The 72,089-nt window shown below is 41.0% G+C and overlaps 2 protein-coding genes across 2 annotated transcripts; one reads left to right on the forward strand and one right to left on the reverse strand.

Moving 5' to 3' along the window:
- Positions 1-5,477: 5,477 nt before the first annotated feature.
- On the reverse strand, positions 5,478-21,102 carry LOC310644923 (uncharacterized protein; the record flags this gene model as incomplete). The annotated part of the gene is made up of 8 exons (XM_083370259.1): positions 21,029-21,102; positions 13,844-13,968; positions 13,090-13,216; positions 11,979-12,184; positions 11,695-11,761; positions 11,055-11,114; positions 6,461-6,478; positions 5,478-5,635 (listed from the first exon to the last, which is right to left on the reverse strand). Exons 4-8 carry the CDS (start codon positions 12,087-12,089, stop codon positions 5,478-5,480), a joined length of 414 nt encoding a protein of 137 aa, XP_083226385.1. The 5' UTR covers positions 12,090-12,184; positions 13,090-13,216; positions 13,844-13,968; positions 21,029-21,102.
- An 821-nt stretch (positions 21,103-21,923) lies between these two features.
- Positions 21,924-41,233, forward strand: MAF (MAF bZIP transcription factor; the record flags this gene model as incomplete). Its single annotated transcript, XM_083370871.1, has 2 exons — positions 21,924-23,590; positions 41,200-41,233. Exons 1-2 carry the CDS (start codon positions 22,416-22,418, stop codon positions 41,231-41,233), a joined length of 1,209 nt encoding a protein of 402 aa, XP_083226997.1. The 5' UTR covers positions 21,924-22,415.
- Between the last annotated feature and the right edge of the window lie 30,856 nt (positions 41,234-72,089).

Here is a 72,089-nt window from a genome sequence, read left to right on the forward strand (position 1 = left end):
ATTATTTCAGTTAGGGCTCACCTATTGGATTAATAGTCTCCTACATATGCCCACAACCGGGAATAAAATTCAAGAAAAGATATATTGTGCATAATGTTCTTTCCAAATCATTGTCAATAGTGATTTTATACCGTCAGTTATCTTCTAAACCGAAATGGAGGGAAAATTGTAATACAGTGTTTGGATCTAGCTTTCGGTCTGTGGAATTGTTTGGAGCACAAAGTCTAGAAAAAAGGTATCAGAGCTAGGTCTTATCAGGGTTAAGATCCTGGCACCTGTTGACATTACCTGCTAACATGCTGACATTGCCTATGATCCCCTTAAGCATACATTGTGGATTCAAAACACAAATCCAAGCTAGTGCCACATCACTTTTTCTCAAGTGCTGACAAAAGTTACCTAGGAGCCAAAACTGACCAGATTCTTCTTGAACCAGAAAAATAGGAATTTGGAGGCCCTTTTCCCTTTAAGCAAATAATCCAATCATTTTAAAAAAAACCTATTTCCTAACTTTTCTTGATGCTCCATATCATTCTGTCATGGAGAACAAGTGGCCATAGGGCAATTCTCTTTAGCTTCCCGTTGGTTGTGTTCAACTTGATATGACACCTCTCTATGAGATGGCATAAGGAATGAGACCTCCTCAGTTCCCTAATTCCTTTGGAAACACCTTCTTGAGAAAAATGTGTATTCAGAATGAAATAAGGGATTTATGAATTGGTGGACATTGACTTATCTAAATAACAGTGCCTGTTGAACCCTTAAATGGCAGACACATTTCACAACAGTTTTCTGTGAATTAAAATCTCATCTCCTGTACTTAGGAGCAGGATGTTTTCTTTGGCAAGTATATAAAAAGTTATGCATGGAAAGATTACAAATTCATTAAGCTACTTTCACACCAGAAGGAGTAAGGAATGTTTTTAGGAGTGATTTTTTTCCCCCAGCAGGCAACAAAAATGGGAAGAGCTACAAATTCTGCAAAGACTCATTGAATAACTCTACAAGGAGATCACAGTTAGATAGATTCTCTCTTGCATTAAGCCATAATAACCTCCAACTATGACTTGTTGAACAAGCCACAGGGACTGGATTCACCCATCATACGAATCCATAGACAAACCCTGTTCTACAAGTGGCAGTGGCTGGAATTCCCACAATATACTAAGCCATGCTTTTCTTAAATAGTCATTGATCCAGACAGAGTTGACCTGGTAGCTCACGTTGTAAATCATGGCTTATAAACAATCCTGCCAATATTTCCTGAACCAGCTGTAATCTTTGCAGAGAACAATTACGGCCTGGTTTGCCAAGCAAACAACAGAACTATTGCCCTGCCATCTCAGAGTTGAATGGCAAAACCTTTCCACAGCACTAAATGCAGAGAAGGTCAGAAGTTCCTCTTTGACTTCTATAAAAGCTTCTAGCTCAGGGATAGCCAGACAGAGACTTCCTTTGCTTCCTTTTTTTTAAATTCTGCATAAGGAAATAACCAAGGGGTGACATGGTTTGTGTGACTGCATCTGTCCTATTTAGAATCCTTCCTTCCTTCCTTCCTTCCTTCCTTCCTTCCTTCCTTCCTTCCTTCCTTCCTTCCTTCCTTCCTTCCTATTGCATTTCTCATTAGGTTAAAGACAAGCTTCTTCCCTGTCACCCACTCCTCCCTTCTTCTGCGCTATCAGCTGGCTAATCTGCCTGCATATTCTGACACACACAGCTGCGAGAGATTGAATCTGTGCCGCTGATAGATGAAACTTGGGATAAGATTACATGGTTTTGAATATCTTGATGACATATTTGTCTGAAAAGTCTTTTAGAGGACAGCCTAATATAAATGCACGGAAATGTTTCTAATGACAAGCATTTGTCTACCCTCCTGTTTGAAAGGCAAGCATTCACATATCATTTGCATTTGTATGTGCAGGCAAACTTTTCAATAAACGCTTCTTCCAAGTGAGCGGAGTTAACTATTTACTCAAAACATGCCCAGCCAATTACCTCCATGGTGTAATTGGCCTTTGCAAGAATTGGCATTTGCTGCACTGAGAGTGGTATAGATAGAGCTGATTAAGTCTGGAAATTGTTAAAACAGTGGTGATACGCTATTTGCTTAACATTGTCCCCCAGATATTTCTGGCATAATTTTGTTTTTATTTGATTTGCTGGAGTACTATCTATTTCTGAGAAGGATGGTACATGCTCATATTTCATCTGAATTTACCATCATTCTGATACACCAGATGTGTTGGCTTTCACTTCTTATTATTCCCAATAGGATGGTCTTTGCTTTTCACTTTCTTTTAAACTCTGATTACCAGGGTTTTACAGAGATCTGAATTCAAAGGGCTAAACTGGATTTGGGGCATAGCATCTGTCTGGAGCACCTTAATCCTAACATATATTTTCCCCAGGATTTCACCGCAGTGGTGAGGCAGTCACTGGAATTCCCAGCAAAGACAAGGCTGTTTTGAGGAGTTCCTGACAAGTACAGATAGCCCTTAACTTACAACTGGTTGTTCAGAGTTACAATGACCTTCTGGCAGTTGTAAAATGTTATGCTCCTCCCCCTGCAATCACCTGACTGCATTTCAGGTATTTGGCAACTGGTTCACATTTACAATTGCAGCATCCCACAGTCAAATACAGTAGAATTGTAATTCACTACATTATTTGCCCGTTTCCAGAAAAGAAAAAAGAAAAACTCTTCTGGAGAATGACTTTGCACTTAATGACTGTGTGATTTGCTTAACAACCACTGTAAAAATGGTCATAAAATCAGATCCAGTCATGTAGGTGCCTCAGCTTAGGACTATATTGACTTACGACCACCATGTCCTATGACCAAGACTCCAATCTCAATTGCAGTTGTAAGTTGAGGGTTACCAATAGGACTCTTTTTTAGAGTTTCAACCCCTTTTTTATTATTTTGGTCACCACAATATTAAAAAAATGTGTTGAGACTATAGAAAGAGTGCAGAGAGGAGAAACAAAGATGTTTAGGGGACTGGAAGATAAAATATATGAAGAATGATTGCTGGATTGAGTATGCCTAGCTTTATTAAAAATAGGACTAGGGGTGTTCCAATATTGAAGGGGCTGCCACAAAGAAGAAGGGTTCCACCTATTCTCCAAAGCACCTGAAGGCAGGACAAGAAGCAATGGATGGAAACTAACCAGAGAGAGAAGCAATGTAGAACTAAGGAGAAATTTCCTGACAGTTAGAACAATTCATCAATGAAATGGCTTGCCTCCGGAATTTGTGGGTGCTCCAACACTGGAAGTTTTAAAAACATGGACAACCATGTTTTCTGAAATAGGATTTCCTGCATGAACAGGGGGTTAGACTAGAAGACCTCCAGTGCCCCTTACAATTCTGTTATCCTGTGTATGCTCAAGTCATACTGGTATTTTTGCCCTCTGAAATCCAGTTTTCTGTACAACTGTACTGAAGACTGCCCAGCCCTATATCTATATTTCTATACTAGACTACTAACTGTTGCTCAGAACAGAAACTTTACTTGAATGTGTCTTGTGCATTGCCTGGTGCATTTAACCTATTGCATTGAATCTGTTGGTCTGTCTAGTAATAGGAACCAATAAGCATAGCCTTTCTCAGCTATTAAGGCTGTCTTTGCACAACATACTTAGCTGAGAAAGCCATGATTGCTAGCATTTGGATCACACTAACCCAGGCATGTCAAACTGCCAGCCCGCGGGCCAGATGCATCATACTGAAACCACGCCCACCCCATTGCCGGCAATGGGGGAAAAGTCACAATACGTCACGTGACGTTGTGAGTTTGACATGTCCGCACTAACTGGAATGAAGGCCATCACTCTGAAGATCACTGAGTCCCTTAATTTTTTGCAACTGGTGTTCTTATGCCAGGAAAGGAATATTAAAAGTTTTATCTTCCCACTGACCAGGCAGATGTCTAGCATTAAAAGCAATTTGTACTTAGGAATTATCTTCTGGGGCTTCCAGGTGTTGATAGCAAACTTTGTAGTGGAGTACATTATGTTTACAAATACTCTGGACTTCCATCTTGTTTCTCTGAAAAATTGACTGCACCAGACAGGGCCATAGCCCTGAAAGCAATGAGATATTTAAACTCACACAAACAACCTGATTTCCCAGGGAGAAGATACTTTAAGTACTGTCAAAGCAACACCCAAGCAACACCAGGGTATTTTATGCTTAGAATGGTTCCTTTCCTAATTTTGAACACACAACTTTCTAGTTGACTCCTAGACCCAATTTGGGCAATCTGTGGCCATCAGACGATCTGTGGCCATCACTCTTCTCAGAGTACCCATGATTACACTATGAAATATGAGTGGCCAATTAATCAAGTGTGGGAGCAAATTAAAAAAAACATCAAAGATTTGACTTGAATCGCCATTTCAATCATTCAATGTGAGTAAAAAATTCAGACTGATTTGGTGCAAGTATCTGCATCCGCCAGTTTCCAAGGCATTGGATTCAATGCACTGAATGAATCAGGTGATTCAGTTTTAAGATTTTCCCCTCTCCATCTCAAACCTTATTTCATCTTTTTATCTTTTTTTTTCATGGCAAACCCTTCCCTGGAACAGATTACCAATGTATCCTAGAAAAACCTTTCCACCCATTAATTATTGCAATTAGGGAATGTAATATTTAGTTAGCTTTTCTCAGCCTAAGAATTGCATGTTACATATTATTGAAAATGACCAGAATGGGTTATCTGAACATCTCAATGGGTCAACCTTTACCTTTCTTATTATACGTTATCCATGTAATTCTGGGAAATCATTGACTTTCTGGCCCTTGACTCTGTCACAGGAGGGAAAAAATTTCTAGCCAAAAAAAAAAGCCAACTCACATTTTTCTATTATCTGGGTGGCAGTGGAAAATGGAATCTTTGCTTTTTTGCCTCTCTTCTAAATCTAAATTGTGATATTTATCTGTGGTGCTAAAACAATATGAAGATTTCTGAGAGGGTGGAAGTATAATCATTTCTTCTGAAGCTTTCATTGCTGTGGCTCAGTTGAGACATTTGAAAGAACACCAACCCAACAATTATTCCTTCTGGTTGTCCTCAGCTTGCTATTTAAGCAGACACTGAACACAAAGATTATGACAACACTCCATAATTGGGTTAATCTTACCCTTGCTCTTACTAAGAGTTATGTCACTATTTCTCTAAATGAGAGTCTTTTTAAGAATTCAGGAGGGTTGCACACTACTACTCACATCATCCCATAGTTGTCTGTCTGTCTGTCTGTCTAATCTGTCTATCTATCGTATCTATCGTATCTATCTATCATCTAGAGCAGGGGTAGGCAACCTTGGCTCTTTTATGACTCGTGGACTTCAACTCCCAGAATTCCTGGCTCAGGAATTCTGGGAGTTGAAGTCGAGTCATAAAAGTGCCAAGGTTGCTTACCCCTGATCTAGAGTATCTGTCTGTCTGTCCATCCGTCCGCCCATCTGTCTATTTTGATTTGGTGTGTGCCGACATGTACGTCTTCAAAGCATGTTCAGTGATGGCAAATTGATGAAATATGCCGGCAATTTTTATTTTACTGTCTCTGACTCTTCCATCATCAGAGTTTCTTAGATTGCCTACATTTCCAGATGTGAAAAAGCTCCCTAGGAAATGAACAAGAGAGAAAAGGGTCTAAAAATATATCTGTATGTTTCCTTTTATTGCATTTCATCCAGTAAAATCAATAGCCCAGGAAAAGGGATGTGTGGGGAGGATACCAGAATATTGATTTTGTTTTATTTATATTTTAGCTTATTAGTTTGACTGCCTTGAATGAAATAATAGATTTTTCCCCCATTATTTATCTGACCCACTTGAGTGCTAAGCTAAATTTCTGATATATTCTACGGGTGGGGCCTGAGTAATTCCCCCCTCCCTCCTTGTTTGCAGGTCTTTTTAATAATTTTATCCCCTGTTCACATGGGAGAATGGCCTATTGGAAACTTTTCTGTCACCCTGTGTCATATTCAATAAAAATGTGTGAATCAAGGTAAAGCCAAATAATTGTGCTCTCTACCTTATTAAGGCACTATTTCTGCTGTCTTTTCTGAAACAGGTTGTTAAAAATTCATTTAAAATAACTCCATCTGTCTTCTCTCACAACTTTCCCTAATGTAAGAAGCTTTTGTACACACTTCGCTATAATGAGCATAATTTTTTTAACTTGCATTTCCTAAAAAAATGTTTTAATGAAATTTTTCCCATTATTCCATCTGCAATAAATTTCTCTCAGAGATGCTTTTTAAATGTAAACATCTCTGACATGAAATCTTTATAATCCGTAAATATTAAGACAGTGGGAGTCGAGCAAAATTTGGAGTTTTGATTCACTTTGGAAAAATGATCCCACCTGATTTGGATGGTCAGATTGAATCAATTAAGTGATTTAAACAAACAAGAAAAGAATGTATTTCAGAATTTATTCTTACCTCTTAAAATTAGTTCCTCTGTAGTTCACATTATCAGGGAGAAAAGGGGACAGAAAAGTCTTAGGATCAGCTATCCAACTACCTTTCCTTTAGAAAATACTCTGGGGATTTTTATTTTTATTATTTTTTTTTGCCTACAGCCCTGAACCTGATCTAACATATTTGTAAAGTTTGATCTAATTTGGTTTCATTTTTGGACAGCTATCCTCTGAAAGTCAAACAGATGGACAAAGTTCTTAAACGCCCTTTTTTTCCTCTTTATTTAATTAAATAGAACAGACTTTTTTTAAAAAAACAGAAAAATAAAGAAAAGGTGTAAAGCAAGATAGATAGATAGATGATAGATAGATACATAGATAGATAGATAGATATAGATATAGATATAGATATAGATATAGATATAGATATAGATATAGATATAGATATAGATATAGATATAGATATAGATATAGATATAGATATAGATATAGATATATAGATATAGATATAGATATAGATATAGATGATATAGATATAGATATAGATATAGATATAGATATAGATATATAGATATATAGATATATAGATATATAGATATATAGATATAGCTATAGACATATAGATATAGATATAGATATAGATATAGATATAGATATAGATATAGATATAGATATAGATATAGATATAGATATAGATATAGATATAGATATAGATATAGATATAGATATAGATATAGATATAGACAGGGCTTTTTTCTCATAGAACGCTCAGAACGGAGTTCCGGCACCTTTTTTGGATGGAACCTTATAGGGTAGGCAAGGTGGGTTGTATGACATGTGTGAGTTCTGGCACCTTTTTCTTTTACAAAAAAAGCACTGGATATAGATATATAATAAGAACCTTTGCATAATTTATTTCCAACATTCTGTTCGGTTGGAAAGTATAAAAAGAAAACACTTCTGTGCATGTTCAGCAGCTGTCCAAGCTATCTAAACTGATTTGCTAGTTGAAGTCAGAAAGGCAGGTCCTAAGAAATCTTCTCTTGTTTGTAGAAAGTGTCTTTCACAGGTAGATTTTTTTTCTTCTTCTTCTTCTGTGCATAGTTAGAGAAAAGAGTTGCTAACTAGACTGGGGCAAAGTCCATTTTGGTATCGCTTAGGAAACAGCCATTGAAATCAGTGATGTATTTCCTTTAGAATCCTAGCATCTATTCAACAAGTCAACAAGCTTCTAAAAGGAGAAGCAACATCTACAGAGGGACAGGTGAGGGGGAGTAAAAAAAAAAAAGAAGATGACGACTATGGTCACATGGTTGAATTCTCACCTGTAATGGAATGTGTAGATGACTTTGGAGAAAGAAGCCTAAGAAACAATCAGAAAAGAGAGGCATGAGCCCCCAGTGGCTTAATGTCAAAGGAAAAAACCTAGGAAGGATTCCACCACCATCACCACCCCCCCGCCGCTGCCACGATTATCAAGCAGGAAGTACTTTCAGACTCGCAAGATACTGTTAATGTAGTTTTACAATACAGTAGAATTATTTTGTCTAGTCATGATTCCTGTCTGCTTAACCTGGCAGGGCTGACATCCATCTTGCAAATCTGAAAGCGCAAAACTTTCCGCCGATCCCTTTTAAGTACAACTCAAAGTACAAAACTTGTAGTGTAACTCCAATGTAATAACCCTAAAATTCTGCTTCCAATTGTGGTCATTAAGTCGAGAATTACCTGTATACACTTGATTGCTTCATAAAAGGCCCTTTGATATCCTTCAGGCAGTTCATAGATACTTTTGACCGGGCTGCACCATTTCAAGATTCAGTTTCAGAAAGGTGCTTCAGAGTAGCTCAGGGCTGTGAATGCAGCCATGCAATCTTGAGAGAAGATACAGCTGCTTTAAAGAGTTGTAGACAAGAGCTAGATTCATGTCTCGCTACACATTTGTATGGTAACCAGATCCAAGATGCTGTGCAAATGATAATTTACTATGGCTTTGGCTTTGCTTAAAAAATATTTTCTAAAATGAAGGATGTTATTGCTGAAACTCAGATTTATCTTTTCTGAAAGTGATTTCTGTTCTGAAGCAAAAATGAAGCAGACCTCCAGGCTTTCCACTTTTGTCTCTAATTACTTCCTTTCTTCATCAGAAGTAGTTAATGAGAGAATTTGCTGTGCTATGTTAGGCTGGAAGGAGGGAGGTTATGAAATATTGTATGGGTGTCTCCCAATTTGTCTTTCTCCTCTCTTTTTTCCCTGAGTACATTTTTAATTATTACATATTGAAAATGACACATCATATAACTTAACATTATTTTAATAGAGATTCATATATCACATTTTGATGCATATTTTGCCCAATTTCTTCCAAACACGTGGAATTGAATTAGACCAATAAAGTTGAACTTGTAAATGGGATGCTTTCTAGGTGAAGAATAATTTATGAGCCAATTCCTTTTTCCACTTATGGTATATAAGAAGATGTGTTCAAGGGTTCCATTTTTCATTCTGAAACCAGTGAATTTTCCATCTCTCTCTCTCTCTCTTTTATATTCCAAAACATTGCAGTTCTATTTAGTTTCTTTAAAATCTGCCAGGTACTATCTGTGAGAGCCAGTTTGATGTAGTGTTTCAGGGTATCAGGCTAGAAAATAGGAGATTGCGAGTTCTAATCGCACCTTAGGTGCAAAGGCAGCTGGGCCAGTCACTCTCTCTCAGTCCTAGGAAGGAGGCAATGGCAAACCACATCTGGAAAACTGCAGGGACTTATCCATTGTTGTCAAGAGTCAACAATGATACACGCACGCACACACACACACACACACACACAGAGAGAGAGAGAGAGAGAGAGAGAGAGAGAGAGAGAGAGAGAGAGCACATCCACTAGATTGGATGATATTGGATGAGGAGACACTATAAAACATGGGCAATCCCTTAAATAACCAGGCTTTAAGCCAAGAAAGGCTATATAGTAGTAAACAGGGATTTGAATTGTACCCAGCAGCCAATCCTTCCTTAAGGAAATAGGAAAGGTTACAATGAACCTATTTTTAAAGAGGCAACCTCTACACATCATAATGTTTGAAGTCCTTCGGTCAATGGGGAAGCCAGATTCATTTAACATCTATGGCAAAAAGGGTTGTAAAATGGGGGGAAACTCATTTAACAACTGCCCTACATAGCAATGGAAAAATTCAGTCTCAATTTTGGTTCTAAATCAAGGAACTCTCTGTAACTGGCTCAGCATTTTAGTTGCCGCAGTCATTATTTATTTATTTAATTGATTTTATATACCGCCCTATTCCCGAAGGACTCAGGGCGGTTTACAGGGCGAGTTAAAACAATACAAATAAGTACACTTTAAAATAGAATTAAATAAGACTAGCCCACAATTAAACAAATTAAAATTAAAATTAAAATTAACAGACTTTTTCCTAACTTTCCACTGGAATGTGCCTTCCTGTAAGGCAGAAAGTTGTTATTTCATCCTGTGAAGCGTGACCTTTATCTGTAAGATACTTCTATTACTCCACTTCCAGTCATATTTTCTTAAGGCTGATCGTCCCCATTCCTCTCAGTTCTTCACAGAATTCACTTCCTTAATCTTTCCTGAGCTACTTTGAGTTTGTTATCGATAGTTTTAAGTGTGATCACTGTGGTACCTAGAACTGGATCAAGGGTTCAAAACATTATTGGGATGGATCCTAATGTGGCAATGTTGTTCTTATTTCCTAAAAACAGGGGAAACACCATGAGATGCTATCTGGAAATGATGAGAATTCTCTAAATCATTTCTTCTGGAGAGCAGGATGTTTGAAGAAGACTAATCAGGGCTGTCTTCTTTGTTTGCAAATATATGAGTAAGATTGCTGCGACTAGGAAGCTGGATTTTAGTGAAGGCACTTACAAGGAACTCAGCAGGATATTCCAACAGCCCTCCATTAAATAGGTTTTAAATGCATTTTTCTTTTCATTTTTTTTCCAACAAGTCAACTTGTGCATTTTAAAAAGAGTAAATAACCAATATCTCAAGTAGCAAGTATTAATGTAATTTTATTCTGGGATCTGTTGTTTTTAATATGTTTGATTTTGCACAACACTCAGCAGTTTTCCCACAAGGTGGCAGATCCCACACAGGTAGTCCTCAACATACAATCATTTCTTTAGCAACCATTCAAACTTACAACAATATTGAAAAAAGTGACTTATACCCAGTCCTTTTGCTTACAAACATCACAGCATCCCCATAGTTACATGATCAAAATTTGGCTGCTTGGCAACCAATATGAATTTACAACAGTTGCAGCTTCCCAGGGTCATATATGATCGCCATTTGCAATCTTTCCGGCTGGATTCCAATAAGCAAAATCAATTATGGAAGATGGATTCATTTAATGCAGGGATCTTCAAACTTGGTCCTTTTAAGACTTGTGGACTTCAACTGCCAGAATTCCTCAGCCAGGCATGCTGGCTGAGGAATTCTGGGAGTTGAAGTCCACAAGTCATAAAAGGACCAAGTTTGAAGACCCCCTGTCTTAATGACTGCACAAATCATTTAACAGCTGCCATGAATCATTTAATTGTCGCAAAAAATGGTCAATTTTATGAACGTCACTTACTTAACAACCACCTTGCAATGAAAATTCTTGTTTCAATTGCCATCATAAGTTGAGGACTACCTGTAAGGCAGAGGGGCATTATTTCTGCTAGTTTGGGAGCTGTGGGCGGCTTTTGGCAGCATGTTGGAGGCAGCAATTCAAAAGGTTGGTTGCAAAACTCAAGAGATTTCAAGGCAAGGGTCTTCAAACTCGGCCCTATTCTGACTTGTGGACTTCAACTCCCAGAATTCCTCAGCCAGGCACGGTGGCTGAGGAATTCTGGGAGTTGAAGTCCACAAGTCATAAAAGGGCCAAGTTTGAAGACCCCCTGTTTTAAGGGATAAAATGGGTGCCTCAGAAACAGCAAGATTTGTTCTTAAATCCATTTAGCTCTATGCACAAAAGAGATAGTCAAATGACAAACCCAAAATGTATTTTCTACACCCCTGCATTACTCTCCATTTGTACTCCCCAAGAGATTCATTTACTTCAAGAAGATTTCAGCAAGGTTTGGCCAGTCTGCTTCTCTTTCTGCCTTAGTTTCTTCCTGATGTGTGGATGTTACTGCCACTTGAATTTAAAAATATGCAGAGAGATTTCTAGCTGTCTTCTAAATCATATTGGGCCTTCTAGGATGGCTTAGCTGCTTTGAGAGGCTCACCGTCGATCCCTACAATTGTACCATCAGAATTCAGTAGCAACTGGCCAGGCATCAGAAGCACAATTTCCTATGTGAAACAAAGGACACCAATCACTTTAGGCTTCCAGTTAAGTCACCCAGTTAAAGTAAAAATGTTCTGCAGATTCATTCCCCCATCCAAAAGTGATGCCGTGATAAAGCACATAACAAAATCTCTGGCCTGCACAGCAGAGCCTCCTTTCATGCATCAACTTGGGTCAACTTCTCAGTAGTCTTCTGCTGGCCCACCCTTATATGTTACTCACATACATTTCCGCAGCGAACCAGCCAACCTCATGGATGCAGTCATGAAAACAATTCCAGAACTCTTCCACCTGGGAGGAAGTGCTATTGACTGTAAAGCTGCCACTTCCCATCCAAAGCTCATGAAGACGATGATCTCCTGATCATTCCATTGTTCCCCAAACAGGTGACCGGGAAGATAAAAGCCTGTGAATCATCCCAGTTGGATCTGGGGAAGAAGAAAAAAAGGAACACCGGGGCCATTAAAACTCGTGTCCTTCTGACCCGAAGATCAGACTCAGGACAACTGCTGGATGTGGAGTTCACTTTGTCAAAGCAACAGAAGGAAAATACACAAGGCTGTTTATTTCCCTTATTAAGGAAGGGACAGCAGTTTGGAGTGTCCTGCCAATACCAAGAATATGGCTTTGCAGGAACTGGGTGTTGATTCCAATTACTCTCCGTGCAGTGAAAGAAATATCCCCCTTTGCCATGAAGCAAAGTTCACCACTACGCCATCAATTCTTTCTGCCTTTCCCCCTTTCATGGAAAATAAACTTGCTATGGAGCTTCTCTTCCCCTCGTGCCCTGCAAATGGGGAGCTCTTTTGGGGGGGGGTTTCATCCTCAAGGGTGAGACTCAATGTTCTGCCTTCTACCATTGTCACTTGCAATGCATAACTTTCTATCTGTGTTCATTGGCCTCCTGGCTTCCTATACTTCCAATCAATTGCAAGGGAAATTCCCGGGGGGGGGGGAATCCTCCTAGCAGCAGCAAAGACCAATAGGTGATAAAAACTATTGAAATGGCAGATATGGTTTTGAGAAGTAAATCCTGACCCTGCACTACGGACACAAGTGCAAAACGAGCAATTTCATAGTTGCCACAAATCTCATCTTGCTTTTTTAGATCCTCCTCCCGCTTGTCCACTTCCTAGGAAACTTTTTCACATTAGGAAATGCAGGGAATCTCAGAAACTGCAGTGATGGAGCAGTCTGTAATAGAAAACTAAAAATTGCCAGCATATTTCACCAACTTGCCATAATAGAACATGGTATTAAAAGACACACACCAAATAAAGATAGACAGATGGTAGATGGAGAGACAGACTTACAAACAGACTGACTTACATACAGAAAACACTGGTGGTCCAGGTAGATAGGTCAGTAGGTACGGAGATAGGACTTGATTGACTGAAAACTCTGGTGGTCCAAATATTGAAAACTATGGTTATTCAAATATCACTGTAGTGGATTGTAGTCTGGATTCCCAGGAGGGTTTGCATTACAGAATATAAAGAGACAAAGAAGCTTAGATATAGTTGTTGGTTGGGAGAAAGAGAATTTTAAGACAGTTCCACCCTAGAAATTCTCTTGAATGATGCAAGTAGGCTCTTTAGTTTGGTAATTTTTTTGTCTGTAGGCAAGGAGCAAGTTCCAATTGGGTAAAGGTTTTGTAAAATTTTACCTTTTTAATATTGTAAACAGTCCAGAGTTATCTTGTGATAAGATGGGTGGTTAATATGAAAGAAATTGTTTAGAAGTAACTTCATATGTGTTTCTTGGCCCACAAACCAAGCCAGCATGGCTAATACAAATTATGTTCTGAACATCATTTGCTACCTTTCGTCATGATGCAGCTTAACTCATGCCATTTGTACAATGACATCATGGTGCACTTGATGTCATCATGGCTTCTACCAGACATTTGTAGTTCTAGGAGTTGTAGTTTAGAAACCCCTGTAGGCTAGTTATGTTGTAAAGCACTATGGAAATTAGGGATAGAAACAAAAACCGTTTCTAAAGAGAAGAAAAAATTGGGGAAGTTGGAAAACAAATTTCAATACAGTGCTGATATTTCTTTTTTAAAAAAAAAATAAAAATCTTACCTGTTCGTGTTATGCTCCTTATATTTAGTTCTAACAGGAAGTAAAACAGGGTGCTGAAATTGCATCTTTGGCTGATAAATCCTTGAGTTTATATGCATTCAGTTGCCTGCTGAAATTTCAGGGCTCTAGCATATGGAAACAAATTACGAAATCTGGTCAATATAGATATACCCAAAGTGAACAACATTGTCTAGAGTGGGGAAAACTTGTGTTAAACAGGATAGGTTTAAAGGCATTTTTCATTTCACTTAACTGCAGATTCCCATTTTCCATTCTTACATTCACACAAGGAGAAGTTCTAATTCTAATTGTTCATAGCATATTTATTTCTGATGTTTACCTGTGATATGTAAGATAAGCTCTTTTGTAATCTACAGTTTATGTATTGTGAATTTATACATTACTTGGGTTCTAAAATTTGGCATTTGTTCCCAAACTTAGCTTTGATCTGAAATTAGCGCTAGATTTGTTATAGATGTTCTGTAGACTGATGTGCAATGAACACTTGCACTTTAATGTAGCATTTACACAAAGGAGTCATTCAGACATTCAAGCATGACTACAAAAGGAAGTGGTCCCTCAGTGGTTGTGCCTGATTTTATTGGTTTTATTTTATTTGATTGATAAGACACACACTCCATCATACTTCTTGGGCAATCCACAGAATAAAAACTGTGTCTTAAAAAAATTCATACACAGAAAATGTTATATAAGAATTGGCAATCAGAGACTATTTGTTACCCATTTCATTCTGATTTGCAGATTTGCTGATTTCCTTGCACAGAATAAAGAAATGTTGCCAATTGCTGAATTTTTCCTCAAACAATACTTCAGGAATATGTCTAAGTCTAACATATTAGCAAGAATATGTTTAGAATCATAATTTCTAGCCCATGTTCAAAAGACAAAATAGCCTTCTTATTGATCCTCTTTTTCTTTCATAGTTCAGAAATACATGCAGGCATTTAGGAATCCTAGCATGACTGAGACAAATCATTCTCTATTTGATTACACTGTGTTCTAGTGATACCTTTTTATTAATGATCCTTTATGTTTTATTTAGAAGGGGGAAAAAACATCCGAGAACACTCATTTCCTAATTTTAAACAGAAAGCAGAGATTCCATAAAAGTAACACAAATTATTCAACAACTGAAATGGCATTTGGTGAGCAGTAAATACATATTCCACAGAATATATAAGCAAAACTCCAGAGTGAAAACAAACCTATTTTAAAACAAAATGTATCCCAACACTAAAACAGGATAACTTTTCTTCACTAACAAAAGATTTAGTTAAGATTAGATGAGGCATCAAACCCCCAAACGTGTATTACATAGAAGCAAAAAGTTAGATTTTTTTCCCCCAAAAATCTAGTGATCATCCCAAGTTTTATAACCCAGGTTTTCCTCAAAAAAGAAGTTATGGGAAATTTTATTTACAAAATTGGAAATGATGTAATGGAAAGAGAGGGAGAGAGAGAAAGGAAATGATGTTTACAATTTATTTTTTTTTGTTTTAGGTAGACGTTTCTGCGCCTGTAAAGGAAATTACAAAACACACAGTTTTCTAACAGCTGGAGATTTATAGGCATAAAAATGATTCAGACTCAGTAAATGCAAGAAATGGGGGGGGGGAAATACAGGATATTTTTCTGATTATGATTCAGTACTGATCCTTTTTTAATATTTGCACTCTACTTTGCCTTACATTTATCTCTGCTATTGACTTGAAAGACAATGGATTGAATTCCACTAACAAGAACATTTCCCAGTACTGCTCAGAACATTTCCACTGAAAGAAAGGAGATGATCTGTTTCAATTGCTCTAGTTCTCTGCACTTAATAGCCCAGTTTTCCTAATCTTCCAATAGAGAGAGGCCTTTGGTGGGGATGACAGCAAACTGCAAAAGCAAGGGAAAAATTAACTATGGTACTGTCCCTTTCCCATCATGAAAAATACTCTGTTAGACTGGAAACTTCATCAAATCCACCTTTCCTTTCTTCATTCCTTCCCTATTCCCTAATCAAAGAATTTACTCATCTGAAACTGACTTCATTTAGGATTTAGTTCTACGTTAGAGAGACCTTTTATGATAATTGGAGGAAGTCTAATCAGAGCACACACTGATTGGTCAGTTTGAATTTCCCTCCCTCAACACCCACTCTACTCTCCACCTTGTGAAATGTTTGTTTAGTGACACACAAGTTGTTTTCAAGCAGCTGGCAAAAAGTAAGCCATGCTTGAAACTCCTGGGATCTGTTTCTAGATATCTTCAGAGATTAAAAAATTTTTGCTTCAGTTTAATTTGCTAAGATTTAGAAACCAGAGATAAGGAACTTCCAGACCATGTAGACTCTTCAGAACTGCTTAGATTTGAGTCACAAACATTAGGCATGTTTGATTTTTATGAATTCCGGTGGGACTTAAGCACAATTGACACCACAGCGAACGGAGGGCATCAGGAAAGAAGATAGAATAGATATTTACCTTGATTTCCATTCAGTTTGAGCCCAATCTGCTAAAATGAAACCAAGCTGCTAATTTACCCAAACAGGAAACAGAATTAGCCACAAAATTAAGAAGTCAAATTTTATGTCCATATGATGCAATCCTTAAAAGAAATTAAGCAGGTGAAATTGCTCGAGGTATTTGCTATCTCTTCTTGTACTGATTCTGAAATTGACCTGGATATTTCTATTTATTAAATAGAAACAGAAAGGTTGACAAGACAAATTAAGTTCATAGACACAGATTAATTCATCTTTTTTTTCTCACTTAGCCACAGTGAGATAAAACTGCCTGGATCTCTCTCTGTCCCTTCCTGCCAGAAGCAAACTAGAATTTATTGGACATATGTTTGCGTTCCACTTAATAAAATAATGCGCCAATATTTTTCAGATCAACTTTGTTAGTAATTCATGAAGGGACTATTTATGTTAATCAGGCAGGAATATGTTTGCAGGCCTAAAGTAGTGCATAAATCTGAATACAAAATATTTAGTTATTAACCAAAATATAAGGTAAAACAAATACTAAATTGCATTCAATAAAAGGCATGTATATGTTGGAACGTGTGTGTGTGTGTGTGTGTGTGTGTGTGTTATATACTCATTTTCAAAGAGGGTTGTTTGGGGTTATCTGCTACTTATTTAAAGAAAAAAAGAATGAATAAATATTGAATTACAAGGACAATTATTCCCATCATAATTCACCTATTTGTAATGACTTCTCGTTATCGCAGGGCTACTTCACAGACATGGATGTGAGGGAGGACTCATTTCCTCAGCAATTTTACCCCTATCAGATTATCTCATCTGATTCTATTATTTCTTTCCCATAAATCTCCTAACAGTGATTTGTTATTTGTGGCCCGGATCTGAAGCACTGTTCAAAGGATTTATCTAGCTTTGTGTCTAAGAGCAGTTGATGTCTTCAGCTTTTGTCACTCCCGGTGTTGGGAAATCAATTTGGTGGCTTTTCATACTTAAATTCAGTGGACACCACTCAGTTCTGCACCATAAAATAAGGCGTTGGATACACAAAAGGTGCGGTAACTGTACTTAATGTGTTGGCCTTGATAGATGAGTTTGTTTAAGTCATAGCAAATGACACTCAAAGTCAATATAACTCACAAGACTTCTACTAGCCCCTTTTGCAAGTCTTCCTTCTGCTTGTTTACTCAGCCAAGCAAGTCACCAAAATACACACTCGAGAGCTGCTTTTTTAAAAAAAAATTTTTTTGCAATGACAGTGGTGTAAGACGAGGGTGCTTCTCTGTACAAAATCCACTGCCCGTGCTTATTGTACGGAATTATGAGCATCTGCATGTGAGCATACATGTATTTTGGAGACTGTTCTGAACTGAAGCTTTCAAAAGCCTCCGTGTTCTCCCAAAGGCCAAATGCTTGAAAAGTACAGAGCACATTAAAGGCAGTTGATTGAATCAGCAAGTCTCTAGTAAATGGAAACAAAAGCCCAAATTGGTGGTGAGCAGGCTGAAGGAATTTAAGCTGTTGGTGCTTTGGTGGTCTGGATACTTCTAATGGACATGAAAATGTGCAGTTGCTACAGAAGAAGTCCAGCCTTACCTGGAAATTGTTCAGATGCTCAAATTGTGAGCAGTTAAATACTACAGGAGAATCCTGCCAAAAGTGAGAGGAACAGAGTAGGGGGGGGAGGAAGACTACTGATTTTAAACCTCTCTCCGTTTGTGCTACATAACAGCCAATATTTGACAGCTCCCTCATCTGTAATAAGTTAATAAGACTAATACGCACCTCCAGTAATTTGTCTTAATACTTTGGAGGTTTGAGCTCAGTCATGTTTATAGCCCTCCACTGCACTGCCATATCTCAGCACAGATTGTGCTAGCCAGATGTGGTTTTGCATTCCCTGTTTTATCCTTCAGAGCTAACTGGGGTGAGAAAAGGGGGGGGGAGTCCTCGTTTTGTACATGTAGCATACTTCAGTGGAAAAGCATCTAATTCAAAGGGACCCCTTCAAGCGTCCATCCCCAAAAGTAACTTCTACTATTTAAAAAGTACACCCCTAATTTGTCCTCACAATTTGAAAATGAAACAATTCTATTGTGCTAGGCTCGGAAGCGCAAGGAGGATGTACGAGACAGGCATGAATGACTGTTTAGGCTGACCAATTCCTGTTGACACCCTCCCTATCATTGTAAATCAAACTGAGCGAGCGCATCATATTCACCTTTTCATAAATTCCATGATTTGAATTTACTCTGGAAACCACTTTTTTTTTGGTGTTTCCAGTAAAGTGTTCTGGTTATCTGCAAGTATGCAGATGCTGCCCAAATCAATGTGTGATGTATCCATCAGCCCAGCTACCTCTTTCAAACTGTTCTTTGTTACCACTTCAGACAGCTTGATCGTATGAATTCTTGCTGTCAGGGCTGAGCATACAAAGTCCTGGGTTGGTTTTTCCCCCCAATTTGAGATTTTGAGACTATTGGCAAGCTCTTCCTAGGAGAGACAAAGTCTTTACAAGCAGATCCTTAACATTAGGCAAAGGCTGTTTCAGTAGGAAATTTGGAGGCGGGGGTGGGGGGGAATTGTTGAAGCCAATGTTCTGGGGTGCAATGTTCAGAAGGCTGGTTTAATATATGACTAAGTGTCAAGAGTCAGGTTTCTGAGAATTACTTTTCAGATAAACAACTTTACAGCACTACACTTAATCTTGCGTACTAAAGACATATCATTTATCACCAAATTACCAGTGACTTCCATTCCTATTGATGCGGTCATGAAGGCAGTTGGAAATCAAGGCTAGAAGTTTTAAAAGATTTTCCTCTTATCTTACTTACTTCGAGAGAAGGAGAATCACAAATACACACAACTTCACAAAGTGTCCAGACTGACAAGAGCAGAGTCCCCTCCGATTCCTACTTTCTAGAAATACACTTGCAGGCCGGGCCCGAAGAGTGGAGAAATTACATGGATAGGAAACGGTGTAAAACACACACACACACACCCCTGTTGTTAGATCCAACCCCAAAATAGACGATCCGGCAAAGCCACGAAAACATCTCCGACGCGAAAGAGTTAATGTCAGACTGCCGTGCCGACGCTAAAGGCTCTTGACTTTTTTTTTTTCTTCCCCCCTTAAACGCGTTTCTAGTATGGACTTTTTTTTCTGTCTAGAAAATTGGAAGCGGTTCAGTATGAAACTGAAGTGGGGCGAAAGGTGGCGCTGTCGAGGTTTAAACGGAACGCGACTAAACTGGATTTTGTTTTAACTCGGTTCTTTTATTTTCGCGATTAATATTTTTTTTTTAAAAAAAAAAAAAAAAGCCCTCGCCGCCGAGAAGCGAGAAAGAGCGCACGCAACGGTTTTAAAATAATTAATTGAACGGGGATCGCCCGTCTTCTGCAAACGAGACCGCGGTGGCGTTAAAACAGAAGTTTGCAAAAAGTTCTTAAGGCTTCCTGCCTCCTCGGTTTTAATTCTCTTCTCTCCACCACCACCACCACCACCACCCCTCATCTCCCGCCCCAAGAAAAAGCCACCTCAACCTTAACGTTTCCTAAAATCCAGGAAACATCTTTCAACGAACCACAGGGAAAAAGTAAAACGATTGCGCTAGGAAGAAGAGCTAGCAATTAAGCCACTTGCCTTAACTTTCCGACCTCTGGCGAAGCTATCGATCGGAGGAGGAGGGCGGGGGAGATCGGGGCTAAAAAAACAACAAAACTTAACTAACTTTGACCCGGAGGACTCGGAAAAGCCCGAGGCGAGCAAAGGCCGAATGCGCGGCTGAAGAGTGCAAAAAAAAACCGGTTCGGAGCTGCGCTCGGAAATAAGACTCCGGATTCGCTCCCTTTAGACCCAAAAGGCTTTATTTTTATTTTATTTTTATTTTAATTCCATTTATATCCCGCCCTTCTCCGAAGACTCGGGGCGGCTTACAAGCTTAGCAGTAGCCTTCATTCTATGTATATGCCTGCTTATTAGGGCTTTCACACACACCCCAAGCGGCATTATTACAAAGTCAGCTTAATTGCCCCCAACAATCTGGGTCCTCATTTTACCTACCTCGGAAGGATGGAAGGCTGAGTCAACCTTGAGCCTGGTGGGATGCGAACCTGCACTAATTGCAGGCAGCTGGTGTTACTTAAGGAGGCATTAGCCCACTGCTCCACCAAGGCTTTAGGTGCGTTTGAAGCACCCTTCCCTTCCTTCCCACCCACCCACCGCCCACCCCACCCCCCGGTCCCTCTAGGGAAAAAAAAAGCTGAACTATGTGCAGATCTATCTTCGTGGTATCTAGAGAGCCGGTTGGGACTCCACTCTTCTGGATCCCCGTAGCAAGAAGACTCTCAAGATGGGATCTATTTCCAGGACATATTAAAACCGAGTTTTTTTTGGGGGGGGGGGAAGGATCTGCAAGCACTCTGCTCGCCGTCCACGCTGCCTGACTTTCTCACACACAGAGAGACTCACACGCTTAGAAGGAAAGGAAGGAGAAGGGAGAGCCGGGAGTTAAAAAAAACAACAACCCAACACACACACACACACACCCCACCGCCCCGAATAGATGTACCCCACATTTGCAAACGCGGTAGACTACACCAATGCATGCCAGCCGTGAACCTCCTTCCAAAACCACAAAAGCCCGAAACGCACGTAGGAAAGTGAGAGACGGCGCGCAGAGCACCCTTACCTATCGTTGATCGCATTCTCTTTCGGAGAGTTTTGAGCGCCTTAAGCAGAAGTATTTTGCGGATTGAATGGCTTTCGGATTCGCGCGCTCTTTTTTCTCCCCTTTCCCCCCACCTCCCCCATCTCTTCTTCCCCCCCCCCCCCGGCCCATGAGTCCGAAACGGCGCTTTCGGTTACGAAAGAGTTAAAAAGTTTTGGTCCCAGCTGACAGTCAGCTGATTGGTTCCTGATTGACAGCTTTGAAAAGTTTCCTTGTTTCTATACTATTATGCTAATGAGGAGCCGGCTCCGCGGCCGCGGATTGGAGTCGCGTCCCGATAGGAGTGTGACGTCAGGCACGCTATAAAAAAAAGCCATGCTTTTAAAACTGTCCTCCCGGTTCATCTCTTTAAAATATTTTTTCATCCGGTCGCTGAAGCTCGGGAGTCTTAGGGGTTATTATTATTATTTTTCCCCCTTATCTTTCTTTCTCCCCGTTCCAGAACTTGGGGAGGAGGGTCCCCGATCCCCGACCCTCTCGCTTTCCAAACGCTCTTCTCCTTTTGGAAAAAAAAATACGATTTAGCGACTTACCTGCTCTTATTTTTTTTTTAAATCGCCAGCCGCGTTCTTTTTCTTTTTTTTCTTTTTTTTTCTTTTCTTTTTTGTCTTTCCTTGGTGCTGAAACTCACTCTTGCCTCTTCGTTTGGACTCCGGCCACGGAAAAGGAGGGAAAGCAAAGAGGGGAAGAAACACCACGAAGTGTTAAAAAAAAAAAGACAGACAGACAGCAAGAAAGCCAAACAACCCTTTTCAAATCAACGAGGAACTGCTAAGTAACCTTTCCCTATAAAACTGCAGAGAGAGAGAGAGAGAGAGCGCAGAGGAGAAAAGGGGAGGGAAAAGAGAGAGAGGAGAGAGAGAGAGAGAGAGAGGAGGGGAGGGAGGGAGGGAGGGAGGGAAGAGAGAAAGAAAAACGAAAGAAAGCCAGGCGGCCGGATGCAAAAGGCGAGCAAATAGCACGAGCGAGGCGGCAGCGAGGCACTGCCGCTCGCGGGTTGCCGGCTGCAGCCGAGCGGCTCTTTGTCAAGGGAGCCATCGAGCCCGGGTGCCAGGCGCTTCTGCTGCTGCTGCCGCTGCTGCTGCTGTTGCTGCCGGCTGATCCCGGCTCGCCCCGGCGCCGGCAGAGCGAGCGAGCGAGCGAGCTGAGGCAGCAGGCGGCGGAGGAGGAGGCGTCGGCGGCGGAGGCGAGGGAGCGGCGCGCAGCTCCGGACGGCAGCTTCTTTCCCGCGGCTTCTGCGAGGCGACCAGCCAACCTGGCTCATCCGTTGGCAAGTCAGAGCAGCCCCCTGGCTCCGGGAGCTCACCCTTTCTGGAGGACGGGCGGCGGCGGCGGTGGCGGCAAAAGGATGGCCTCGGACCTGGCCCTGCACAGCGCCGACCTGCCCACTAGTCCCTTGGCCATGGAATATGTTAATGACTTCGATCTGATGAAGTTCGAGGTGAAAAAGGAGCCGGTGGAGACGGACCGCATCATCAGCCAGTGCGGCCGCTTGATCGCCGGGGGGTCGCTCTCCTCCACCCCGATGAGCACGCCGTGCAGCTCGGTGCCCCCTTCGCCCAGCTTCTCGGCCCCCAGCCCGGGCTCCGGCGGCAGCGACCAAAAGACTCACTTGGAAGACTATTACTGGATGACCGGCTACCCGCAGCAGCTCAACCCGGAGGCCTTGGGCTTCAGCCCGGAAGACGCCGTGGAAGCGCTGATCAACAACAGCCACCACCAGCTCCAGAGCGCGGCGGCCGCGGCGGCCGGCTTCGAAGGCTATGCTAGAGGGCAGCAGCTGGCCGTGGGCGGCGGAGGCGGCGGCGGCGGAGGAGGCGGCGGCGGCGGCGGCGGAGGAGGCGGCGGCGGCGGCGGCTCGGGGGGAACCATGCCGCCGGACGAGATCGGCTCGGCTGCCGCCGTGGTGTCGGCGGTGATCGCGGCGGCGGCGGCGCAGCAGCAGAACGGCGGCGGCGGCGGCGCGCCCCACTACCACCACCACCATCACCACCACCCGGCGGGCCACCACCACCACCACCATCAGCCGCAGCCGCAGCCGCCGGGCAGCGTGCAGTCTTCGGCCAGCAGTACCAGCAGCAGCGGCGGCAGCGGCGGCGGCGGGGTGGGCGGCGGGGGTCTCCACCACCACCACCAGCACCACGGGGGCGGCGGCGGCGGCGGCGGCTTGCACTTCGACGACCGCTTCTCGGACGAGCAGCTGGTGACCATGTCGGTGAGGGAACTCAACCGGCAGCTGCGGGGCGTCAGCAAGGAAGAGGTGATCCGGCTGAAACAGAAACGACGGACCCTGAAAAACCGGGGCTACGCGCAGTCCTGCCGCTTCAAGCGGGTCCAGCAGCGGCACGTCTTGGAATCCGAGAAGAACCAGCTGCTCCAACAAGTGGAACATCTGAAGCAGGAAATCTCCAGGCTGGTCCGGGAGAGGGACGCCTACAAGGAAAAATACGAGAAATTGGTCAGCAGCGGGTTCCGGGAAAACGGATCCAGCAGCGACAATCCCTCTTCTCCAGAATTTTTCATGTGAGTTGTGGTCTTCTCTCCCACCTACCCACCTACCCACCAACCTACCCATCCCGCGATTCTCCGACCCGCGAACCCCCTTCGCCCTGACAGCCCCTTGCCACTCTTCAGAGCACACACGCGAAAACACACACACACACACACACACACACACACACACAGAGCGAGTAGGCACGTGCGCAAAAGTTCCTAAGGCTGGAGGATGGGGGGGGAGGAGGTCGGTCAGTTGGTCCCCATGCTAATTATTGTTAACCTGGGCCATCCAAATAGTACTTGCCACCGTTATCATCAGATTCTGTTTAAAAGAATCAATGCAACTTTTGGTGGTACTTTTTAAGATGGACTGACTCAGAGGGTCAACCTTACAAGGTCCTGACCTTTCCCTCCCTCTCCAGCCATTAGCTTGTGTGTGTGTGCGTGTGTGTGTGTGTTGTGCCTTCAATCCAACTTCCATCAACTCCTCTGAAGTTTGCTCAAACTTCATTTTCTTTAAATTTTCCTCTATCCAAAATACAAAACAAGAATTTTGCCACCCTGAATTCTTTCTGTAGGGTATGAACTTTAGATATAGATAGATACATATTGATATGCCTGTGTTCATATACCTATGAATGCAGGCATATGTCGAGGACATTTTACTGAAATATTTAAAGAACATTTTAGACTTCAGATTGCCGAATTTTCATCTGTTGTTGAACTAAACCTAGAGAATATCAACCTGCCCCAATGGAGCCTTGATCAACTTCTCACGTGTTCATGATGTGATCTTTGGCCTTAAGCTGCCAAACAGTGAACTGAGTCTGCTTTTAGTAACCCATCCTCATCTCATGCATTATTATGCTTACTAGTTTGTCTTGCATCAATTAACTGTATAAATATTTCAAAAGACTATGGGGAGAAAAAAAAGACATTATATTGATAAATGCCCTGCATGCTGGACATGTACGGATTTTTTTTTCCTTTTGCTAGGATATGGACTTTGGAGATATATATATAATGGCATGTCATTCATTCTTTAAGTTGTATTTCTTCACCACTTTTTTGAACTGAAAGCAAAAAAGTGCAACTTTTTGAGTCTTCCTTACCCATTCAAGTTTGCATCTGTTCTGGAAACTGCTTTGAGTGGCCCCCCCTCTCAAACGTCAGACTTCTTTTTAATGAATTGAAAAACATCTCTTCTCGCTCTCTCATGTGTAAAACAAAAACAGCAGAGTGGATTGTGATTACAGTATTACAGGAAAACAAGAACTTTGGAAAGAAGTTTTAAAACTTATGCTAAAAAAATTGCTGCAATTTGTTGGATTTTACATGATATTGTTGCTTAAAGCAGTCTAAAATTTATTTTGGAATGATCTACCTTCTCCCTCCCCCCCCCCTTTTTTTTGTTCCTTTTTGCATTTGGTCATTGTCAAATGTGCAATGCTATAGGATCCTGGTATATAATTTAATTCAAGCTTTTATTGTCTGTTAGTTCAGTTCAAATGTATGCAACAGATAAAGGAATGTTATAGATAATTTGAAAAAAGTTAGGTCTGTTTAGAAGTAGGTCTCTCTTTTTTTAAATGGTGCACTAAATTGTTCACTGTTGTGATGTTAAAAGGAGTAGAATATAAAGTGGGACATTTTTTTAAAAAAAGTAGCTTATGCAGCATGTGATTGCAACTTAACTATAAGTTGGGTATGTGTAGATCTTGCTATGCCACCAACTGTATTTGGAAACCAAAGTATTAAAAGGGGAGTATCCCTGTTTATATTAATAGGGTTATTTTGTGTTCAAAATGTAACATTGGGGTTTTTTTGGGAGGGGATTTAAATATTAGGGACTGAATTGCACTAAGATATAACCTGAAGCAAAATATAAACCATTGCAAACTTGTCTAGGATGCTAATACCATTTACAAAGATGGCATTACTGCTCAGTTTTTTTAAATAATGCAGATTTTTTTACAGTTGTATTGTGGTGCAGAACTGGATTTTCTGTAACTTCACAAATTCACAAAGTTTTAAAGGCATTAATCAGCAAATTTTATTGTCAGGGACTGATACTCCTGTCTTTTAAAAAAAATGGAAAGTAAATACCACAATAAATATAAAAAAATCTTGTCAGTTATTTTTCCCCTCGACATATTTTGCTGTGCAAAATTGTTTTATATCTTAAGTTACCAACTAATCATGTGTGATGTTCCTTATGTGTTTTCCTTTCATTTTTCATTTCTATGGTTATATCAAAAAGGAGGAATATTCTACTATAATAAACTGCATTTTTGATTCTGTACCGAGTTTCATTAGTTTATAGCTTTGAAGTATCTATTTAATCATAGTATCTTGGGGGACAGATGTTTAGATAAGTTAATCTGAGCAGATAATTTAAATAAGTGTGAGCTGAGAATTGATAAGGTAAAATATAACTGCTCTCTAAAAAAAACCTACCGTATTTCATTTTCTCCCAAACAGATGAAAAGGAAAGACTTCTTAATTTGTCAGTGTTAACTCTTCCAAGTTTTGTAATTATTTTAAAGGGGCCCTATGAGTTTCTTGCTAATTATTATTTCAATAATAATAATAATAATAATAATAATAATAATAATAATAATAATAATAATAATAATAATCTCATTCAAACACAACAAGCCCCCTCACTTCTCCCAATAGTTCAGCTGCTTTTTGAAGGAATGAAAGTAAAGAATTTTGCAGCCAGGACGTTATGTCCACTATATAGACATATTGTAAGAATTACTAGTTATAACTGATTTGTTTTAGATTGAAGCTACAAGGGCAGATGATTAAAGTTGTAACTATTCAAAGAATCGTGAAACAAATTCTACGAATCTCAAATTTGTGAAGAGAGAATCATAATTTCCCTTGCATAATTACACATGCACACACACACACCCATGGTAAACCTCCTTTGAAACAGGTTCCTATTCTTCCCTCTTCCCTGAAATCCTTAACTTGTAGCAAGGTAAGGCCTATGAGGACTGGCTGCTTAAAAGTCAAAACTTCCATCAGGCTACCATAGGCTGACCTTTCTTAATTTTAGCTTTAGCTGTTTCAGTTCTTTTTTTCTTTTTTTACAAAAAGAAAGTATTAATCTCATTTATGTATGGGACATTCTGCTAGCCAGATTTTGTCCCACTTATTTTTTTTTCCCTCAGAGGAAGGGAGACTTTAAAAAAAAGCAGTGCATGTATACAATATTTTTTTTAAAAAAAACACACAAAACCTTATTTTCAAGGAGAAAACGAACCGATTGGGACTCTTTTGCTTTTTCTTTCTCTAATTTTGCTTTAATCTATGAAATGATTAAGGCAGCAACATTCCTATAACTTGACTATAATACCATTTTATACAAGGAGAGAAGTAAATTCCCTTTCTAGATCCCCCCAAAAAAACAAGTCAGGAGAAGGGAGAGAGAGAGAGAGAGAGAGAAACAAATTTCTTCTTAGGGATGTAGTTTTAAGACTTTTGCATCTTACTAGTGAAAAGCGGGCAGGTCAAAAAAAAAACAACAACAACCAACCAGACCCTGTTTTAAATTTACAGCTCCATTTCTAGAGGTTGCAAGATGCTGCTCTGAAGGCTGTCAAAGGGACAAGGTCAAAGGTCATTAAAGCTCTGAAACAAAGCAATGCCCCCAGTCTGGTACAAAGGTGGGCAAAGGCATCTCATTTCTCATTCTTTTTTGCTTTGACTTTATCTCTGTCTGCACAGGAAGCTAGCCTGCAGCCAACCCAGCTGAAAGAGAACCAGCAGCTAGTCCTCTTTTAGCTCTAACCCATGTTTATGGGATTGGGAAACGAGAAAGGGGTCGTAGAGGTTCAGAGGAGCCCCCACCCCTGCCCCCCCTGCCTTTGACAGTCTGGGCCACATTCTTCCTGCTCGGTAATAGGCATGTCCTTTAGAACTTGACCTTCCAATGTAATTCGGGCATAGTTTCCTTTCAACATTCTCCAGACAGGTTAATATGTAATCAGTGGGTAAACGGCCTGCCATTGGCCAAATCCGAAAGTGATCGTCTTATATAAAGATAGTAGGGCTTTCTCCTTCCTTGTATCTCCCTTCCTCTTCCCCTACTTCATAAGTTTACACTTTTCCAAAATTGCTCTGGTGTTTTGTTTTTGTTTTTTGCTTAGCGGTTGCTGCTTGCTCTGAGTTTTTCTCTTTCTCTCCCCCTCCCCCCCCACCCAAGATGAGCAAGCAGAGAAACGAACCTCTGCTCTGCATCGAGCCCAGCCTTTGCTAAGGTTCACTTTGCATAAAAATCATGGTCAATATCCAAAGGTTGCCCCCCCTCCCCTTCTTCAGAAACCCTGCCTGCTTAGCATAGTAGTGCAAAGAAAGAGCTGGGTGTCTTTCTGCAGAAGAGTGCCCAGCTTTGTTTTGCTTAACCTATACTACGAAGCTGCTTCTGAATATCAAGCTGGCCTCAGAGGCGTCTATTCCAATTTCTAGCCGCCAGTTTCTCCCGAAAATGACCCAAAAGAAAAGAAAAGAAAGTCAAGCAAGCAAATAGAAAAGTGCGCTTGCTTTGTCATTTGGCCTCGAATGGGCAACCTTGAGCACAGGGCAAAGTTTTCAAGGAGAAAGGAGAAAGGAAGGAAAGATCTCACCCAGTTCCTTCCTCTCACGAGAAGAGAGAGAAAGAACTTTCCTTTCTCCCTCTCTCTCTCTCTCTCTCTCTCTCTCTCTCTCTCTCTCTCTCCCCTTTTTTTAAATGCAGATTTGTAATGGAGGGCTTGGTTCCCGTTTCTAAAATAGGAGAGGTTTTTTAGATTCTGCTGACTCTCTGGCACCGGGAGTTAGGCTTGGGCTGGCAGGATAAGGCTGCTAGTGCAAAAGTGTAACCCAAACCTCTGCAGGTACCTCAAGAAGGTGAAGGAGAGGGGAGTTCTGATTGGGGAAGGTCATAAAAATAGGCCCTCTAGCCCTTCCCCAGTTCACGCTGCTTTCCCCAGAATCCAGCAGCTAAAAAAATCAACTCAATTTTGCAAGTAGAATGCCATAGCCTTTGATGATGTTCTGTTGCCAGTACCATCCTCTCCCTGCATGGAACAGTGAGTGGCCTCCACCCATTATTATTTTTTTCCCTCCAGTGCCTGACACTGCTCTCTGGCCAGAAGGACTCATTCCAGCCTGATCCTTTCCTTGCAGGTTTGTTCAGCAGTCCTCTTCTCCAAGTTCCAGGGCCCTAGAAACAAAGCTCAAAAGGCAGATTGAGATTAATCTCTCTGCTTTGCCCTTATCATCGAAGGCTTTTTTGCTAACCACATCCTGCACCATGCAAGTTTTTTATGACTTGGATTGGACGCGTGCATGCACAGGCATGCGCCTCTTTCTACAGGCCTGTCCCCACGGCTGAACTGCAGGAAGATCCCCCCCCCCAATCCTTGACTGGATAGGAAAAATGAGCTGGCCTGAAATTTACCCTCCTGGTTTCCTGTCTCCTTTGCTCCTCTTCCCAGCCTCAGCAGCTGACACACTCTTTACTTGAGGCTGCTTTGCTGCTTGTAGAAAGTGCAACCGGAAAACTGGTTGAACTAAGGATGAGCCTGCCTCCCCCATCAGCAGAGGAAGAGATGAAGGCAACTCAACCCAGGAGGGAACAGAGGTCACCAGGGTGTGTAGAGGGTTAGTGCCGGTGGGGAAAAGCACAGCATCTAAATTTGTGTGTGCTCCTATATTATAATAAATATGTATAGCATATATTTGTGTATAGTGTAGTGTAGTGTAGTGTAGTGTGTGTGTATACACACACATACATATACATACATAATATATACATACATATAGGCATTTATAGACACTACATGCATACGTATATATGTAAATTCAAAATGTTGTGACTGACAAATTTTGTCAGTCACAAAATTTTGAATTTACAGTGTTCACAGTAGTGACGTCTGCCTGCAAAAGTTGCTCCTAGACTGGAGCAAAAACACAGAACAGACTGCTTTATATTTGGTAGACCGGGTGCTCCACCCAACACATATACATACATATACATATACATATACATATACACATACACATACACATACACATACACATACACATACACATACACATACACATACACATACACATACATACACACACACACACACACACACAAATATGAAGAGCAGACCAATTCTTCTTGGCTGACATCCTATGGTTTTCAAACATTTGTGGGAATTATTTCTGAACCAATGGATGTTCAGTTTGGGGGTACCGAGAAGCTTCTTCCCCTTTGTCCTTCCCATCTGAATTATGTGTTTTTAACCACCCGGGTGCTCCTAGACATTTTTACTCAGAGGTAAGCCACACAGCACTGTGTATCAAATGCTGGTTTTCATAAGGTAGTGGGAGAGAGGGGGGAGGAGGAGGAGGAGGAGGAGGATTCAGACTTCTCCTCAGTTCCCCTCCAGAATGTTCTCCTTTCCTACTAACTTTTATTTTTGTTTTTACAACTCAACCTGTGTTACCAAATAAGGACCATATCTGCATTTTGTCTTTATTTTATTTTATTTTTTTTCCCAAAAGAACTTAAGTACTTATCCTCTTTTCCCAGAGTTCTTTTCTTATTTCCAACTCTCCCTGGCTTCATTTATAACTGTGGGGCAGACTTCTAATTCCATCTTCAAATTCACCTTTTCTTCTCTGCTTCTGCAAGGCCCCTTCACCAACTTCCTTGGGACTTCTGGCCCCAGGCCCTCTTCCCCTTTGCCTTGCTCCTTCCTTTGACATACCCAAGAATTAGTCATCCCCGTGTGCAAGGACTGGAGACTCTTGCTTGTCTTCCAGTATCCTTTCTATCAGATCTAGCCCACCGGCCACATTCTCTGGTTGTAGCCAATAAGGCGCACAGATAAGATTATGCACAGCAAAAGTGTACAGTATTGACTCACACTCATGTAAAAGCCTGCTCTTGTAAGAAAGGAAAGGAAAGGAGGCAAAAGGAAATCCTTTATATTTCTCAGAATGGCCTGGGGACAGTTAGAAAGTTGTATGAGCTTTGCTCAAATGATTGGCTTTCATTTGAAAGGGCCACGCTCATTTTTAAGGCATTTTTCCCAGCCAAGGGAAAAAAAGGTTTTCCAAAGTCCACATTTCTCCCCAAAGCAGAACGGTCTTTGAGAGGATGGCCACAGAGAGGGACGCCCCCCCCCCCGAAGCAACTGGCCTCACCCCTGCTGTGCCAAGAACATCTCTGTCAGCATCCTCTTCCTCCCCAATACGGAGAAAAGCCACACCACCGCCGAGGAAAGCAGGACTTCGGAGCTGAACTTGCCACGTTCAGTCCTCCCTCTTCGGGGCAAAGAGCCTGCTCAACGCTCCTGGTTCGACTACCCAGCCTGTGGTGTGGTCTACTCCGAAGGGCGATGTTAAGCAAGCTCCTTAACGCGTCGCCTTCAGAGCGTTTTAAGTTTTGGGCGTGGGGCGGTTCACACCGCTTGGCGCACACGGTCTGGGGCGTCCCGGGCTTCAAAGTCCGCGCAAGGGTGAGATTTGTTTTCCTTCTCCTGTTTAGGATCGGAGGATCTCGCTTCCCTTAATCACACGGGCAGATCTTTCACCCATCGCAGGGAGACTCTACCCACGCATCCTCACCAGAGCGTGAAGCGAAGCGAGTAGGAGGCGTATGAATTGGGCATGAGAAAAATCGAAGCTCGGGTGTCCGTTCAGCTACGATCCACCGGCCTTGGATGCCTTTCTGCGTTAAGAAAAAGAACTGGAAAGGGGGGGGGAATCTCCCTCTGTTTATTTATTTAGATTCCTTACCCCACCTTTCTTCTAGAAATTCAGGCTAGTTCTCCCTTCGGCAGATTCTTTTCAAACCAACCCTGTGGGGTAGGATAAGTTGGGCAGTCACCCAAGAAGCCTGGCTGGCTGAAGGTGGATCTGAATCTAGGTTTTCCTGGACATTGTCCAACATCTGAATCATTGAACTTTGAATCAGAGACTATATGGCCTTCGCTCACACAACACTCGGAACCCCAAACCAGCCACGCGCATTTTAGTCCACCCGGTTGTACAAAGCTAGACCGTGTGGTCAGTTTATGCTTCTGGGTGGTTTATGGACGGACCCCTTACAAATGAGCTTAGCACGGAGTTCCTGTTCCTTAATGCACCTTCACCCGAAAAACAGCCGCGTTCCGAAGCAAACCATCACCCCCACCTCCCCACCTCCCCAACCCCCGGCGCCACAACGTCCCTTTTCCAGAACACCCTCAACGCAGGGCTGACATAAATGTGATCCGAATGCTAGTCAGGACCCTCATTGATGACTCTTCAAGCATGATCCAGTGAATGGGTTCACACGAGATGCTTAGCCTAAAACAAACGACCCACGGGAGAGCTTCGGCGCTCTGTTGGAACCGGACCTTTGAAAACAGCCCAGTTCCCAATTTATCGGAACCTCCTCCCTAACTTGGAGATGGCGCTTTCCCGTCTTCTCTTCGCTTTTGTGGGCGGCGGGGGGTTGGGGGGAAGACTCCCCCCCTTTTTTTTTTCATCTCGTGCCCTCTTCTGCCAAGTCGAATTTATGCGCGGACATCAAACTTTCGGCTCTTGGCACGGTCCTCCCGCAAATGTCCAACAGCGCCCGGGGTGCGCTTAATAACGCACAAAGTCGGCGGGCGGAGAGGGTGGTGGTGGTGGTGGTGGTGGGGTGTGTATGTGTGTGTGTGTGTGAGACGAGAGAGAGAGAGAGAGAGAGAGAGAGAGAGAGAGAGAGAGAGAGAGAGAGATCCCGCTAAACTGTTCAGGTCGATTCCGACGCTGCAACGTCCGATCGACCGTTAAATAGGCTCAGGGGCAGAGTATGGAGGTGCGAAAGACGCGGACAGCCCCCCCCCCAGCCTCTGCGACTCCGTTTCTCCCTCAGGCCAGGTGAAAAAGTGGGAGCCCATCTATTTGCATGCATTTGCTCCGGTCAAAGAGGGGAGAGGGGACTAGGCTGAGCACTAAGCAAGCGCTAAAACAGGCTAGGATTGGGGCTTGGAGCGTTGGCCGGTAGAGGTTCCGCCGGAGCAAGCTTGTGTGAGTTCCAGCCCGGCTTCCTTTCCCAGGCGCTGCGTAGAAAAAGGGGCGTTTAGCGCGAGAATCTCAACCTCTCTGCCTCTTAACGCCAACGCAGTTATACCACGCGCGTTGCTCCGCCAGCAATTTCAGCAGAACTAAGCCGATTTCAAGATCTGGTTGGTGTGGGACGTTGCCTAGGATTGGGCATCTTCTTGGCCACGAGGAACGTTGCATAGGATCGCTTGGCGCGCACTGCGTTCGATCTGATCCATTCCCACTCCCCAGGGCTAGTTATATTTAAAATGGAGCAACAGTAAATTTCGCTAGGAGATAAATCTCTCTCCATTTACCCCGCGTATGAAAGCCAGCTAGTTAGTTCATTAGTTGTCAGGGATAAGCCCTCCTGGCTAAAGCGAGACTTGCCTCTAAAGTAAGCGCGTTGACCTAACCTCACGGGCCAATTCGGGGAAAGTTACTTTCCAGAGAAGGTCCACTAAACTTCTGGACTTCAAAATCTTTTCATATCTATTTCGCACATGTCCAGTTATCTCTAGAATTACCCGTTAATTCTCAGGCAAGTTACACTAAGCGTAAAGGGCCTGATCCGAAGTCTATTGGAAAACTCAGTGAAAGTTGCTTTACAACAGGTGCGTTCAGGATTGGAATGCAGCCTCTGGACACGCGACAAAAGCGCATTCTGGTTATAATACCAGAAACTTACACTCTCTTCTTATAAGGTCTGTTCCCCCCCCCTCTCTCCCTGTGTGTGTGTGTCTGTGTGTGTCTGTGTGTGTGTGTCCTGAGCAGCCAAGTCTTCTCCACCTCCAGATGTTTGGAAGTTTTAGGCCGGCTTGTCACATGTTGAGAACTACACGCTCTGGACTCGGAGCCAGCTGCAAATCCTGAAGGTAAAATTTGGGGATGCACAGAGCAGCAACGGCCTGGAAAAAGCGGGCAAGGCGCCTCGGCCGAAAAGCTTTGCTTGAAAAGACACAAAGTGCCTTTGTGTTTTCTCCATCGCTGAGCGTGTTTGTGCACACATATGTATGTAGCTAAGGCGTGCCTTTCCTTCAGCTGACATTTTAAAGAGCGAGAAAATGAAATGGCATTAAACATTGGTGTCAGATTTTCCATCCAAATTTTTCATGGTGAAGTATCACCTCCCAGCAAAATACGAACAAGGCAAAATTTGATCCCCCTTGACCGCTCTTCCCCCCCCCCCCCCCGCCAGCGGCTAGATAGAAATGTCTGATTTGAGAAGGCAGATTTTTCTACTTGGGTGGGATCCTCATCCCAGATAAAAGGACAAAATTGATCTCGATGAACATATTAAAAATATTCCATGATTTACTCGCTTCTCCCAGGGTGGTTTGAATTGGAGGATCTTCCTCGGAGGCGGCAAAGCCGAGCGAAGAAAAACGTACAAAATATCCAAATTTTCTAGTTTCTCCAGATGCGCTCAAGGACCGTCTTGAGAGCGAGGCAATAAAACTCTATAAAGGGGGCTCGTCCTAAATTAGACCTCGCCAAACGGATCTTCTGCAGGGGTTTGGGGAATGCCACTCCCACAGTTCCCAGCCGGTATGGTCTCCCTGGTAAGGATGATGGTACTTGTAGTTCATTTGGAGAGCGTCCGATTTTGGAAAGGCCGAACTTATAGGTTTTCGGAGCTTCCCTTTCCCAACACCACTAACCTAAAGCGGGCAAGAAGGGCGTGCAGATCAGGGCCTCTATGCAAAAAAAAAAAAAAAAAACCCCAAAAAAAACACGAGGGATAAGAGACCCCAATCCTTAATCAAACCAAAGCTCGGCTTCAGGATCGCGTTTCGCTTCTGCTTTTGGCCAGAGGAGGATCCAAAACAACCCACCGAAGGGGGAAGAGCCCCCTTCCCCGTCCGCTTCTCCACAGTCGGCATTCAGTGTAATGGCTGCACCGCAGAGGATCGCGCGGCCGGTGCCGCACGCCACCAACCCTCCCTTCCGACTCGTTAGCCGCCCTACCCCTTGCTAATCTTTGGGGGGGGGGGGAAACCAGGGGTGCCACTGGCAGGCAGACGCGAGGAAGGGGGCTGGCAAGGAAGACTGGAGGCGAACTGCAAAGGTCCGCGCAGCGGGCGGATCTTAGGGGCTCCTTCTTTGCAGACGCGCTGAGCGCAAAGCAGCCACCCGCATTGCAGCCCCGACTTTCTTTGGAATTGTTTTACGGCTCCGCTGAAAGTTTGTTGGGTTTAGGGAACCGCGACCCTGGATAAAACCCGGAGCAGCCATGCGGCTCTGGAGTTCCGCGAGAAAGCAGAAAAGTTAAGTCGGAGACCGGCTAGTTTATCCGCAGCGCCATTCTGGAGCGAAAGGGCGGGGAGGGCACGGGTTGAAGCAGATTCAGGGCGTTTTTTCACCCGCCGCGGGGGGGGAGGGGCTTGCCTAGAGATGCCCACACACACACACACACACACACACACACACACACACACATCCAGCCGCGAAATACACTTCCTCTGCTTTTAAACTTGTTTTGAGGCTGCAGAGCAGAGTTGAACTTCCTGAAATAAATCCTTAACAGTACGATCGCAATTTCGGGAAACTTGAGACAGACCCTTAAGAGGCTGAAAAGAATTGGGGTATTCTTAGGAACAAGACCCATCCATCCCGTGTGTGTGTGTGTTTGTGTGTGTGTGTGTGATTTCCTTATGCATGCATGTATGAATTCAGATAAACAGGCTGATGACCTGAATGGCCTGGGTGATTGAGAATCGCCATAGGCAAAGAGGTTAATGGATCTACATATCTGGTATTTTTTTGTTTCCTCTGTACCGATTTTTAACATGTTTGTAAAAAAAACCCGAGGATATTGCTCCTCCTCCTCTGGATTTTTACACCCGTCAAATGAATTTTGATGGATGTGAATTAGCATAAATAAACTTAAATGAGTGGCAGGGGAATAATGTGGTCACTGTTCACAGTTGGTGCTAATCTGTGTTTCTTTAATGCTCCCTTTTTGATTCAGCCCCAGCAGGTTAAGTTCACACAACTTCCTGTGCTGTGTACCGCGTGGTTTATTATAAGACTGGCCCTTGATCGCCAAGCCAAATGTAAACAAGCAAAGCACATGAAAGTTTCCGTGTTACAGAAGACGGTGAATTATATTTGTTAAAAGGGGAGAGCTGTAGTCTAATCCTCACTGAGTCCAGAAATTAGTTGAATTGTTCTTAAGTTAGTTTCTACAATTTAGGGACCTAAACCAAACAGCTTTTCAACACAACTGTTACTTGGGTTGACAATTACAAAAAAAGAGGAAACAGAACTGTGTGTCCCTTTTGAAGCTCTGTTGAGTATATTCCTCCCAATAATAGCAAAGTCTCTTTAAAGTTTAAGACAAGCTCAACTCCTGCTGACTATTCAATTTTTGTTAGGGACAATATAATGGCTTTGCCCTGCCTAGCCTAGCCTATAGCTCTGAAGATTCCATGGAGTACTAACCAGGAAAAACCTGGTTAACACTGGCCAAGTGAGGTCCTCTTCTCTACCCAACTAGTAATCAGCAAAATGAAACCAGTTAGTAGAGGAACTCATGAAGGAAGGCAAATATGTATCCCAGGATAAAGTTGCAGGATCTAATCTGGGCTGGTCACCAGGATCAGAGGTATAGTCTTTTGAGTTTTTGGACTCATTCTGGAGCTCTTTCTCAGGGAACTTCATTCTCAATTCTGTCCAGAGAAACGTTCCCTGATGGATGGACTCCGCCACAAGTCCAAAAGCTCAGAAGACTAAACCTCTGGTCCCAGTGACCAATCCAGTTTGGATCCTGCAGTAGAGTAAAGAGGGCAGCTCCTTCTAAAGGAAGGAATTCCTGTGCTGCAGGAAGCATAGGAAATCCTTCCTTTAGTAGTAGGACAGGAGTTCGATGCTGACCAACTCAAGATTGACTCAACCTTCCATCCTTTCAAAGTTGGTAAAATGAGGACCCAGATTGTTGCGGGCAATATGTTGATTCTGTAAACCACTTGGAGAGTGCTGTAAAGCACCTTGAAGTGGTATATATGTCGAAGTCAGACATATCAAACTCCTGAGGTCATGAGATACGTCGCACAACGTATCGGAACTTTTTCCCCATTGCCAGCAATGGGGTGGGCACAGTTTCCTTGTGACGCATCCAGCCCATGGGCTGGCAGTCTGACACCTCTGGTCTAAGTGCTATTGCTAGTCATGACTTGGTTAGACCCGATCCACTAAGGGTTCTATCTTTTAATACTGGGCTGAAGGCTGGAAGGAAGTTTAACTATCCTTGCAGGTGCTTACAGTTAATTGTTTCTGATTAAAACCCAAGACCTATCAATAAGTCCTGGTGTAAGTTTATTTTTTCTATCTGAGATAGTAGTCTGTTTAATATGGTTCTGTAGGCCAGATAAAGAAACCCAATGCCATCTAGGTCAGGGCTATTTTTTATAGTAATAGCTCTAGTAACAGAATCATGCAAGTCTGGATGTGCTTCCCCCTCCCTCTATCTTCAAGTGAACTAGGAAAGAATGCTTCTGAGATCTTTTTCACAAGTTATGTTCTTGGCCTGGGCTTAATCCCCACTTATCTGAACATTGCTTTGATGGCATCTCTTCATCCTATCCTTCAAGGCCATTCTTATTCCCTCTATAATTTCTAAGGCCTGTAAGAGAAGAAGAGGCAGAACCTTGGAGCAGAGTCAAGAGAGGATGCAGCCTAGAATTGCTATTTTCCCACAGATGGTTTAAGTCCAACTCCTCTTGAATTCTGTTGACTCTTATCTAGGACCAAATTAGTGCTGACTCTCATTGACTAGATTCTTGTGTACAGGTTTCAGCAATACATCTTAACTGAAACTTAACATAGAGTCCTGATGCCTTTATGCTAATAAGGCCAAAATTAACTCTTCCAATAACAAATTTTGTCCCCTGTTTTTTTACATGTTCAAAGATTAGCAAACAAATTTATTTTTGCAGCTACAACCTCTTGGTTGTATTACCAGCCATTGTAAATGTACAAGCCTTTGATTTAATGGATTTAATTTACCAGACTTTGGATAGAGAGATCCAATTTATTCAGGTAGTCCTTCATTCATTTGGTGATTGTTCAAAATTACAACAGCACTGAAAGTGAATTATGACCATTTTTCCTACTTACAACTGTTGTAGCATCCCCATGGCCACATGATCAAAATTCAGACGATTGGCCATTGGCTCATATTTATGACAGTTGCAGTTCCCAGGATCATGTGATCACCTTTGGCAATCTTCTGAACAGCAAAGTCGATGAGGAACCCAGATTCACTTTATACTCATTTTACTAATTTAACAACTGCAGTGATTCACGTAACAACTGTGGCAAGCAAGATGGTAAAGTGTGCAGAATTCAGTTAACAACATATCACTTACCAACATCTCATATTTTGGGCTCAATTGTGGTCATACGTTGAGGATTTCCTTACCTGTGTCCACACCAAAATGCTAGACAAAATCCAATGTATCTGAAATTGTCCAGGCAATTTATGTCAATTGTAATAATTACACAATCTGTATATCATTATACAAATAATGTGCATTGATGCAGAGGATGAAAATTTGGATTTAATAGATATGCTTTCCCCCAAACAGACCATTACCTTAAGGTTTTACAGCATATCACAAAAATGGAACTGTGAAGTAAGTAGTTCATTAACTGAATATTCACAATAGACAATTTAAGCCGAGTTTCAGTAGCGCCTGTATTCTCTGTTAGTGGAAGAATTGCTCCGGATTCTGTGTTTGTGGAAGTGACTTGGCCCTAAATTTCATCTTGGCAATTCGAGATACTATTTCATTGGCACAAAAGGATACAGTTTCACTCTGAACCATCAAGTAACATATTGTAATTTAGAAATAAAAAGGGTGAAATGAATGTTACAATTCATTGTAAAATCTTTTTTTTTAGTGAGAATATGAAACACAAGAAATAACATCTGTTAAACTACAGCATTTGTGACATGCCAGATTGAAGTTTCTGCACACTTTCCTGGCTTTTCTGATCATATGCTTATGTAACAATGCTGTGAAATTGGTAAGAGACACTGGAGAGAAAAGGAAAAATCAGTCGTGTTCAATTAATAAATCTGCTTTTTCTAAGGTTGAGTTGAGGTGGCTCTTTCTGGACTCCTGTTTATTAATGCCCAACCATTGAATAATTTTAACTGAATTGTTGAAGTTGGCTGCGCGTGCAGGAATAAGCATTAGAGTGTGGTGGTGGTAAAGCTGGAATAGGAATAATATCCTCTTGATACTCCAAAGATAATAAAAGGATGCTGACTTCAATGTATGGGATGCTCCTCACACAATGGTGGTAAGAAGTGAATACCTATCACTTCCAAATAAATGCATCCATAATACACTGGATTTACCAGTTAGCATCAAAGCAAAGGTCATCCTTGGGGGGGGGGGAATGACACCCAAGGCCTGAAAGAATCATCTGCTTTAAAAGATCCTGAGCCAAATGCAAGAGATCACATTTAAGGAGACCGTATCGCCAAACTGCATTTCTTAAAATGAAAAAATAAAGCAGGCAGACAAAAAACAGTCCTGGAGATTCTCATTAGTCATTCAGATATTTTAAACCAGGAAGTTTTGCTGTTTAAGAGAGGTCTGTATATAGAAATGCACGGATAGGTTGTTGTTATTTTTTAAAAAAGGAGAGAATCAATCTTCATGCGCTGAATAAAAACTCGGTAATTAGATCTAACAGTACAGTTTGGGTTTTAATTTTTTTTTAAAAAAAAATAAATAAATTCAGAGATGCTCTCCAGAAGTAGATTTTTCTCATTCTGCTCTTATACACTGCGCAAATTGGATTTATTTACAGCTAGGTCAGCTTACAGCAGTTTCGTGACTGAGTTCATTGGGAAACGTTAAATAGATGCTGATTTCAGCTGCAATCCCTGGTTTCTTTGCAGAACAGCAGTTTTGGCTGGAAGGAGATTATTTGGGAGTAAAACAGGTTATGCAGTGTGGGTTTTAAAGGAGTGCATTAGCTTTATCCCATCTCTGGTTTGCTTCACAAATCCTTGTAAACTCTATCAGGAGGTCATTCTGTACATCTCCCCCACCCCAGCCTGGTTTTCTCACTAAATCAAGGGGGTATGCATAGAATGGCTCTTGGTTTTCTTGTTCTTTCTCTCCTTTACATCAGCGTAGCTTATTCTTTGCAAAAGATAATAAGCTTCATTTTATGGCCCGTGGATTAAAGTGTATACCTGCTTCCCTTCTCCCTTGCTCATTTTTTTGGCAGCGGTGGGGGGGGGGGGCGGGATGTTCCGCAAAATGTGGTCAAAAAAGTCAAAACAGTGGCTGCACACCCAGCCAAGTAGAATGCCAATCCCTCCATTGTGGCCTTCTCGACTTATTTATACCTGCAGATAATCCCTGTTTTTTAAAATAAATGTTGCTTCTTTTTTAATCTCCAATCAAAGATCTTTATTACAGCCTTCGGCCAGCCTTTACAATTAAAAACAGTACGGTAAAAAAAGAGAAACGGTTTAACGTAGCCATTTTGTTATTGGGAAAGGAGAAAAGTAATAATAGGCCATACAAGCACAGATCTAATTAGACGTTTTGCATAACTTTTGTGTCACTTGGTAAAGATATTTCGCCACCTGATATGACCCTTAAAAAAACAATAAACCTAAAATTTATCTGTGTGGCCTTCGTGTTTGAAAACGATTGGGGTGATATTTTATTTTGCTTGTTTTTTTTCTGTCTCAAACTTTCCAAAGCAATGCTTCCATTCATCTTTATTTTTTATCTTTATTTCAGAGAGAAATCTGTAGGTTTTGACAGTTTATGTAAAGAATGTCCAAATCTTTGTTAATTAAAACACAATGAACGGGGGTACCATTCCTGTGTTTTGTTTTGTTTTGTTTTGTTTTGTTTTGTTTAATAGTAGCCTTTTCCAACCTGGTGTTTGGCAAAAATAAATGAGAGACTCCTAATTCCTATCCAGTTGGGCTGGTACCTGGGGATGATGGAATTCAGTTGGAGAATTGAGATGGACAGCTATAGAAATGGAATAAATAAAATAAATGAAAAGTTCCTTTTCAATGCGAGGTTGTGTATGCGTGACTTAAAACCGTGGCTCCCTCCCTCCCTCTCTGAAACACAGATTCAGAAATCCAAATTTGCAAGGCTGAATATATTTGCCATTAAGGAAGTCCCACTGGAAGAATGAAGTTTGCTACTGAATAAAATGATTGCCCTGCAGCTGAGTTCTGCTGAGTGTAAAATAACCAAGTTTAGTTTTGATTCTTTTTAAATGAATCAGGATTTATTTTTTATTAAACAATAATCAGGATTGATTTTTCTTTTATATGCATCTTTTTATTTTATTTATTATGATGATGTCTGGATAATCTATACTGAAAGTTACAATCTAAGACTGGTGAAAACCTAATAATTCAAGTCCTAACTAAGGACCTAAGAATGATTAACGCAGCATCTAAGAATATAGCCAGTTTTAAGCTGGATTTATTTTGGGTAAAATTAGGATGTTCAGGTCTGAAAAATTATTGTTCATTTTAAATTATTATTATTTCAATCTATTTTTTACAAAATTAGGTATCCAAGAGAATCAACTACAACGGTGATGTGAGACTTTCCTGTTGCCTGGAGCCTGATAAGGTATACTTTTATATTTTTGTTACAAACCTCTACTTATTAGTATTATTTCTCAGGGGGGGGGGGTGTAGCAGTGGGGGAAGGGAAGCTCTTTGTGTTTTTTCTGTACTTTAATGCAATCAATTTGCTGGTTTCTCAGAGATGCCCTAAAAAAAAGAAATCCTGTTACATCTGCAAGCTTCTACAAATGTTGTATGTGACACAGTTCCTATAAAATCAGGGGTGTCAAACTCAATTTCATTGAGGGCCGCATCAGCATTGCGGTTGCCCTCAGGGGGCCGGGTGGGTATGGCCAGGGTGGGCGTGGCCTACTGGGTGGGCGTGGCTAGAGTGCATATGGCCTACTGGGTGGGCGTGGCCAGCTCTACATTGTTCGCATCAAGGGTGCCTATGGGGGCCTGGGCAGGAGTGGGACAGATCTGAGGGTCTCTGGCAGAAGGAGGGTCTCTGGGCCAGGGCCAAGGCAGTGGGGGCTGTTCCCTCACTGTTTCCAGGATGGCTTCGCGGGCCGCATGAAACCACTTCGCGGGCTGGATCTGGCCCCCCGGGCCTTGTGTTTGACATGTCTGCTATAAATAAATAAAAAGTAAGGATGGCATACATACACACATGTATAGACACGTTACCTTTCAGAATTAACTCTGGGAATAATGTGAAATTTAATTTTATTTATTTAACCATATATGTCAACTCCCATGGCCCGTATGATGTTGCAGCAAAAGCAATACTGCACCAAGACCCAGAACGGCAGCAAAATGCAGGAAGAGTAACTATAAGTAATCCTCAACTTACCATCATTTGTTTGGTGACTTTGGAGTTACAACGGCACTGAAAAAAGTAACTTATGAGCAATTTTTACCCTTACGACTGTTGCAGCATCCCCATGGGTCACGTGATCAAAATTCAGGCACTTGGCAACTGGCATGTACTTATGATGGTTGCAGCATCCCGGGATCATGTGATCACCATTCATAATCTTCCCACCTGGCTTTTGACAAGCAAAGTCAACGGGGGAAGCCAGAGTTCGCTTAACGGTTGTCCGCTTAAGAACTGCAGCATTTCGCTTAAAAACAGTGGCCAAAAGTTCATAGAATGCAGCTTAAGAACCGCCTTGCTTAACGATGGAAATGTTGGACTCAGTTATGGTCGTAAGTTGAGAACTATCTGTAGGAAGGTGGCCCAGGATCAATCCAAACCAGAGGCATGGTGGAATCATTATTAGGTTGTTCCTAATTGTTCTGTCCCAGCCTACATACTTCTTTGTTACTTCACAAAGACAAACCCCTCTTTTAACAAGTAGGCTGGAAAACCAACCCCTTTTATTTGCGTTACAGACCTGATAATTGTCCCAAAAGCAAAAGCAACAGAACACATTCAAAAGCAAAACGGAGCACCAGTCAAACAGGAAATAGTTCACAGGCAAAGCAAAAAAAACATAATCCCTTGAAACTGGAGTCCTTTGCAAACGGTTGCCTTCAGCAAACAGCCCTGCCCACACATTCTCTTTTTGTTATGCATCCCCAAGGCGTGGCTTCTCAATGCCTTCTCCTCCTCCCTTTGAGCCACCCCATTGCCTCCCTCTGTCCTACTCATGTAGCCTGTCTGCATTTAAGAGCGTCTATAATGTCCTCCAGCTGTGCATCCTCCAAGTCCGATTCAGCTTCCCAGCACAGCTGGTTCTCAGCCTGAGCACGAGTGTAAGGGTCAGCCTCTTCATCAGTTTGTAAGTCCTGGGGCTCATCAGAGCCTTCCTCTGACTCTGATGGCTCCCCAGGCCCCTCCTCCTCCTCCTCCTCCTCTGATTCCCTGGACTCAGCTGCAGGGATCACAGGCTGGCACGGAATCACAACACTAATTCTGTTCAATAGCTGGGTTGCTCAGTTTACTGCTGTGCCCTATATTGAAATGAAGGTTGGTGTTTTCTCTCTCCTTCTGTTCCCCCCTTTCCGTGGTAGGAAGTAATTCCAGAATCCAGCTTGCTGGCTGTTGGTACTCAGGAAGAAGCACACATGCATTCTTTAGTCCTTTATTTTTTTTTACTATTCATTTTATTTCTGTTATTTATTCATTCATTTCTGTTATTTAGTCCCTCGGGAAAAAGGCGGTATATAAATCTAAACAAACAAACAAACAAACAAACAAACAAACAAACAAACAAGTTTTAGACTTGTTCACTGTTTTTAACTGGGCATGGGTTTAATCTTTTTTTTAATTTTTGTATTGTCTTTTTTATATATGCCCTGTGAACCGCCCTGAGTCCCCACCAAGGAGAAGGGCGGTATATAAATTAAATAAAACTAAACTAAACTAAATAAATAAATAAATAAATAAATAAATAAATAAATAAATAAATTAATTAATTAATTAATTAATTCAGGGTGTTTTTTTAATCCCACCTTTATTTGCATCCTATATGTGATATATACTGCCTATCCTATATTTTAGTCATGAAATCTTTTCTAAGGTTTAATGGGGGGGGGGTTGTCTACATGCGATATTTTGATTGTGCTTGTCTTTCTGCTTCCCCAGATAATGTTCGGCTTCTCTTGCTTTGGCCTACTTGGGAAGGAAGTCTAATACAGTGCCTTTCCTCCTGATTCATAGAGCTTGGTCAAAGGGCAGCATCCAGTCACTGGGATATTCCTGTTGCAGATTTAACGGGTTGAAGAAAGAAAGAGCTACTTGCATTCTAGGTTATGCCTAGGGCAGGGGTAGGCAACCTTGGCTCTTTTATGACTCGTGGACTTCAACTCCCAGAATTCCTGAGCCAGCCATGCTGATGAGAAAGGGAGGTTTCCATGCTGAGCCATGGTTTCCATGCTGGCTCAGGAATTCTGGGAGTTGAAGTCCACGAGTCATAAAAGAGCCAAGGTTGCCTACCCCTGGCCTAGGTATTAACTAAGTGGCTTACTAACTTTATACTGTACCCTCAAGATACAGTTGGGAAGGCAGCCAATATTCCCAACATCATCATCCCTCAGCTCCTTTTCTCCCTTTCTCTTATTTGTATTTTGCTTTGGGATGACTATACAAGGAAGCTGTCTGACTAAGTGTTATCCCCAAAGTGCTTTTTCCAGAGGCAACTGGACTTCCTTTGTTTTTCCTTGAAGAAGTTTCGCTTTTTAACCAAGAAGCTTCTTCAGTTCTCCAAAACTGAAGAAGCTTCTTGGATGAGAATCGAAACGTCTTCAAGAAAAAGCAAAGCAAGTCCAGGTGCCTCTGGAAAAAGCACCTTTCGGACAACCATGACCTGGATGACTGAGAAACTCCACGGAGACAAAGTATTACATACATGTGAAGCAATATGTAAGGGAGATAATTATTTGAAAGGATAATAGAGAGCATCAATATGGAGAGAGAGAGAGAGAGAGAGAGAGAGAGAGAGAGAGAGGGATGACCTCCAGATATATATTTGAATGATTGCAACCTTAATTGTGAGCTGAACCCTCCCCCCTCTGCCCCACCGCCGTTTTACCCATGTGTATTGTGTATTCAAGAGTTGCTGTTTCTACCAATACAGAGATGTATGTATAGTATTGAATTTTTGTGGATTTATGCTAGCAAAAGAAAAGCAGAGAGAGAGAGAGAGAGAGAGGAACTTTGCATGCAAGGAACATTTATTTCTCAAGGGTATTTTTGATCCCCAGATCAATCAGCTCTTAGCCTGTGGAACCTATGGTGTTAGTCTGTCTGTCTGTATGCTCTACCCAAGACTGAAAATCAGATGGAGTATTGTTGTTGCTGTTACATCTTCCTCTTCCTCTTCTAGAAGGAAAAATCTGGCAGGCCCAGTGTGAAAACACACAGGGAGAGAAACAGAGAGTTCTCTTTCTCCATCTCCTCCACTATATGATTTTACTTGAATTTTTACATTCTGTTTTCTGTTTTTTTAAAAAAATAAATAGTTATGTGGCTTGCTGGGCTGCTGGTTATTAGATTGTTGGTACTCAGGAAGAAACACACATGCATACTTTAGTACAGTGATGGCGAACATTTTAGAGACCGAATGCCCAAACTGTAACCCAAAACCCACTTATGTATGGTCAGGTGCCAGGTGGGCATGGCCCATTGGGTGGGCGTGGCTGCGGTGGTAACAGCCGACTGGGTGGAACTAAAAAGTTCAATCAATCAATTCCAACTTTGCAAGATCTTCTTTTTCCCGTGAGAAGTTGAAATTAATTGATTGATTGAGCTTATTTTTTTTTGCACACTGCAGTGGAGGCCTAAAGTGAAAAGGTTTTATAAAACCCAGCTTGAAGGCCCAGGAGTGGGGCGATGGCACATGTGCCCACAGAGAGGGCTCTGCATGCCACCTGTGGCACACGTGCCATAGGTTCGCCATCACGGCTTTAGAACTTTATTCTTTATTTTTATTTCTGTTATTTATTTAGTATGTTTTTTATGTTTAGTATCCTATATGTGATATAAATATCCTATATCTTAATTGTTAAATCTTTTCTAATGTTTAATGATGGGGGTCAGAAGGAACTAGATGCATATCTTTAAAATTATAGAGTCTATAGTTCCTCCCAGAACTACTGAATTTGCTAACTTTCCCCTTCATCTTTGCTATAGTACCTTCTCTGTGCCATTCAAAAAGATCCACATAAGCCTGTAAATGTTTAAAAACGTTGCATTCATTTTTTTTAATGCAAGCAGCCTAAAGTGCTCTCACCCAGCTGATCTCACCCAATTTCAAAACACTAAGCAAGATCAGACTGATTGGTACTTGGAAAGGAGACCACTAGGAAATTCCAGAATCATTACCAAGACTGAGAAATCAAAAAAGGACATTCCAGAGGAAGATAATAGTGTGCCTCTTCTTCATTATCCTAGACCAGTGGTGGCGAACCTTTTAGAGACCGAGTGCCCAAACTGCAACCCAAAACCCACTTATGTATCGTCGGGTGCTGGGTGGGCATGGCCCATTGGTTGGGCATAGCTGCGGTGGTAACGGCAGACTGGGTGGGACTAAAAAAGTTCAATCAATCAATTCCAACTTTGTGAGATCTTATTTTTTCCCCGCAAGTTGAAATTGATTGATTGGACCTTTTTTTTTTGCACATGGCGGCGGAGGCCTAAAGCGAAAAGGTTTTATAAAACATAGCTGAAGGTCTAGGATTTGGGTGACCGTGCACGTGCCCACAGAGAGGGCTCTGCGTGCCACCTGTGTCACGCGTCCCATAGGCTCACCACCGCAGTCCTAGACAAAGAGGAGAGGAGAGGAGAGGAGAGGAGAGGAGAGGAGAGGAGAGGAGAGGAGATGGGATTTCCATTGCTTTCTGCCAGATTCCCCCAGGAAACTCAATGGGGAAATTGGCAGGTAATCAGAAGTCACTCCTGCTCCCACGGCTTCCTCCCCCCCCCCACCACCTGTGGTTTTTCTGTTTCTACATTTAAGTAAGGAAATATCTCAGAAATGATGACCCAACAGGGCACACGGGTTGTCTAGTCAAATGTATAAGCATTGAATCTGGGAGTGCAGAAGATCTTATTTATGCACTGACTGATCTTTTTTCTACCCCTCACATTATATTATTTATTGTTTTTCCTCACCCAAATCCATACATTTCTCTAATGTTTTAGAAAGGGAGGAGTCCTTAGCACTAAGACCTACCATCCTAAAGTTTCCCTCGTGAAAGGAACCCTTTTGAAGACAAGGGGCCAAGGCATTTTGCTTCCTCCTTTGAGAGCAGATTTAGCAATTGCTGACCGGCAAGCGTTGCCAAAGAGGTTCCAGCAAAGAAAATCATGTAACTTGGAAACAAACAGATATTGGACCTGGGACGTGTTAATGAACGTGCACAGAAAGGTTCAAATTGTGCTGACCCTTATGGTAATGTTTCATATAAGGTTATTGTTGGGAGAGAAATCAAATTTCAGCCTCGAATCTGATTGACAGGTGGAAACAGGGGAGAGACACATCAGGTCAGGTGGGGAATTTAAGAAAGAGAACGACAAGTGGGGGAAGTTTCAATCTAATATTAGGAATAATAAACCGAGATATGAAAACTCCAGTTCTTATACTCCTGGGGCTTTCGTAGGTAAAATTCCCCATCTTGAACTTCTCCAACCAAAATGACTTTTTAAAAAGAAGGGAATTTTTAGATCGCGTAGCTGATACTTTAGATTTTTTTTGGGGGGGTGAGGGGGAAAGGATCAATTTCAGCCGTTATTAGTGTGATGTGATAAAAGATGAAGAAAGTAATAAAAAAATAGATTTGTTTTCTTTTACTTTGAAAATATTGGCACAAAACCAGTCATCCATGTTTTACAGGACAGGGCTACATCAAACATAATAATGAATTGTCACGTGGGTTGCAATGTCGGGAAAAGAGTAGAGCAATGCGAGTATTCAGTTTTGAGATTTTGAGTTAAAGATGATACTGAATTTCTAAATTAAGGATTAAAATTGAAAGGATGACTTAAATTATTATCAGATACAGGTAGCTTTTAACTTAGGGGAGACATGATAGCAGTATCTGAGGGCTGCCACAAGGCAGAGGGAGCCAGGATGTTCACCAAAAGCACCAGAGGGAAGGACGAGAAACAATGGTTGGAAACTGATCAAAGAGAGAAGCAACCTGGAATTAAGGAGAAACTTCCTGACAGTGAGGACAATCAACCAGTGGAACAGCTTGCCACTAGAAATCGTGGGTGCCCCATCACTGGAGGTCTTTAAGAAAAGACTAGACAATCACCTGTCCGAGATGGTGTAGTTTCTCCTGCTCGAGCAGGGGGCTGGACTAGATGACCTCCAGGGTACCTTCCAGCTCTATTCTATTCTATCTATGGCCATTTCTTTAAAAACTGTTTGAAGTTACAATGGCCCTAAAAAAAAAGTGACTTACAACCAATCCTTTTACTTTCTGCTGTCGTGTTCCCTTGGACACGTGATCAAAATTTGGACATTTGGCAACCAGCAACATCCTGGGGTGATGTGATCATCCTTTATGATCTTCCCAGTTGGCTTCTCATAAACAAAGTCAATGGGGAAGCCAGGTTCACTTAATGACACTGTGGATTCCCTTAACAATAGCAGTGATTCGCTTAACAACATGCCAAAAAGTTCATAAAGCCAGACATGACAATGACTGAGTTGCTTAATAATGGAAGTTCTGTCTCAAGTTGTGATCATAAGTCAAGGACTATCTATATGTTGAAATGAATACAGTGTGATCAGACCAATCTGTGTATCTCTCTTACATTCATGGACACACATGTTGTTAATCCATAATGCAATAACTTTGCCCAAACAAGACAGTTGTATATCTCGGTACATTTGACTCAGAACAACACTTTAGATCAAACCTGGGTTGGAGTCTCATAAGTTAGTAAATACAATATGCATTCTGTTCTCTCCACCTCGTTCCTATCTTTGATGTATATATATACTGGGTTGCAATAAAAGTTACAACGTTATCTTTCTTGGTTTTATTTTGATCAATTAGACACACAATTATATTGTTCAGATTAATCACTATTTCTGGTTTTCTATTTAATCTTAGCTTGTAAATGGTATATGAAGAGTAGGAAAAGGTTACAGTAGGTAACTAAATTGTCACCTAACATCTGGATTTCTTTTCTGAATAAACACTAATGCATAGTTTATCTTATAAATCCAAACGAGTTAATCACAGAGAACCTGCAGTGTACGAATTGGTAAAATCTGTTCAGGTTCATTCTCTTATCTTCACACTTAAATGACCTTGTAACTTTTAATATGTAATAAGGGTAATTTTTAACCAACTTGATTAATGCTTAGATTCTTGGAAGAAGAAAAAACTTACAAGGAAGATTGTGTAAAAGTTGTGATAGATGAAAAGCGAGGACACTGCCAGTTATGGAGGGAAAACATTATTTAATTGCACTTCAAACATGGGGGAATAATTTTTAGAATGTGTTGTAATCTGTTTTCTTTTAAAGAGGTTCTGGTGCCTGATTTTTAAAATGCACAGATCTCCTTCCAAGATAAAAATAATCATGGCAAAATATATTATTTTAAAATAAAAAGATTGAGAATTCTTTACTTCATGCATTTATAGCTCTGTTTGTAAACTTCAGTTATTTTCCAAGTGTAGAGTGCTATGAACAAGGCAAGTCTGCATAAAAATATTGTGTTTAGGTATATAGCTGTGCAAATTCAGTAATTGTCTTTTAGATAGTTGTTGGGACACTTTAATATGATGATCAAAGATCCAAGCCAGTTTGTTTCCCTGCCTTCTGCAGTGGGCCTAGAGTCGAACCCAACAGAGGTAAAAATTTAATTCATTTGGGCTTAATAAGGCCCAGACTTACTCATCATTTCATGAGGATAAATCAAGAAAAACAATCTAAATTCCTGCAGTTCTCCTCGATCCCGCTTGTTGTTTCTTGGAATTAGATTTTAAAAAATATTCAGAATTGGGAATCATCAACATCTTACGTATGATATCCCCCACATCTTGCAAAATATCAGGGCTCTCACATCAAATTTGATGAGAGTTAAGGGAGGTCATTGATAACTCATGAGAGAGAGAGAGAGACGGTGACCCTGTTTAATTAAAAATAAATCTTGTGGTGTTTTTGCCATTATGAGAGGCCAAGAAGAGGTGTCCGAATTTGGAAAAGTTGCTGATGTGACATCCAAGACCAGGATTACAGCTGAATTTGCAATTTAAGCCAAGGTTTGTAAGTCAGTAATAAAGTATAGATTAAGGCTAGTTTCTGCTTCTGACCTATTTGCACAGAGCTAACCTCCTTAACTGGGTCGAGATGCTTTATCAAGGTTTTCAGGGCCCAACAGTTTTCCTTTGAGTTCTTAAAAGAATATGAAGCTTGTAAGCAGCCTTTTTGTACAAGTTCCATAGTAAATCTTTCAAAATTAAACTCCTGTCGTTCCTTATCCAGAAAATGAAATGACACCCATGTCCAGAGAACAGGTGGTCTTCTCAGTTGTACTCCTGGCTCAACCTGGACAAACAACAGCTCTGATTTCATCAGTAATAAACTCAGTTTTCTACGCAGAAGGCTTTTAAATCAACATGACCTCTCTCTTTCTCTATATAACATTTACTCTAACTTTAGGCAATGAGTTACTCCAACTGACACAGGTAGGAAGGTAGTATCACTGCAGATGAGCTGTGATTGGCTTTGAGTGGTCAGCCTGCTCAAAGGAAACACTAACTCGGTGATGCCTTTCAGAGATATTCAAAGAACGAAGTTAAAACACTCTGACATCCCAAAGTCTCATAGTGAAAGGAGTTGTGCAAGGAAACCCCAGTTGTTTCTGTGATATTCTGTTCCTAGTAACAAAGAGAAGGACTAGGGGTGACAGGATAGCAGTCTTTCAATATTTGAGGGCTGTCAGAAGAGGTGTGTGTGTGTGTGTGTGTGTGTGTGTTCAACCTGTCCTCCGAAGCATCTGAGGGTAGGACAAGAAGTAACGAAGGGAAACGTATGAAGGAGAGATCCAATCTAGACCTAATTAGAAATTTCCTGACAGTGAGAACAATTAACAAAATTAACAGCTTGCCTTTAGTAATGGGTGCTCCATTACTAAAGCTTTTCAAGAAGAGACTGGACAGCCACTTGTCCAGAATGGTATAAGGACTCCTGCTCGAGCTGGTTGTTGATCTAGAACAGGGGTGTCAAACTGCCGGCCCATGGGCCGGATACGTCATGTGGAAGCTGCACCTACCCCATTGCCGGCAATGAAAAAACTGTCCCGATATGTCGCACGACATCATGTGACATCATGAGTTTGACATGTCTGATCTAGAAGATCTCCAAGTTACTACTGTGTTGTTCTGCATTTTTGGGTGTGTTAGTGGGACAAGATTGTATGCCAGATATAGGCTTGTCCATCACAGTGAGCCTCATTCTAGGATGTAGGATTAGAACACAATTTTGGATATAGAGTAATATACATGTCAGTGTTAAAATCCTCCCCCCCCCCAAGTTTGAGGCAGAAGATTTAAAACTCTCAGTAGCATCAAATCGTTTGTCAAAAGTTGAGTGTAAATTTGAATGAAAGTTCTACGCCCTTGAAAACACTTTCCTCTTGGTACGCACTGAACTCGTTGGCCAATGTTGACAGAGGTCAGGCTGTCTTTATCATTTTTTCCCTTTTCTTTTTTGAGCCAAACAGAAAAAAGAATCAATTTCTGTTGCAATATCCATTCCTAAAGTACAAGCTGTTTTCATAAAGTCATAGAATCCTAAATGGGAACAGGCTGTTGCAGTTATCAAATCCATAGCTTGGCATGCTTCAGGAATCCCCATTAAAGCTTTTTGCCTAACTTCTTTTATGAAGTTATACAGCAAGGTGTCGGATTGGTTTTAAGATAGTTTCCCTAGTCTTCACCTGAGAATCTGCTCTCTTTTTTTTACTTAAGGCCAAAGCAATGAGGACAAGTTCTAGCCTTCTCCTGTATGATGTCCTTTGAGATGATGACAAACTGATGCCTTTGAACTGTGGTGCTGGTGTAATTACTGTATATACTGTGGACAGACAGAGTAACTAACAGAGAGGTGTTAAATTGTATAATATGAGACACATCACTAGACGTTAACATCATAAGACCACATCTGACTTGCTTTGGCCATGTCATGTGTGCAAATTGAATGGAGAAGGCAATGATGCTAGGAATGGTTAGTGGACAAAGAAGAAGGGGCAAGCAAAGAACACGCGGGCTCGATGACCTGAAATCTGATGCAAAGTTGAACATAACAACAGTTGAAAGAAGCTGTGCTTGAAAGGGTAGCCTGGAGAGCACTTGCCTATAAATTTGCAGGCTATGCTCAGACTGAGGAATCCTATTATGGGCTAGCTACATAGCCTGTTCGTGTAATGTGTGAAGCAATGGCTGGGCTTCTCACCATGGCTGAATTGTAAACTTTCTACTTGAACCAAATGTAGTACCTTGGGCAGACCAATCAGAAAGTACTGTCCTATCAGTCCCACACCTCAGCTTCTCTTCTTCAGTCTAAGCATACCCAATTCCTTCTCCTCAGATTAGTCTCAGACACCCCCCACCCCCACCCAAGAACATTCTTGTTGCCTTCCTCTGAACTCAGTCCAGCTTGCAATTGTGGTATGAGTGTATTTGCCATACCATCCAATTGACTTGCCCTGGGGTGGATATTTTCAACTGTGCTGGCTATTTGTCAAGAGGGTGAGAACCTAGATCTGCAGCCTGATTTGTTCAGTTTCTCTTAAGACTCCTCCAAACATGCTGGCTGGGGAATCCTGGGAGTTGAAGTCCATACATCTTTAAGTTGCTGAGGCTGAAAAACACTGCTCCAAAACTTAGCCCAGCTTTTATAAAGAAAGGCAAAGACACAATGATAGGAAATGCTCCTGAACAACATAGCCCTTGACCACTGCCACTTCTCTGAAGAATTACAGAAAGCCCTTGACTTACAACCACAATTGGGACCAGAATGTCTGTTACTAAAACAAGGTGGTGGTTAAGCGAGCTTGTGAGTTTCACAAGCATGGTTGTTAAGTAAAGCGCTGCAGTTGTGAAGTGAATTGCATGGTTGTTCAGCGAATCCAGCTTCTGTCATTGGCTTTGCTTGTTGGAAGTGGCTGAGTAAGTCACAAATGGCAATCGCATGACCCTGGGACCCTGAGCCATTGTAAATACATGCCGGTTGCCAAGTGCCCAAACTTTGATAATCTGTCAGGGGCAAGAAGTCAGTTTAAAAGTACTACAAGTTTATTTCATGCTACATATACAGTACACAGGAGTCTGAACTAGTAACGGTCAAGGCAAATTGGTGCCACAAGCCCCCCTGAAGTCAATTGACTTTGAGGGGGGGCTTGTGGGGGCATAGAGACTCCAAAGGGTTGATCTGTTTGACCCCGCCCTTGGGCTTAGCCTGGCTGTCTCCTACATCATCTGACCATAGGGATCGGCAGTGATAGAAGTCTGAAGACTAGTTGCAAGTCCAGGTTTTCAGTGCTCTGGTAACTTTGAATGATCACTAAATTAATGGTTGTAGTCAAGAACTATCTGCTCTAAAAATATTGAAACATGTGCAGAGACACACGTACAGGAAATGCATCTCTGAACCACGAATTGTGAATTTCCAGGAGAAATTCAGCTGATCGTCACTAAAGGCAGCTGCCACTTTCACGAAATGACTTGAGGTGGAAGACTTTCTTTGCAGATATTAGAAGCTAATTAAGAGTTGGCAAGAGCACCCTGCAGCTTAATTGCCAGTCGGCTGGGGAAAAATGGAGGGGAGTTTTTTTTCTCTCTTCCACCGTGAAAGATCATCATTTTTTCTAAAATACAGCAAAACGCTGCATTTCTTTCATTCCAGATGCATGTAGTTACGGTCCTGTTTTTAAGCCACGGCTCTTGCAAGGCAGAAGGGATAGTCTCTTCCCTCAAGGTTGCAATCTAAAATCGGACAAGGGAAAAGGAAAAAGAGGTGGAGAGGGCAAAGGAAAGCAAGCACACTTGTTTGCTGATGTTATCTAGATTTTACTATAGGCATGCCGGGTTACTCAGAAATGATTGGTTAATTTTTCTAACTGCAATAGCTACAGCCTAATGGGAAAATGATCTACCAGTCACTGGGCTGTCAGTTAACCTAGGGGCTGTGTTCCTTGCTCTTCCCTTGCTACAGCTGGTTGGGAATGGTTGCTAGATGACAGGGTTAGAAGTAGGCAAGCTTTGTGGTTTCAGGGTTGTGTGTGTGTGTGTGTGCTCAAGCAGGAGACCCTATACCTTTCAGACAAGTGACTGTCCAGTCTCTTCTTAAAAATCTCAAGTGATGGAGCACCCATAACCGCTGAAGGCCAGCTGCTCCACTGGTTAATTGTCTTCTCTGTTAGGAAGTTTCTCCTTAGTTCCAGGTTGCTTCTCTCCTTGATTAGTTTCCACCCGTTGCTTCTTGTCTTGCCTTCAGGTGCTTTGGAGAATAGGGACCCCCTCCTCTTTCTGGCAGCACCTCAAATACCAGAATACTGCTATCATGTCATGTAACCAAATATATATATATTTCCTGTTTCAGCCTAACCCAAGGCCATCCGCAGGCTGTAGTCACAACAGTGACAGCTCATATTTGTGTAAATATATATTCATATTTATATATTCATATAGATAGATAGATAGATAGATAGATAGATAGATAGATAGATAGATATAGATATATAGATATATAGATATATAGATATGAAAAAGTGATTGGCCCAAGGTCACCCAGCTGGCTTTCATCCCAAGGCAGGACTAGAACTCATCATCTCTTGGTTTCTAGCCTTGTGTCCTAAACTCGAGAACACACTGGGTCTCCTTTTTTGTACTAGTAGATGTGCTTATTATGTGAACAATGCTAGATTTGGGCATATTACAGCATCTTGTTTTACCTTCTTAAATAAAGACAAAAATATATATGCATTTATTGCATAGGCACTACCATTCACATGTGAAGCCTTGTGGTGGCAAGAGTCATCCTTTTATATATTTACAAAGTTTTGTATTGTTATAAAGTTTGTGTTGATCTTGTGAAGACACCCCCCCCCACAAGTTGTTTATTTAGATTACAAAATTTACAATGCATTTGTTTCAGATTTTAGCTGTGTTTATTTTCCACACACTGTACCTACAGCTACTGTATACATTTAATACATCAATGTTAGTATACTAGTATTACTAGTAGTAATAATAATAATTATGATGATCCCAATTTCTGGTGCAATTTCTGGTCTTGGTGGTGCAAGAATTAGAATATATTTATTTTGCATATTTGTGTATGTATGTATGTATATATATAGCTTACATGTATACACAAACGTATTTCCACATACAAAAATAAGTGAAACAGACTCACATACATTCTGCTTTTTCTGTTGAAGGAAGCCTTCAAATGTTTCAGATGCTCAGATTTTAAGAAGAGGCTGCTGTGTTTACATAATTTGTGGGAATCATGAGAGCCAATTCTAATATACAGATTTGCTGTCAAGTGTCTCTCTATGGAAGAGAAGTAGGGGGGAAAAATCCTGTATTTTTTTTTGATACGTTTGAATTTCAGAATTAATAAACCTGCTACTGTAATCTCTGCCACTCCTTAAAATTATGCAGTGTTTAAATAAGAGGGTTTTTTTTAAAAAATGTAATGTTTGATTAGCTCAAGTCCCACTTTTGTAGAATACTACCAAAGATAAGGATAAAAAAAATGAAGATATTTTGCTGTGTTCAGATGTAACCCTAACCCTTTTGCAATCAAAATCAGAATGAATTCGTACAGATTTATATTCAGTCTCAAATTTAGCATTCATGGATTAAATCTCTTTATGGAGAGCTTCAAATCCTCTCCCAGAAAGATTCTCAGTTCTCTTTTTGCTTAGAATTCTCTTCCCTCCCCAAGGCAGTCCATTTAGAAAGGAATGTTTATGAGAAGCCCGTCCGATGGCATTTTTACAGGTGTTTCAACCCAAAGGTGAAATATAAAGGCATGCCTTCCCCACACAGAGCTGTTGCTACATGAAAAAGTTCTTCCCTTGTTAGCTTGATAAATAATTTTACTGGCTAGAATCTGCTGGATTTTTATGTCGGCTGTCTGTTTTTACTCACTGCAATAAATTCCAGCACTTGGTGGGCTCAGAAACTCAAAAAAATATATATATAGCAGCTTCTCTTTTGAGTGAGTTGTTGCTGAAAATATTCTGCGTTGTTGCTGTTTTTTCATTTTTAGCTCACCACTTAAGTTGAGGTTTGTATAGAGGAGGTGGGAATGGTGCATTAGAATCAAGTGCTTTGGATTGCCGATGGCTGGAAAAATACAGTCATCTTGAAAAGTTCTAAATCTGCAAAAAGTGAGATTCCCCCCAGATAGAATTCTAACAATTCAAGGTAGAGATTCTAAGTTTGCAGAAAATATCTGCCGCATTGGCCAAAAGGATGCCTTTTTTATGAGCGCACCAAGGATCTCAAATACTATGTTATAATTCTGTTATCTTAGCAAATGTTGTGGTGTACAATATAGACACGCCTCAACTATATATGCCTGTGGAAGAAGGAGTGTTATATAGGTTTGCTGCTTTGAGTTACTTATAAACTAATAAAGGTGGGGGGGGGAAACTAAGGGATAAATGTTTAAAGCATTAGACAATACTTCCAAAATTTTGCCTGTGAACACAGAACAGAACAGAATAATAGAGCTGGAAGGGACCTTGGAGGTCGTCTAGTCCAACCCCCTGTTCAAACAGGAGACCCTACAGCATTTCAGACAAGTGGCTGCCCAGTCTCTTCTTACAAGCCTCCAGTGATGAAGTATCTATTACTTCTGAAGGCAACTTCTGTTCCACTGGTTGTTCTCATAGTCAGGAAGTTCTAGGTTGCTTCTCTCTTTGATCCGTTTCCATTCATTGTTCTTGTCCTGCCTTCAGGGGCTTTGGAGAATAGGTTGACCATCTCTTTTTTGTGGCAGCCCTCAAATATTGGAACTCTGCTATCATGTCTCCCCTAGTTCATAATAATAATAATAATAATAATAATAATAATAATAATTATTATTATTATTATTATTATTATTATTATTATTATTATTATTATTATTATTATTATTATTTGGAAGGGACCTTGGAGGTCATCTAGTCCAACCCCCTGCTAAGGCAGGAAACCCTATACCATTTCAGGCAAATGGCTGTCCAGTCTCTTCTTAAAAACCTCCAGTGTTGGAGCATTCACCACCTCTGGAGGCAGGTTGTTCCACTGGTTAGTTGTTCTACCTGTCAGGAAGTTTCTCCTTAGTTCTAGGTTGCTTCTCTCCTTGACTAGTTTCCATCCGTTACTTCTTACCTTGCCTTCAGGTGCTTTGGAGAATAGCTTGACTCCCTCTTCTTTGTGGCAGCCCCTGAGATACTGGAACACTGCTATCATGTCATCCCTCACCCTTCTCTTCGTTAAACTACACATACCCAATTCCAGCAACCGTTCCCTATATGTTTTAGCCTCCAGTCCCCCAATCATCTTTGTTGCTCTTCTCTGTACCCTTTCTAGAGTCTCGACATCTTTTTTACATCTTCTTTTCTTTAAGCTAGACATACCCAATTCCTGCAACCTTTTTTCATATATTTTAGCCTCCAGCCCCGCCCCCCCCACACACACCCTGTGTGCCTGGCTGAGGAATTCTGGGAGTTGAAGTCCACAAGTCATAAAAGGGCCAGGTCTGAAGACCCTTGTCCTAATGTCTCTCATTCTTCGTGGTTTACCTTATTTTCTTCCTTGCTTGCCAAAGGTTTATGTTTTTTCTTTCCTTTTTTCTTTGTTGTATGCCAGGTTCCTGTGCTTATCTTTTTTACAAATAACCCTTTTTTTCCAGCTAAGCTTCTTAACTTTTTTTCCCCCAATTAGGGATGGGGAAAACATGTCGCTATTTGCTAATTCTCTGTTGATCACAGCACTGTTAAAGGCACACTGGCAGAGGATGGTTGTAAATTAGCAATCCTGTAAACTTTCATTTGTTTTCAAGATAGCCCATTACGCACCAGTCTACAAACCACACATGTGTCATTTAACTGACAAGACAGTTTCCTTTTTATCATTAGTTTACCTTGCTCATACCTGGGGGGGGAGGGGGAAACAGCGATTCCTGTGTTTATAAAAAGATAGACTTTACCAATCAAATAAGGACAGTGATAAATCAGAATGAGATTCCAAGAAGTAGGAGTTCTGGTTTGCAATTTTGGAAGGCCCAAATAAATATAATATGCTCACCTAAGCAATAGCCAACTTTATTAAATAAGACGTTTAGGGGCCTCAAATCCAAACTGCATTTCTATACTAAAACCTTTTTTTTTTTTTACAGAATAGCTTTTTGGAAGTTAGGCCAAGGACACTAAGTAGCAAGTGGTCAATATTCTAAATGTTTCCTAAATAGCTTGGTGCTGTATATTGACAGCAGGAATGAGAATGTCTGATAAAAGGACAAGAGATATGATCAGATATATGCACAAGTAAATATAGTTTGCATAGATATAAACACAAATCAGGGATGTCTGTAGGAGGTCAAAAAGATGGCAACCCCCACAAAAAAGAAGCAGAACTTCTGTCTCAGAGGTACTGATGTCATCTTGGGTTTGTGAGCACACACTGATATAAATGCATATCCATATATATTACTTGTATGCAGTGCTTTTTTGTAAAAGAAAAGGGTGCCAGAACTCACACATGTCATACAACCCACCTTGCCTACCCTACAAGGTTCCATTCAAAAAAGGTGCCGGAACTCCGTTCTGAGCGTTCTATGAGAAAAAAAGCCCTGCTTGTATGTGTACACACACACACACACACACACAGAGAGAGAGAGAGAGAGAGAGAGAGAGAGAGAGAGAGAGAGAGAGAGAGAACTGCAAAGAACAAGAACAGTTTTCTGGTTGATCACTCCATTTTTGCAGGTAGTCCTGAACTTATGGCTAATTGCTCAGTTGGTGATCATTGAAAATTACAACAGATATATTCCCCAGGGCTACTTACAACCTGGATTTAATGTTACAATAGCTGATCACATTTTGGATGCTGTTTATGGCCGTTTAGAGCACCCTGCACCACAATTTATAATGTTTTTAGGCGGAAACCAATATATATTTCTGGTTTCTGTCGGGGGGGGGGGAAGTGCATTGTGGAGAATGCATTGACTTAACAATTGTACCATTCGCTTTACAGATGTAGCATTCACTTTACAACCATGGTGTTTGCTTAATGTCCACCACAGAAAGGTGGTAAACTCAGACATGGTCATGTGATGACCTGTTTAATGACCAGCACAATTTACAATCAAAATTCCAGCTCAGTTATGGTAATAAATCTAGGACTAGCTATTTGTATTTTCATCAAGAAATTGCCTTCAGGGGCCATAGAAACTAAGAGAATAACTAAGCAGAGACTGCCAGATGTGCTATTAATGCTCATATTTAACTCAAAAGTGAGAAAATGCATCATAGTAATTCAGTAACTTATTGCACCATGTGAGAAGAATGTTCTTGGACTCAACTTAGATTAGGAGGAACCCAAAGAGGCTGCATGCAACAAACTATGGTTTTTGCCAGTGCTTTGTATATTTTGATACGGATATGTGGAAATGCATAGCTAGTACAAAGCAATGAATTTAATATACAAATATATCTATGACTGAAAGGGATGCAAAGATTACTGTTATAGGAATGTTTGACTCTATTAAGTAGGCAGGCAGTCCCTTGCAATCTGATGCTCTTTGAAAACTTTGGATAGCAGCAAATCCCAGCAGAGGAGATTGTATTCCTATTGCATACCCAACCAAAACAAACACCACTGTGGCTTAATGAGATGAACTTGTTCACATAACATGCTGAGACTCAATTGAGCTTGTTTGGAACCCTGGTTATTCTTTTGAGTTGTACAAATGCGTAGTCTTTGTCACTATTTGGTTACTTCCTGGAGTTGGGGAAGATCAGCTCCTTCAGGGGTCTTCAAATTTGGCCCTTTTTTGACTTGTGGACTTCAACTCCCAGAATTCTTCAGCCAGCGATGCTGAAACAAACTGAACCTTCAACCCAACTAAAATCCAGAGGCTGCTTTCATATAACATACTGGGTCCAAACCCATCAGCTATATTATGGCACTGGCTTGATCAATGGGATATACTAAGGCTGAATTCCCACAACACCATCACAGTCTTCCCAGCCCATTTAGGATTGACATTATCTGTTATGCAAAAACAGCATTTTCCCTCTTGGGAGAATCACACTTCTCTAGGTCTTTTTGCACTTGGAGATTAGACATTAGAAAACTGAAGAATCCCTGTTAAAGTCAGAACTCTGGGTGTGAGTTTCATTCCTATCAGGGCTAGAAATTTGGTTTTGTTTCTCAAAGAAATAGAATAGACCACCTGATTATAATGAAGGGGGAAAATATTGTCCTTTTTTGAAAGCAATTCATTTGCTTTCTTGGATGATTAATGAATTAAAGATAGAGTATATTTATTTTATAGCCTGATTATCTTTGTGCAATAAATCTAAACACTAGTATCTGCCAATACTGAAAAACTAGCCCATTTTTCCTCTTTTTAAAAAGCCCTACAAGCTAAGCTGGACTTCTTATCTCTCCAGTTTTTAAGAAAATAAGATATATTTTTGGCATCATATTACCAGGCTTCTTGAAATCCAAACCAAAAAGGAAATAAATTATTTGGAGAACTAGCAGAAAACGGTTATACAGAAGTTTTTACTTTTGCTCCGTTTGCAAAAGGAAGCTGACGATTGAAATCCTGTGGAAATAAGCAACAATAGAATGTGCGTATGTGTATTTATACACACACGCACACACAGACCTGAAGGAAATCAGGTGGAGCGAATAGGTTTATGCTCTACTTGAGTTCCTCCAATATATTTATTCTCCACTTGATTTCTTTCAATTTTTTAAAACCTTTAACGTGGGATTGGCTAAGGAAGAATGAGGTCTGTTTGAATGTTTCCTACAGTTGTGCAGTGTATTGGAGTTGATGTTGTGGTGGCACAAATTTCCAATGTCTTTTTGCAAGGAGATTTCATGCCATTCAATGGAATTGTGTGGAACATTGTGTGAATAATTGCAATTACAGACAGAAGGAAAGTGGATTAGAGTGCAAAACGCTTGATCATTATTAAACATTTCAGTTCCAGGAGACTTTATCTGTGAAATTTGTTCAGCTTCCTAGGTTAGCCTAGACTAAACTTTGGGGTTTCTTGGATAACCCTGTGGTTGTCAACTGTCCCATTCAATCACCTAGCAAAGAAAACCATGACAGTGGTTTTTAACCAAGACTGAAAATCATCGCCTCCTCCTCTCAAAGTTGGTTAGCTACAATCCTCCATTGAGGATAAATAAAATCTTTCTTGAGTCAAGCTGAATTCAAGGTCTGCTCAGATGTGCTGAAGTTGGTTTTTTGGCAACAATGTAGAGGTGGGTTACCATTGCTTTCTTAGAAGATATCTGTGCTGGTGGTATTCACTGTGGTATTTAGCAGGCTCAGCTTTAAGATCAAACAAGGTGGATCTGGTACGATCACCTTCCAAGAGGCCAGAGACCAACAGAAGAATCCCTATCTGGACACTGGAAACTTGGTTTTCTGAAACACAATTCATAAGAAGGCTGTCTTTATAGTTTTGGTATAAATACCTTCCTCACCCTATTTTACCCCAAACTACAACCCTGTGAGGTGGCCTGGGCTGAGAGAGAGTGACTGCCTTAAAGTGTCCCACTGGCTTTCATGGCTAAAGTGGGACTTGAACTCATGGTCTCCTGCTGTCTAGCCTGGTGCCTTAACCACTAGACTTTCTCTCTCTTAATACTCGCTATACTCTGGGGAGTGGGATAAGGGGCATTCATAAAAGTTTTAGTTCTGTAACATTAAGAACTTGAGGTCATACATTTGGAAGCCGCCCAGTTTAGAGAAGTCTTCCCTAAACCATAATATGATTTGTTTAGTTTGGCTTGTTGTGCGCTAGGTGAACTCTGCCAGGGTAATTTATTTTTTTTTAAAAAAAATCAAGGTTAAACCATGGCTTAGCAGGAGGCATGAATCAGTTCCATATCTTCCACTTTAATCAACCCACAAGCATATCCATACTAGCATTCTCTGCCAGTTATGAAATTAGTGAAGTGCGGTTTTCCAGGAAACTTTGAATTGTAATTTTTGGAAGGAGGTGGCTGTGAAAAATCAGGATGATTTGTATGTGTTAAATTTTTTTAGGCCATTTTCAAAGGAGGGTTTAGGAGGAATGCTTTCTGATTAACGTTGTGAATGAAATTTGGAAAGAATACTGGTTGAAAACAAACTGCCACGGTTGTCCAAATTACGAATAGAAACACTCTTCTGGAAAAAATTAAGCAGTGGGACACCTTCCAGAAAAAGATCTTTGGGTTGAGAGATTTCCTGCACTGTTTGCCTCTTGGTGTGTGCATTAAAACTAGTTGTGACACGCATATATTGAATTAGCCTGATCAAGATTTCCAGATGTTCCATAACCCTATCGTGTTTATGGCACTGATTAGCCCCTTTTAATTGTATAGGTAGTCCTTGACATATAGCCATTTATTTACTGGCCATTCAAACTTACAATGGCACTGAAACAAGTGTTTTATGACTATTTTCCCCACTTACGACCATTGCAGCAGCCTCAGGGTCACATGATCAAAATTCAGACGCTTAGCAACTGGGTCAGCTTGAAGTATTCCACGGTCATGTGATCACCTTTAGCGACCTTCTGACAAGCAAAGTCAAGGAGGAAGCCATATTACTAAGTTAACAACGGACATGATTCGTTTAACAACCGTGGAAAGAAAGGGGCAAAACTCACTTAACAACTGACTCAGTTAGCAACAGAAATTTTGGGCTCGTAAGTTGAAGATTACCTGTATGTACTTTCCAGAGCTCATCATGAACTGGGTTTATGTCAACACATAAGCTCTCCTGCTGAATAGGATGGGATAGGATAGGATAGGATAGGATAGGATAGGATAGGATAGGATAGGATAGGATAGAATAGGATAGGATAGGATAGAATAGGACAGGACAGAATAGAATAGGAATAGAACCTTGAAGGTCTTCTAGTCCAGCCCCCTGGTCAAGCAGGAGAACCTATACCATCTCAGACAGGTGAATGTCTAGCATCTTCTTAAAAATCTCCAGTGACAGAGCACCCATGATTTCTGGAGGCAAGCTGTTCCACTGGTTGATTGTTTCTCACTGTCAGGAAGTTTCTCCTTAATTCCAGGTTGCTTCTCTCTTTGATCAATTTCCAACCATTGTTTCTCCTCCTTCCATCTGGTGCTCAGGTGAACAACCTGACCCCCTCTTCCTTGTGGCAGCCCCTCAGATCCTGGAACACTGCTATCATGCCTCCCCTATTTCTTCTTTTCTTTAGACTAGCCAAACTGAAGTCCCGTAGCTGTTCTTCGTATGTTTAGGCATTCTTTTACAAATCCAAATTCATAGGAAAAACTACATCTTTTAGCAGATGATTGTTACACCCATAACTAGCATTGCTTTTTGAGTTTCACAGACACTACATATTGGCAAGCACCCCTAAATTTTGCTACGGTATGTTTTGCATCTTTTATCCATCTGCACCCTGTTATCTACTGATTTAAAAACTAAGAAGGAGAGGCCTTTTTGGATAATGCTCTATGTTAGCTTTATAATATATCTCATTGATTTCAAGTTGAGAAATGTTAGTCTGTATACCCCAGTCTGAATGGTTCCTTTATAGCATGGAGTTGTGTTCTTGAATTCTCTGCCCCCCAGTGGTGTTTATTTTATTTATTTATTTTATTTTAATTCCATTTATATCCCACCCTTCTCCGAAGACTCAGGGTGGCTTACAAGCTTAGCAGTAGCCTTCATTCTATGTATATGCCTGCTTATTAGGGCTTTCACACCACCCCCCAAGCGGCATTATTACAAAGTCAGCTTATTGCCCCCAACAATCTGGGTCCTCATTTTACCTACCTCTGAAGGATGGAAGGCTGAGTAAACCTTGAGCCTGGTGGGACTCGAACCTGCACTAATTGCAGGCAGCTGGTGTTACTTAAGGAGGCATTAGCCCACTGCTCCACCAAGGCTCTGTTAGTAACCAGTCATTTGGATCATTTTAAAGAGTGAACCAATTCATGGAGAATTAGGATATCGGTAGCTATTAGCCTTGATGGTCATCTACAGCTTCCTGTATTACCAAAAAAATTAGCCGAAATAACAGGTGTTGAAGAGTATCAGCAGAAGAAGACAATTGCTCTGTTATCCATGCCTGTAACTTTCATGAATGAGCTTAACTGGACATTGAGATATGGAGTGACAGATTCTATGGGTCCTTGGAGTATATAATAGGCAGTCTTTGTATCACACCTACTGTATTCATTTATTTACATGTCCAGTAGAGTAATGATGAGTCCATCAGCTACTCAGTGACTGAACTTTTCCAGCCCTTTAGAAAGGAGATTATGATGAAGGAAAAGACAGTATTTGCAACTCAAGCTAAGAAAAATCTAGTGTCTCTGTGTGCTTTAAAGGTTTTTTTCCCCCCTCTCCTCTCAATAGTAACTGCAGAGAAAAAGCAGGCAATTTCCTTATTTTTAAACATGTTCTCTTGGATTTAAATTTCTGGACTGCTTGTCTCTTGGCTGTTTTTCTCCTTCAAGCTGTGTTAAGCCATTAAGATTCAAAGGATAAGTGTTTCTTTTTCTTTTTTTTCAAATATGAATTATTTCTTTCAGAAATGACACTATTTGGCACAATCAAGCACCGTAGAAAAAGAAGTAAAATCACTACAGATTCTTTAGACAGCTTTCAAGAGGCAGTTGTATTCATTTCTTCAGAATTTTGAAATGCAATTGATTGGGCTTTTATTTTCCAGTAGAAAACCATGTCTATATTCAGATAGACATATTTGAAAGTAATGCTTTTGGTTCTTAAATAGCACCCTGCTTAACATCCTGATTCAGTCTTCCCACCATTTTAATTAGGGTTCAGCTACTCATTCTCATTAGAAACTACATTATAGCTAATTTCTTTATGGTGTCAAATCAATGAAATAATAGTGAGATTCTCTCTCTCTCTCTCTCTCTCTCTCTCTCTCTCTCTCTCTCTCTCCCTCTCTCTCTCTCTCTCTCTCTCTCTCTCTCTCTCTGTCACACACACACACACACACACACACACACACACACACACACACAGTGTTTTTTCAGCCAGCTTCCTTAATTTGGGGTATAGATTCTAATGTACACTTCCCTGTAACAGCTATAAGGGAAAAACTAAGACAGATGTCACTTTTCATTAATAGATCATTATCATCAACCCTTAGGTCTGCAGACCTAACATTACATTGCTGTCACCTCCAATATCTCTTTCATGAGAGCAGGTATGGATGATTTACATGACACAAAACAAGGGCTTAATTTCTCAAATTTGAAATGCTTTCATTATAAGCTGATCAGAGGTGTCAAATGAGTTATAGCAAAGAACTGTACATGGTTCGTTGCTATCATTGAAGATCCATCTTTCCCAACTGGAGGTCTCCACTGGGCAACTACTTGTACACAGGTGCTTCTTCCTGATTCCAGTCATGTGGGACAGATCATGATCAATAGAGTTGAAAGAGATCTGAGAGGTCATCTATTCCAACTCCTTCCTTAGAGAGAATCTCTGACCAGCCAGCCTCTGCTTGAAACCTTTAAGAGTCGTTAGAATGAGTATTGCAGATTAACTCTGCTCACTGCCTGAAGTTCGATCCTGACCGGCTCAAGGTTGACTCAGCCTTCCTCCTTCCGAGGTCAGTAAAATGAGGACCCAGATGTGTGGAGCCAATATGCTGACTCATTCTGGGGCAATTTCTAAGGCCTTGAGTTATGCATCTCAGCTTGTTTGAATTTCAGGTGGCTGTTATGCCCTAGATGAAATTTGCTGGTCCAGATATCCCATAATTGACTTTTGGATCTATTTCAGATATTGGTCCTGTTAGCTTCTTCTGTATGCATATACAAATAAAAATGCAATAGGCAAAGCAGCCTTTACATTGAGGGTTTGTATGTTTACATGAGTAACAAAACTGGGGGTTGTCTTGAAAATATGTTGAGATCAAAGAAAATGCAGACATTTCCCTATAGAATCTTGTCAATGGTGAACCAAACTGGTTATCCATTTCTCATATGACTAATGCAGGGATCTTCAAACTTGGCAACTTTAAGACTTGTAGACTTCAACTTGCAGAATTCCTCAGCCAGCCCTGGCTGACTGAGTAATTCTGGGAGTTGGAAGTCCACAAGTCTTAAAGTTGCCAAGTTTAAAGACCCCTGGACTAATGTCTCACCCTATTTCTTCTAAACTATCAACTGTCCAATCAACCACATGTCGCTGAAATACCTAAAGGAAAGGAAAATGATAAGCCCATCGCTGGCTTCAGATTTTCATGCACTGCTAGCTCTTAGTTAGAGGAATGTACCTTATTTAGATTGATTTAAAAGATCATTTAAAAACTACTGTGAGTTCCGAAGGCAGTTGTCAGACTGCTAACTATGATTAGGGATCACAACTAGGGCCCTCACAAGAAGGTATTTGCTTCACATTTTAACACAAAATTGACTAATTTGCCGATGCCCGGATATATAGATGAAGTGGAATGTGCTTGAATGCCGAACCACATTTTTTTTCTCTGAATCTTATCATGCAGTCTACAACTTCAAAAGTTCATATGTCATGATGTAGAGATAACTGCCCTGCACTAGCAAAAATTGCTTGAAAAAGTACTTGCGTTTGGAAAAGGATGTCAAAGTTGATAGGTTAAAAAAAAAGCATCTCAAAATGTAGGCATATTTTATGCAAACCTAAAAAAAAGGTTCAGTCTTTTTTTGCTGCATCCTCCCAAATGATGAAAAAAGATAATGTTCTCAATACTTCATTATCTTTCTTTTGATTATCATCATGTTTTCAACCATACCCTTGAATCTGCCTACCTGGAAAGCTAAGGTAGTGCATAGGAGCATCCAGGAAGAGATCAGGCAAGAGAGCTTGCCAGCTCCCTAAAAAATAATCTGGTCCTCCAAAAATTGTAGACTGCAGTCTGATTAAAAAAAATGTTATTGCAGATTAGGTCATCATTTTGCCATTTCACATATAACACTGGTTTTTTTCCCCCTTGGTTTGATGGGTTTCTTTCTTTATCTTACCTGAAGTGACCTTTTCTGGGCACTCTTGGGGGGAAAAAATTAAAAAGCCAGCAAGTTTTAAAAAACTTTTTGAAATATATAGAAATATATAGTTATGAATGTGTGATAACGTTAATTAACACTTTTGGAGAAATACATTTTTTTGCCATTGTTTTTCATCTGTGCTTTCAAGGAGAGAGAGAGAGAGAAAGAGAGAGAGAGAGAGACAGAGAGAGAGAGAGAGAGAGAGAGAGAGAGAGAGAGAGAGAGAGAGAGAGAGAGAGAGATGTGGGGAGAAAGGTATACATCAAAATAATGTAATTCTGAATGGAAAGGATACTGTTGTGTTTGAGTGTGAATGAACACAATGGAACCACTTCCACCAAACGTACATATTGACACAGACTTCCTGTTAAACTCTATTGTGTATGGTTGTAACGTTAGTCAAAATGAAATGTCAGTTTACATTTTTAAAATAAGCACGTATATAAATAAATAAATACCCCAAAACTCAGTATTCTCCCACCCAAAAAAATCAATGTGGCCATCTTAGATGATGTTTTGGTGGTATTTCCATTGACTGCACAGATCAGAAAAGAGGGCTGAGAAAATATATGCAGACCCCTCACATCTTAGACATTAACTGTTTAAACCTCTCCGCTTAGGACACCGCTGTAGGGCATTGCATGCCAAAACAACTAGACACAAAGATAGTGTTTTTTGTCTTCTCTTGTGCCATCACTCTGCTGAACACCTAATGACCACCTCATAAGACCTGCCTTATGGTCTAACTATATTTATCCATGTTGTATGGCTGTAGTATTATTATTATCCTTCCCATCTTCTTTACTACCCCTTCCTATTGTTGTCATTATTATGATTATTATTACTCTGTTGTTTTGCACGTAAACTGAGAGCTTATGCACTGGAGACAAGTTCCTTGTGTGTCCAATCACACTTGGCCAATAAAGTGTTCTATTCTACTCTAAATGATGGTGTTCTTTTGAAGCTTTTATTTTTTTAAAAAAAAATTATGGAGTCATCTAATAGCCCCAAAGGTTGCTTATCATAGAATTCTTTCTGCATGGATTTCCTGGGAAGAAAATGGGCAATGGAGTACTGGATATGTTTATATATCTCTAAATTTGTTGGAGATTTCTTGATTCTCTTGCTGATTACAATTTGACAGGGAGGTGACTGTTCATTTCCTTGGTTATGGAAGAATCTGCAGATGCTTTGTGTATGTAACCTTTTGGACTAAGTATGAAAAATGGTCATAGTTCACTTTTTACAGTGCTGTTGTAAATTGGAACAGTCAGTATACAAATTGTTGTAAGTTGAGGACTACATGTGATAAGTTTTGAAAAGTATTGGGGGGAAGGGTAATTAATTTGCAAGTTCAGAAACAAAGGAAGTTGGGCTCATTGCTGAGGCAGTGAATCAAAGTACTGCTACCTGAAAGATAAGAATTGAAGTAATTGGTGGATCTGGGAATCAGTCCAAAAATGGCTAGTGCCAAGGAGAGTTTTTTTTTCTTCCAATAACTTCAGTGGACTTTGAATTAGGCCTTGATTTCTGAGTCATTGCCGCTGGGAAGGAGGGGACTGTGCTGCAGTCTAGCGGACTTACGTTGGAGGTGAGCCATGATCTGTCTTTTACACAACAGTTCCATGTGCAAAGCCTGCCTCCCAGCTGTTTGTCTTCGGTGAGAAGAGACAGAGAAACAAAAATGTGACCACAGAAATTTTAGTCGTAGCATCTAAAGAGCTGCAACGGAAGATGGGCCATTGCAAAAGACATTCTATCCCCCTTAACTGTTTAATAAAACAGTGCAAGCTAGAAAAAGTGTGGTATGACTAGAAGATAGTCTCATAGCATTTGAAAGAAGCCAACCAGTTCTTCGAAGTTTTCTGCATGCCTACAGTTGCTTTATACGACTGGTGTGACCGTGGCTTGTGGCGTGGAATCCCGATAACTTCCACTCGTGATTTTAAAGCCCACATTTCTAGCTTATTGGAATATGGAGATCCCACTGAAAATACCTCAGAAATGTAACACTGGATGGCAAGGCAGATAGGATTTGTTTTCTACATACCTTTGAGTTCTTCCTCATTTCAGTTGTAAACAATTGGTCCAATGATGGTCCACCAATCGAGCCTGAAGGATTACAAAAGTATGGAGAAGATGGATTGTGTAACTATCCTATCCATACCAGAGGAGTTCCCATATCTCCATTGCTTTGCAGCCCTGTCTTCTTCCTGAAGTTAGGGAAAACATTCTGGAGCAATATGCTAGAACTTGTCAAGCAATAGAGCTAACATAAATTGATAGCCACTAGTATTTGGGTTTAGGATTACCTTTGTGGTAGAATCTGGTTGTTCACACATTGGAAGAGTGCATGTTTTTTTCATTGTGACAGACAGATGATCTGAATCAAACATGTTTTATTTCCTCCCTACAAGTTGATGGAAAAACACGCAAAAATATTCTGATAAATGAGTTCTTGTGGTTTACAGCAGTAAGATTAGTGAGCCAGCTTAAAGTCCTACTTAGAATGAAAGGGTTTGCATTGGATAAGGTGCCCATTTGCAGTTTCCTGCATGTCAACACCTCTCATTCATTGACTAATAATCTCTTTGGCCTTGCAAAGATTTAATTCAGTGGTGGAAAAATCCTTAAAATGGATGCCCTGTAAATAGATCGTGATATGTGATATATTCCAATCAGTTGCCCAGCAGATCCTCAACAAACTTGCCCTTCTTAAAGTGATTGAATTCATTCAGGAATCAAATAGTAGAAAGGGAAGCCTACGAGCTGTTATGTGAGATCAAGTGATAACACCCAGGGGCCATAAAAACTGATGACTGCAAACTTACTTCAACCTTTCTTTTATAATATGTTACCAAGCATGCATTAAGCTGGAGCTGAGCAAATTTCAAGCTTCTAATGGGATCTGGATTTATTTTGCTTCCTATTAAAACATGAAACAAAGGGAAGGAGTTACAAAAAGGAGGCTGGTGAAATTGTGGAAAGGTCATGGAGTAAAATCACTTATTTCAAGAGGATAATCAGAGCATTAAAGTACAAATAAGTAATCCAGAATTTACTCTAGCTCCAGACCTTAAATGGTCTAAGCTTGACAAAAACATGGAAGCCTCTCTCTGGCTGTTACACATTCTAACACTTAGGAAGAAGGGAAACCAGTTTTGAAATATTACTAAGAAAACTGCAGGGACTTAACCAGGTAGTCACTAAGAGTCAAGACTGACTCAAAAGCACCACATGCGGATGGATGGATGGGTGGATGGATGGATGGATGGATGGATGAATTATATGGCTAATATATTCTCATGGCATGAACTTTGAACTGTTATAAAATATATAAGAGCCCTAGTTAGAATGCAGTATTGCAGGCAAAGTCTGCCACAGTCTGGAGTTCAATCTTGACAGAGCTTAAGGTTGACTCAGCCTTTCATCCTTCTGAGGTCAACAAAATGAGGACCGACCCAGAAAGTGCTGTAAAACACTATGGGGCAGTATAGAAGTCCAAGTGCTATTGCTATTGCTATCAGAATCCATACCTATTAATAAGTGATTTGGAACTGCCAGTTTGGGGAATCCTTCTTTCCCCACTGATTATAAGCTACACAGCAATGTGGAAACTTCAGCATCACAGTAACAGCTGGCACATCAGTCAGTGTCATTAGTAGTTGCTTAGTTGGGACTATGTCACCTCTAGGGCAGAATGTCATCACTTTGTCAGGCTCTGGCAGGGTTTGGGGGTCATTCATGCAGCACGGAATGAAACCGATTTGGAAACAGAAAGGGTAGATCGGGTTATGGGACTAAACAGTTTCATTTAGCATTTGAATAAGTCTTCTTTTCTTTTTTTTTTCCTTTTTATATGTAATATTAGTATTGCTTGTAGTCATTTCATATGAGCTAGAGTGCGATAGAATTAATAGTTTATTGTTGTTAGCATATGGATGTTTATGATTGTTCTTTGTTTTTATACCTTGTACTTAGCTCTGGGAAGTTGGGGGGGAGGGGGGAATGGGGGGGAGGGATAGGGAGGGTTAGGTAGGGGTGGGTGGAGGGAGAGGGGGATTGTTAAAGATAAAATGTACTGTAAAAGTTTTCAATTAAAAAAAAAGAAAGGGTAGATCGAGCACGTCTTTGCTAGTGTCTGCTGCTTCGATTAATATTCCCTCTGGTAAAAATAACTTGGGCTCAATAGCTTTCCCTATGATGGAAAAAATGAGAAAAGTGGTGTTAGCTCCAGAATATAAGGTGAAGGTCCAGTAACGTTTCTGCTAGAATATTCAACAGACATAAAATTAACTGCAGTACTCTGATAAGTTGAATGCAAACTTAAATTAGATCAAATGAGGAGTTTGTCTTCACCACATCTTCTTTGTCTTTTGAGACTAGGAGTTGGCTCTCCTCCCCTTCAGTATCCTGTTTTGTTGGATTATTAAAAGTTTGGCCCTGTGAAGATTATAGTGAAGAACAGTGGTGGGATTCAAATATGTGAACAACCAGTTCTCTGCATGGGTGCCGCTTCCGGAAGTCCATTCTGGTCCTGGGCAACAAAAAATTAGCTACAGGTTCTGCCAAACTGGTGCAAACTGGCTGAATCCCATCACTGGTGAAGAACCAGTGCAAACAAGAAGATCCATTGATTTTAGTGGGTCTGCTCTTAGTGTGAGAATATTATACTTGGATACATGTTCACAAAGGAAATAATTCTAATTATGTCATGTTAGGGGTGTAGAATTACCACCTCTGTATTTGCTTTGTCTTTTAAAATAAAAAAGAATAGAATAGAATAGAATAGAATAGAATAGAATAGAATAGAATAGAATAGAATAGAATAGAATAGAATAGAATAGAATAGAATAGAATTTTTATTAGAGTCACTGACCAGAACTGCAAACAGAAAAACATTAAAATAAAAAACAAAACAAGATAAAATGTTAGAATTGATAGTGGGTATGTCAGTGAATAATAAAAAATACCTAGATTTATAGGTAGTATAACAAAATTTAGCTATGTTCGAGGAGATTGAATCATGCTGAACTGATAACCACTATACATTAAAAAATATATATCAGAATTTCATGGGTGTTTTATGAGGTGGACACTATACAGTGGCTCCTTGAATCCTTATAGAGGCTACAG

The sequence above is a fragment of the Vipera ursinii genome (genome assembly GCF_947247035.1).
Source record: "Vipera ursinii genome assembly, chromosome: 10".
NCBI lineage: Eukaryota > Metazoa > Chordata > Lepidosauria > Squamata > Viperidae > Vipera > Vipera ursinii.